This window comes from Python bivittatus, unplaced genomic scaffold, assembly GCF_059951505.1.
Source record: "Python bivittatus isolate LINGU-HERP-01145 unplaced genomic scaffold, Pbiv_v1 ctg000330_np1212, whole genome shotgun sequence".
In the NCBI taxonomy this organism is placed as follows: domain Eukaryota; kingdom Metazoa; phylum Chordata; class Lepidosauria; order Squamata; family Pythonidae; genus Python; species Python bivittatus.
In genome coordinates this window covers 52,993,510-53,065,598 of record NW_028277058.1, presented here as the reverse complement: position 1 = coordinate 53,065,598, position 72,089 = coordinate 52,993,510, and positions in this window count along the sequence as shown.

The following is a 72,089-nucleotide window of genomic DNA, read 5'->3' as shown; positions in this document are numbered from 1 at the left end:
GAAACACTGGTCTAAGGCCATTAAAGAGGAGCATGTGGTGGTTAAACTGGCTCCACAGGCCTGTTCAGTGGTTGAGCTACTGTATGACCCCAGCCTTAGAAGGACTTTTCCTTCTAAACTTTTTCAACCTACAAATGTGGGAATTCCCCTTGATGCCTTCTACCTATAGGGTACCATACTGGAAACATTAGGATCTTTCAGAGAATGAATTCATTGTCCTATATCTAAATGCTCTATGCCTGGTACAATGAAGCCCTGAAAAGGGCTTAGATTTGCTTGGGTGTATGAAGTACCTTTGGGAAGGAATGAATCATTGCCAAATAATGCACAGTTGACTTGAACTGGAATGGAAATTTGGTTCCCCTTCAGGTCTATACAGTACATAAATTTTGGGGTGGGTGGAGGAGGAAACTTAAAATTAAAAGAAAATATGGCTGAGGAATTTAGATGAACCACGTCTTTTCCCCACCTTACTATATTTATTTCATTGTTAGATTTATATCCCGTCTTTCATCTAGGAGTTCAAGGCAGTCTATATAGCCCCTGCTCCAGTTTTTTCCCCCAACAACCTTATGAGGTAGGCTGGGCTGAGAGAGAAAGGGATGGCCCAAAGTCACCCAGGGAGGTTCTCTGGATAAGGGGGCACTTGAAACGGGGAATCCCCAATCCTATTCCAGAACCCTTAACCCCTACTTTCTCAAAGCTTTCCCCTTATGTCTCCCTACATTTGTTCAATCTGATTATAGTGTATGTGACTGAGATGGGAATTCTGTGGTTTAAGGATGTTTTATTTCAGTCAATCTTAGATTTGTTGTAACTATAATATTGCTTTTGTTCTCATTGCCTTTGTTCAAAACTCTATATTGTATTTTCAGGTTCAGGCCTGTCAGGCCCAGCCCAAGGAACTCCAAGAGACAATGCAAATTCAGTTCAGCTATGTTTATTAGCTACAACCTCTAGCAAGAATCTTCCCAGACTGAAACCCCAGCTCCCAAGTAATGCCAGCCACAACATTGTGAATTCCTCAGGGAGGTGCCAGTCTCATCCTCTTGTATCTTGGATGCTCCTCTGGTGAGCTAAGAAAATGTTTATCTCCCTGAGCCTGGCCTTCATAATTCCATTCCATCACAAGGCCTTACCACTGGTCTAATGTGGAGAAATACCTAAGAGTAATTGCCAACTATTTTTTAGTCTGCAAACATATTGAAGACATTAAAAAATTAACCTTGACCCCCTAAAACATGGTTGAGTCCACATATGTCACTCAGTCATTAGCCCTGACTTAGAAACCTGGTGACAAGATTTCTCATAGTAAGCCAGAACTTGAAATGAAGGTTCAACACCAGTGTGTAGAGTCAGTCTGAAGGAGAGCATCCTCACATGCCCTCCTTACTCAGCTTGAAGATGCCTCACTTGCTTTTTGCTGAGGACATGTCCTTATAGCACTTCCATCTCACACACAGTCTGCTCCTGAGGCAGGAGGAAGCTGATCTGAAGTGTTCTAGCTCGAAAGTAGTGTTTTCCCTGGAAAAACAGAAAATGTGTGCATGGAAGAGTTGCCTTAGGAGATCAGCAGCCTTCAGCTGCTGGCTTCTGTGATTCCATGGCTGTTTCTCCCTGGCTCCCAGGGTGAGAAGAACCTTGTCCGGCAAGGTTTATTTGTTCAGGGGAATACTGACCTTATGGAAGACTTTCCATGTGGTTATTCTTCCAGTTGGTAAGCTCCTGGTGGGGGAACTGGTAGAACGTTGTCTAAATTGCCTAATCACCAGGCACTATTTTGTACTGATGACATAAAGTCTTGACAATCCTAGGAATCACTCTGCTTGCAGAGTAGTATTGAGTTGTGCCATTTGGGACTGGCTGAGGTCAGTTTCAGGACTTGGGGGAAGAAGAGAAGCCGTACTAAGGATCAGTGTGCCCTCTTCCTGGCGCTCCAGGTGAGGCAGGTGCTATTGTGCTAGTCAATCATCCAGCAAATGTGGTCTGAAGTGAGGGATGGGGTGTGTTGCTGGGGTGGCAACTTTGGCATGCTCCAGTCCCTTTGTTGAGGTTGGCTAGAGCCTCCTTCTCTATTGCTAAGAATCCTAAAGGCCTTGGATGAATCCAAAGACTCTGCTATTATAACTCTATACACAGAGCCAGTCAGTGTTCAGGGGATAAGGACAGAGGTGCTGTGTTGCTAACCTCCTTCCCATTTATAGACCGTTAGTGGAATTTGAGAGGTGTATGGCTGGCCTTGATCCTGCCGGCATTTAGAAAGGCTCTAAAAACCTAGATTTCTTCCTTGGGTGATGGGGCTAAGTGGATTGGAGTTTCTCCCTGGAAGGGTATAGTAGGAATCTGGGTTCTGAGCACCAATTAATTGTTGTTTATAACTTTACTTGTTGTTTTACTGATTGTACACTACCCAGATTTGGAATTGTCCAAGTTGGGTAGCCATTTCAATTCAATCAATCAATCAAACAAACAATTATGGGGCTCATGGTAGATATTAAGCTGGTGTGTACATGAATATTCACCATCCAATGACTGCATGTTCAAGTGTGAAGGAGGCACCATTGATGTAACTCTATAAACAGAACTTTTATTTTTCAGAATCAGCATAACTCAAATTCGAAAGGTGGACTGTAGCTTTGGAGATCTGGCTTAAAATCCCCACATTTGGATGCATACCTCAATGCAGACTGTAAGAATGAAATTAAGAAAATATGTAAAATGCCTCGTCTTCCTTCAAGCTGGATGGAATAGAAATATCATGCATAAAACATGCATAAATTTTGCCTTAAACTCAGTGCTGTTTAATAGCAAGAGACCAGCTTCAGATAATCTCTAGAAAAATAACCCAAGATGATTTCTTTTGTATTTTATTAGCTTTGTGGCAGAAAGAAATTGAAATTCTTTATGATATTATAAAATAAAATGGTTGAGACCAGAGAATAATTCACAGGTCTAGGTAGAAAAAGCAATCAAAATTTACTGTTAAAAGATACAGTGGTAAAACGATGACATTTTGATTAGTTTCCTTTCAAAATGCTATTGCACTATGTAGAAGCAAAACTAGTTTTTTTTCAAAATAGTATTAACTTCCACACAGCCATGCCAATTCTTGGGTCTTTAGCCATTGCCTAATGAATATGCAATTCATCCGTAGCTGTGGTGTCTTGTGAAAAAAGCTCATTTTGCACCATTCTAGTATATGCAATATTTTCATTTAAACGAAACTCCTGGCATTATAGAGTGATATCCATTCACTTTGTAAAACATAATATCGGTTGATTCGGTAGAAGCAAAATTGTATAGGAATATGTCTTTAGGCATGCATTTGTCAGACAGAGAAAGATTGCATAGGGGAGAAAACGTACTTTAAAAATAATTGCACCAGATTTTGCTGATGTTTCTGGCTACCCATCCAATTTCACTTGAAATAAAAGCACATGACTGAGCTGTAATAAGCATCTCTAGCGTAGTGAAAAATGATCCCAATCAGTGACTATAAGGAGGAAACAGTGACAAAGAAGGACCCCCTAAAAAGGAAGAATCCAGGAGAAAAAAGGAATAATCTAGACTATTTCAACCCCTACAAACCTTAAGAGTAACATGTAAGTAACATGTAAGTATCCTAGTCAATTTTATATTGACTAGGATACTTACATGTATGCCCAGTACAGAGATGGGAATAAGAGCATAAATTCAAGGTGTGGGTTATTACCTTTAATGCCCTACATGGCATGGGTCCAGGTTATCTGAGGGACCATCTCACCCCCGTCACATCAACCCGTCCCACCCGGTCAGGCCGAGAGGGCATGTTATGGATTCTGTCAGCAAGAGAATGTTGGCTGGCAGGGCCCAGGAGGAGATCCTTCTCTGCCATTGTCCCTGCCCTCTGGAATACTCTCCCTTCAGAGGTGCAGCAGACCCCTACCCACCCAGTTTTCTGGAAAGGACTAAAGACCTGGCTCTGCCAGCTTGTGTGGGTGATAAGAGTTCTAATCAATCCTGGGGGTGGCTGGCGCCCTGATGACGTTCCCCGAGCTGCTTGCCAATTACCATCAATTCTTGGAATATATTTATTATTTATTCAGGACTACTTTTATATTGTACTTTTAATTAATTTTATCTTCTCTTTAAACCGCCCAGTCACTTTTTAACGAAATGGGTGGTGACAAATTTTATATATATTTATATATATTATTATTTTATACACACACAGACATATCTATAAAATAATAATAATAAATAAAGTAAGTATAGGTACTTTCTGTTCAGATAGACCATTTCTTAGAGGAGAGGCATCTGTTTACAATGGGCTGATTGCACCATGTTTAAGAACTCTCTACAAAGCCTAATGTGGAAATAGGATAAGTAAAGACTGGAATCACCACTGAACCAACAGGCTGGCACCAACCCAATATGCATAAACCTGAAGCAGCAGAACAAAGCTATGGAAAAGGAGAAGACCTCTTTCCTATTATAGATGACCTTCTTCTGTAACTTGCAGGTTCACAAGCATTTTCACTGCTTGATGCCCCTGGTGGATTTTGGCAGGCCTATTTCTTTATTTAAAATACTTATAACCCACCCCAGTCCCAAAGGACTCTGGGTAGTGTCCTACAACAACAACAACACTCCACAATAACACAAACTTAAATAAAAACCAATCCTGAAAATCAGTCTCAGAATCAAAACCCAAAGACATGCAAGACAGATAGACAATCAACTTGCCCAATGGTATGATGAAACAAAACCAATATAACTGGTTTATGGAACTGCACTAAAAGTTGGGGCTGCACATACCTCTGGGAGGAGTATTCTACAAAGTGGTGGCTACTGTAGAGAAGGCCTACCACCTTGTCCATTTTCTATATATCACACAAAGAAGAAGGTTTCAACAGGTCTCTTGTAGATGACAGGACCAACCTGATAGATTCAATTCTGGCAAGGAATTTGCCTGATATCTTCTGGTGCTGTGCTGTTTGGAGCTTTAAAGGTAATAATCTGCATTTTCATTTGTACCCAGAAGTTTACTGTCAACCAATGTAGCAACCTTTATATGGTTGCTATTCCAAACTCACAGGGTGGTCCTTTCAATAATCTTACTGCCACATTTTGTATCAGCTGCAACCTTCTGATCATCTCTAAAGGCAGCCCTGTTGCAGTAGTTCCATTTAGCAATGATCAGAGCTTGATTACTAAAGTAAAGGTTGTAACTGGCATACCAGCTGAAGCTGAACCATGGTTCCCTCTGGCTACAACTTCCAAAACAGATGGTATTTGGCAATACAAGAAAATGACATATTCAAAACCATCAAAGGATATGTAATGGTACTCACATTCAGTTATGGAATAGCAGAGTATGGCTTCACTTTAATAAAGGACATCTGAAACCAGGAGCCTAAAGTACCAAAACACCAACCGATGTAGAAATGCAGTATAACCAAACCAAGAAAAAATATCTTGCAACATGCAGCCAGCTCAATGATTCCCAAAGTACCTATATGGACTGGAATTCTTCCAGCTACATGGAGACCCCAATCAACTGCAAAGATTTGACTAGATACGACTGAGATGCAAAGAAACTTGTTCACCAACTGAGGAGATCCATTCTTCATGCTGAACCATATCCAGATTAAACTCTTGTGGTAGAGGATGCTCAATCCAAATATCCATGACTCAGCAGTCACACAATATACTAGAGGAACAGATATAGTGAATCCATAGTGCTCTCTCTCTGTATTTTCCTAGTGGTGGTATGAACTCTAGAACCCCAATTATGCTTGCTCATCTTGGCTTGCTTCTGATTCCTTTGAAGGAGAAAGTACCCGAGTCACTGATCATCTTGTGCACTTGGTCACTGTAGCATCATTGAGGAGATATCTACCCAGTCTTCTAATTAAATGGGAGATATGAAGAAGAGTTGCCTTTATCAATGGATGCCCATCAAAGAGAAACTATACAACAGATAGTTACATTTTGCAAAGCTTTGTTGTTGTTATCTTCACCTCTCTTCCCCTTTATCTGGATTTAGGCTCTATTACTTTTCATTTTGTTTCAGCTCTAGCAATAAGCATTTTTAACCAATAGAAACATGAGTTTACTTTCTCTTTCTTTTTTAATGCCTTTGGCTCTGGCCTCCTTTAAACATTTTGCTTTCTGCCCAACAGTTCATGAAGTACAGCAACAACAAAAAAGCTTCTTATGGTCAATTTTCATATGTTTCCAAAAGAAAATGTTGGGTTGGAGAATTAGGAAATGATATGCAAACTAGTGATTCTTACTTATCTGTCATCTTGCCCCTTTTCAGCATTCGTATGTGTGTAACGGGAGAGGGAGTCATAGTCTCTAACTTAAATTCTGATAGTTGCAACTGTAATGGATTACATGTTTCTAGGTTCCATGATGCTAAGAGGGATGGGAGCCAATCTATGATCACCAGTGATTTCAGGTTTCATGTTCCATATTTCACATGCATGCTACAGCTGCCAAAAGAGTCAATGCAATCTTGGGCTGCATCAACAGAGATATAAAGTTGAGGTTATGGGAAGTGATAGTTCTGTTCTCTGCTGCACAAGTTGCCCACATCTGGAATACTATGTCCAGTTTTGGTTACCACAATAGAAGAAGGATCCTGAGGAACTGGAAAGTGTGCAGAGATAACTCACAAAAATGGTGGGGGGCTTGGAGGCTAAGTTCCAAGGCTATATTTAGACTAAAGAAGAGAAGGCTAAGAGAAGATATGATAGCAGTCTTCCATACCTGAAGGACTTGTCATAGGGAAGAGAGTATAGATTTATTTTCTGTATTGCCCAAAGTTAGGACAAGAGCAAAGGGTGGAAGCTTTACAGAGAGAGAGATCCAATCTCAAAATAAGGAGGAATTTCCTGAGTCTGACAGCTATTAAGCAGTGAAACAGCCTGCCTCCTAGAGTTGTGGGGGCTCTATCAGAAGTAGTTTTCAAGCAAAGGTTGGACAGCCATTTGCCTGGGATAGTCGAATGGATTCCTGAAGGATTTTCTCCCAGGTCTCTTCCAACGCTATGAGTCTATGCTTCAATGTCCCTAGTCAATAGAGATAATCCCTTGGTTTCCTTTCTCTCTGTGCTAAGCCATCTTGCTCACTTTGACTTTTCGAGGTAGCTCTGTTGATATGTTCTATCAGTTGCTTGCCCTGTGTGCCATTCTTCCAAGTTTGCTCTCTTGCCACTCTCTCAAGTCTAAAAAAATTAAATCTCTGATTTGCAGGCAGGTGGCTTGATATACTTCTTGTTTCTTTAGCTCATGTACAAATAAAAGCGTAGGCATGCACACAAAAGGTGCCCTGCTGAGCATCGTTTGCGCCACCGGCTTCATAGACTAGCAAGGCATCCTTTGAACTACTGGTAACAAATGACAAGTCAGTGAGGTTTTTCCATCAAAATCATTCAACAAAAGAGCAAACGTCTTTGCTTTTAAATCAGTGCAAGGCAAACATATCTGCAAAGAAATGCAACAGATAGAGCCTCTGGCTACCACAGGTTCTTTTTTTAAATTGTAGCCAATTAGACTGACCCAGACTCAAAAGAACCACAAAAGGACTGGACTCTGGACAGATGTTTTTTTTCAAATCTCCCTACAAGGGTGGGAGAGATGTTTTATTAAAAAAAGACAAAAAACCAAGATACAAAAGTAAAATGTGAAATGTACAAACAAATATGTGTGAGTGCCTCTATCTTACCCTATACTCTATACCAGGGTTTCTCAACCTTGGCAACTTTAAGATGTGTGGACTTCAACTCCCAGAATTCCCCAGCCAGCATATGCTGCCTGGGGAATTCTGGGAGTTGAACTCCACACATCTTAAAGTTGCCAAGGTTGAGAAACCCTGCTCTGCCCAATTACAATTTTCTCTACACTACATTCTATTATTATTACTTCTATACTACTATTACCTCTATACTATTACTGAGCAATGTCTTCCTCTTACAGAGCCTGTTCTGTCTTTAATTCCTCTCTCTGGGATTTCTTCTCCTTTTTTCTTCTCTGTTAATAGCCAGCATGAAGAGCTCTTGCACCTTTCCACGTTGTGCTTTGCTTTGCTGTGCCTCTTCACTTCTTTTCCTCTGGACCATTCACTCCCTTTGAAGGAAAAACATCTTTTATTTAGCTTCTTTACTCTGTTTGCTGGTGGCTCCAGAGCTTCCAAAACACGTCTCTCCTCCCGTCTCCTCCCCACCTGTTTCAAGATCCCAGCTTTATTGGCAACTCTGCCCACGCTGAGGAAGAAGCTCAGATAGGAGGGGAGGAAGACAGCACAGATCTCTGCAATTTTTCTAAGCAGCCTGCTCTTCCATGTGCCAAAGTCATGCAATGGGAAAGAGAACTTGGGAACTTACGCTGATCCAGAAAATGGGGTTTTTAGAAGTGCCGCAATTCTTTTCATGTGAGAAACTTTGGAAAGTAATGTGTCCTTTCCACTCTAGTATGAAACAATTGCCTTGCTCTTTTCCTCCATGTTCTTCCTTCTTCAACTATTCCATCTCTCAACTTGTTGATATTAAAGATAGTTCTGGGAGTGGATGGGCAAATAAGACCTCTTCTCATCCGTATTGACAAGTGCTTAATTACATCAGTTCTCTCTCATTTCCTTAAAATAAGTTATGAAAAAAATCATAGAAATTGATATTTAAATATGCATTACACATATTCATCCCTAGACGATACTGTTTTATATGAAGGATGAATTATTCTGCCATGTTTCTGCATTGGTTTGGGATATGAAGTGGGAGTAAGAATACCATATACACAGCCATACAAAGTTAGTCTAGGCATGTCTAGACCAAAAGATAAAGATTCAGACTAATCACTCAAGAAAATATTGTACAATTCCAGATATGTCTACTCAATATGTTCCATTGCCACTTAGGAAAACAAGCCGAAAATGAATGTCAACCTCCCTACCCTGAGATAACCTATCGTTCAGGTTATGAAGCAAACTTCAAAGTGAAAAGATGGAACTCAGTTCATCTGCTTTTTTCCCACTTTAATCATCCTTTCACTAAACCATGGAACTTTCACTGAGAGCAAGCAGCAGCTGAAAAAGTTTGGGTTGTGCCTATGTTAGGGATCTTTGAAACTATATACCAAAAATGGATGATGACCAAAAGCAGTGAAAACATTTGCAGAATGCTGAAGTTCTCCAGAAAGTTGCAGAGCCAAACCACGTGAGAAACTGCTTTCCAGCAACATTTTGAACATTTTGAACATTCATTTTGAAGTTCACAAAAGTCCCTTCATTTTGAAAGGACCAAAGTCTTGACAAAAAGTGAGTTGTCATAGTGAAGAAACAGGGACACACTTGGACTGAAAAGTTTTGTGGGTCAGATTGGAAAGCCCTGTGGTCCAGAATATGAAAGGACAGTCATGACTAAGTAATGACTAAGGTGTTGAACTAGGATTGAAAGACCCAGCTTCAAGGTCAATTTTGGAAACACATTAATTGACTTTGGGCTAGACATTCTCTCTCAGCCCAACTTACCAGACAGGGTTACTATTGTAGGAAGAAATAGTAGACGGAATGCTTGATACACTTGCTTTGAACTTCTGGAAAAAAAGCAGCCTATAAATGTAACTAATATACATAATCTCCATCCCTGGCTGAGAAGTTCAAAATAGTCACATTTTCTAATTAGTTCCTGAAGTTGGGTTGGAAAGGATCCTTTCTACCTGTACGTTTTTGCTAAGTTTGGAAAGATTCCCCATTATGGAATTTGAGATTCTACTGATTCATTCATTCATTCATTCATTCATTCATTCATTCATTCATTCATTCATTCATTCACTGGGCTTCAGTGCTGTTCCAGTTGCTGATGATGCTAATTCTAAAAGCAGTGCAAAAACAATTCTTTTTCTTTCTGTTGGGGGGAGGCAAAGTAAAGATGGACTATAGTAGAGGGAGAAGCAGTGGAACAGAGATAATCAAGGTTACTTTGTTTGCAAAATGTTGGGTGTGTGGGGGAGAAGACCTCAAGGCAACATTTATTTGAGGTGTAGTGAACCAGTGTCAAGAGACGCTAAACATGATATGAAACAGGGTCTTCTAAGAAGGAAAGAAGGATATTTATTTCTTGGACTGAAACCTTGCTATAAGAGCTGGGTGGGAGATGATCCTAAGGAAACCATAAAACAAAAATTTATAGTACAACTTGGGTAGGGCAAAGCTTACTGAGTTCTCTGGCATCTCCTGGGATTAACAATCACTGTACCCATTACAGAATAAAATAAGAGCATAAAAGTGAGTTTAGAGAAGAGAGATGAGCCACCCATTTGAACTAATGATTTATTCTGCTAGCTTGCTGCAAAACATCTACCTTCCAATGACCCTTTTCATTTTTTATTGCTGGGATGTGTCAATATGGCCTTGTTTTTCTCTGGAAAAAAGAAAGATTCTATTCCTTTCCCCCTGTTAACACAATTGTTCAGCCCCATTTATTCTTCACAGTGCCATAAACTGTTTTCTGACCAACCGATTACAGCTTTACAAAACTATCAGAACAACAGGGGAAAAAAAAAAAAAGCCTTGCTTGAACCCTTGGCTCTTTCAGGATTCAGCCCTCTGTTTGGGATTAGTGCTGCATGGAAATATTATCCCATATTTTCTCCGAACAGTTCTAATTCAATTTGATGGAAGAAAAATGGATTTCAAAGGAGATTCTAATAGGTGGGTTGAGGTGTTCTTGCACTTACATACTAATGAAGCAGTCCAGAAGTATGTGAATGTCCTATATTTCGTTACATTCTTTCTAAAGGACTGCAGCTTCCCGTGGACTTGCACACTTCAGTTCAATTCCAAGATAATTGGAAGGAGGAATTGGAATTCCAAGGAGGCTGCAGAGAGATAGAAAGATGTCCCAGAAATGAACAACTGCTTCTAGGCTACCTCCAGCAATAAAGGAAGCTCAAATAAGGCTGTAAAATAGACAGTGTTCTTGCAGGGGAAGAAAATTTTCATGATACAGCGAGATAAATTTCCACATACCTCCTTTAAGAGGCATTTCAATATTTTCTTTGAGAGAGATTTCTTGGAAGCCTTAAGTAACGTATTATGGGGTCTGCTGTTTTAGGCAAGGAGCTCTACTGGGTGTATGAAAGGGACTGAGAAGCAGGTACCGTACATATATGCATATATGACTTGAGGTAGATAGCCTTGTTTGAAATCAATTCTTAGCTGGTATCCAGCATGCGAGATGAAAGCCAGTTTGGTGTAGTGGTTAAGGTGCCAGGCTAGAAACCAGGAGACCATGAGTTCTAGACCCGCCTTCAACATGAAGCCAGCTGGGACACTTTGGGCCAGTCCCTCTCTCTCAGCCCTAGGAAGGAGGCAATGGCAAACCACTTGTGAAATCTTGCCAAGAAAACTGCAGGGACTTGTCCACACAGTCTCCAGGAGTCACCACTGACTCAAAGGCACATACACACACACACACACACATCCAACATCTAGCCCCCATTTGTGGTCATCTTGACAAACTACCTGGCACTGGGTCATAGTGCTTCAACCCTTCTTCTGCCATATACCCTGGCGTAGTTTGAAGAGCCATGGCTCAGAGCACATGACAATGCAGAAGGTGCAAAACTCAATTCTGGCACCTGCAGGCACACTTGAAAGTTCCCATCAGAGTTTTCCGAAAAGCTGCTACCAAACTGTGCAGGCGATATCAGGGCAGATGAACCAATGGGTCTGATTTGCCTCTGAATCTGCCCTTGGGGGTAGTCCAACCCAAGGTAAATATATACCTACCGGCAGCTAATGCCTCCTGGTCAGAGTGAAAATAGAGGGTTCTAGTCCACTCCCTTGCACCTCTAAATTCCTTCCTTCCCATTATTGTGAGAGGTGAATGGAATGGAAGGCATTAATATAGATGAACAGGTGAAACTTTGAACATCTTTATTTGCCCATTTGAGAACATGGGGCAGATTTCTAGCCTAGCCATTTTTTAAGGATTAAAAAAAACAAAACCTAAGGGAAATTTGGCAGACTGGTACATGGGAATGTACGGATGTTTCATCCAACTTTTAAAAATGTGTATTTTCTTTTAAAAGCCCAATGTATAGAGCTTCCTTTGCTGGCACTTCTTGGAAGTACCATGTGACCGTAGGTCAGATACCGCTTCCCCTGGGAAGGATGGATACTAGTCAGTCTTCTTCCTATTAGCATTTATCTGCCACAGGAACATCAAGATCACCTATATTTTAATTTGGACTCCTCCCGCAGCAGACGGTTATAGGCTGAAATGGCTCTGAGGAGTCCTTGGTGTTCTCTGAGCTTGGTTGTTTGCTTGCAGACGTTTCATTACCCAACTAGATAACATTACCAGTGCGAGTAAGTGTGGGGTTTCCTCCCTGTTTATATACAATAGCTTGCCACTGTAGCTTCCAGTAGCTTCCACACCCCCACTAAACCCTAACCCCACACTCACTAGCACTGATGATGTTACCCAGTTGGGTCATGAAATGTCTGCAAGCAAACAACCAAGCTCAGAGAGCACCAAGGACTCCACAGTTCAAACCTGAGCTACAGATATTCTCTTCTATTGAAATGGCTCCCTCCCACTCCATGTTTTCATATTTTGAAATTTGCTCCCATTAGAATAGATGGCAGGATATGTTTGAACCTGTAAATCCCAATGGCCAGGTCAGTCCCAGTCTGAGTCCTTTTTTTGCACTCCCCCTCTAGTCTGTAATGAGATTTTAGAGAGAGGTATTTTAAAAACAAGTCAAAGATGTACTACTCTTTGTGAACTCTTAAGCTAAGTATAATTGGGACATTTAGGATTCAGCTTTCACAGACTGTAACAGTGAAATACTCCTTCAAAATCATGATCTTAGTAAAAAGAAGGCCCAGTAGAAGAGGAAAACTAAGCCTGTGGAGATAAATACAGATTTTTCATTATCATACATTGGACTGATGCTTTTTCCAAAATCTTTTTAACTGTAAAGTATAGCTTCTATCACCTCAGCATCATTATGGACACTAGAGAATAATACTTGTAATTCTTATGTATTTCAGGCATAACAGATTTTGCTTTCTGGGAATCCATGGATAGTCTTTAATTTTCTGGGCCAACTTAAGGGGGGAAAAATCACCTGGGCTTGGAAATGGGGGGGGGGGGTTTGACAAAGATATTTTTTTCTGGTTTTGGGTTCCTTCAAGTTATTCTTGACTCATGGCAACTATGTGGACAAGTCCCAACAGTTTTTTTGACATCAGAGTGGTTTGCTGTTCCCTTCTTCCCAGAACTGAGAAAATGTGACTAACCCAGTCCTCCAGATGCTTTTGTGCCTAAGGCAGAACTAGAACTTTTCACCTTCTTTTCTGAGCAACAACATCTGACTTACAGAAGCAATGCATTTAATGCAGTATTTCTCAACCTTGGCAACTTTAAGACGTGTGGACTTCAACTCCTAGAATTCCCCAGCCAGCATGCCTACCCCAGCATGCTGGCTGGGGAATTCTGGGAGTTGATGTCCACACATCTTAAAGTTGTCAAGGTTGAGAAACACTGCATTAAATGATTGCTGCCTCGGTAATATTTTTTTCACACTGTATTTCTTTCACATCCTCAAGGCTACTAATTAGACCTGGATTGGGTAGGCAGTTGATGACAAGGAGAAATGGGCTGGCAGTAGTACCAGTACTTTTAACAAAAGTAGTAGTTTCATAGCAGTGCATACTCTGGTGACCATTTGCTTCTCATGAGAAGGAAGTCGTTCTGGGTCACACTGTTTTTGTTCTGTCTTGAATTGTTTGCAGTTCTCTGTTTTGGAATACAAGATGCTGGAGGTCCAAAAGAACCTCAGCTGTTGTGATGGAATGGAATTATGAAGGCCAGGCTCAGGAAGATAAACATTTTCTTTGTTCCCCAGAAGAGCGTGGGAGGAACAAGAGGATGAGACTGGCACCTCCCTGGGGAATTCACACTGTTGTGGCTGGCTGACTTTGGGAGCTGGGGTTTCAGTCTGGGAAGATTCTTGCTAGAGGTTGTAGCTAATAAACATAACTGGACTGAATTTGCATTGTCGCTTGGAGTTCCTTGGGCTAGGCCTGACAATCTTCCCAGACTCAAACCCCATCTCCCAAAGTCAGCCAGCGTGAATTCCTCAGGGACATGCCAGTCTCATCCTCTTGTTCCTCTCACGCTGTTCTGGGGAGCTAAGAAAATGTTTATCTCCCTGAGCCTGACCTTCATAATTCCATTCCATCACAGCTGTTCAGAATTGAGGGGTGACCACAAGATATGGTAAAAGAAGTGAAGATGGTGGCTGTGACAGTGCAATGGAAACTCTGCCTGGTTGTTATGCACAAGACATGATTGCCTGTACATTCTGCATTGACTATGTGCTAATGTTTGAATAGCCTGTTCTTAATCACTCCAGAATTTAGCATCTTTTCTGCATGCCAGTAATGGAACTTGGATTGACTTCCAGCTAAACCTTGAACTCTAAATGACAAAACTAAGATCACTCTCTGATTTTCAAGGGACAGCACCTTTCAGAGAAGCCTCTCAAGCTATAGCTGGCTTGGCTGTTAGTTATGAATTTATTTTACTGGATTCAGTATTGAAATTATTGAGTTTTTCTGATCTGTGCTGCACCTTGGTAAAGGGAAATGACAACAACAACAATGCCTCCCCCTGGTGATATTGTTTTCAACTTCAGTGGTTAAATATTGTAGCATTTAAATAAGGAAATGTAGTAACAGCTGCCTAACAGTTAAATTTTATCATCTCTTGGGTGTTTTATAGGCTCAATTCTTTTCTGAAGCATCTGGTCCTCAAGGGCCTTGAAGTCTGATGTCTCTACCAAACTGCATAAGATGATTTAGTTTTAATTTAGTTTCTGTGGCTGTATATCAGGGTCAATTGATATCCAAAACACATGGGTCTTCTGGGGCGAGAGCAAATGAGATACAAATGTGAACAGTATGTCACGACAGCTTTTTCTTATTATTACTTAATTAAATGGGCTTCTGCCGGCTTCCTCTCACATAGTCAATTTTAGGTTCTCTCTAGCTGTGAGGGCCACCTTTCAAAAATGGCTAAAGCCAGGGCCTCTTCTCAGAAGGGATTTCAGGAGTGAGTTTAAGGGATGAGTTTTAGCACAGTGGCCACCCGCATTATCTCTTTAAAACCTCAAACCCTCCAGATGCCCCTCCAAAAAAGCTTAATGTTTTAGGTCTAACCATCCTGGGAATAACTTGGGCTGCAGAAGAAATGCCACTAGGCCACACCAGGATCCTTGGTCTAGTTTAAAAAGGCACAGCTGGGCCATCATATTTTGCAACAGGATTGCCAAGGGTCATCCCGTCATTGGGGAAAGATGTGGACAATCCTTCAGTGGTTGAAGATTGTTCTATTAACAAAACATCCTTTGGCACTGAGATGTGTGTGGAATTGTTGCAGTAACATCCATGGCAAAGGTGAGGACAAGATGTTCAGATCCTTTGGGGGTGGTTATTTTATTTTTTTAAAGAGGGGAAATTGATGTGTTGTGTCCATCAGATGATGACAAATAGAATCTGCTTCTCATTTCCTAAATAACATCCTTGAAAACTGACCAGCTAAAATTTTGTCGTTTTTTAAATAAGAACTTTATTATATTATTATTACAAAGTACAATTAAAATACAAAACAGAAAGTACAGCAAAGAAAGAAGATAGAGCTAAAAGAAAAAAGACAAAAACTAAAATAGTGAGGATAGACAGAAAATTGAAACAGAAAGTGACTTCCAGCTATCTCCAATACAGATGTAGATAAATTTTTTAAAAAGTTAATCTCTTACCACTAATTAATCCAAAGTCACATTATTTCTATCAATGCAAACCATCTAATCATTAAAGCCCACAATCAAAGCCTCATTTTTTCCCCACACAAGCACATAATCTAAGAAGGGTTGCCATAAGGAGACAAATTTAGAAACAGTATTATCTCTTATTAACGCTGTTAACTTCGCCATTTGAGCCAAATCCATTAGTTTAATGATCCATTCTTCCATTGTAGGTATTTGTGAATCCTTCCATCTTTGCGCATATAACAGTCTTGCAGTAAAATTTTGTCATCTGAGTACCAAATTTGGTGGCCCAATCTCAGGAGAACTAATGGCTGCAAATTATCTGGGGCACCGTACATGGCTGTAAGATGCCCTCCTCCAGGGGAAGAGCTGTCTTTGTTGTTAAGAAAACATTGTCATAGTCCTTTAAGAGAGTCTTTTTTACAGAAGAGGTTTTTAAAAAAAAGAATCAGAATTTTCAAGCAAAAAGGGTATCTCCCTCTTCTGCATAGTTTGGAACTTTTTTGGATAACACTTAAAATATAGCAAATTGCTTCCCATATGTATCTCATAATACACGTGAGGTGTAGTTTGGAGTAAATTCAGTTACAATTGAATGCAATGCCATCAAGGATTAATGTCACTTGCATCTAACTAGTGTCCTTTTATACACCATGGCTTTGCCTTCATCCCATCTCAGCCCATGGGCAAGACTGCCTCAAGTCTTTATTTATGTTTATTACATTAAATAAAATAAACTCTGGACAATGTACAGTAAAAACAGTTCTAAAAATTAATCAAAAACCCAAACATCCAGAAGAAGAACAGCCATTTGAAAACCATAAAACACACAGGACCAGCAACTCACTTTACCCCAGAGAAAGAAGCAAATTTTCAAGGCTCTTTGAAACATGGGCAAGGTAGGGCCCAGAGGAATCTCAGGAAGGATAGATGCTGTGACAGAGAAGTTGCAAATAAAATAATATGTCTCCCTTTAATTCTGACACAATCCAAGTCCAGCCTCAAAATGTATAAATTCTCAGCCATTATGCCTCTGAGGGAATGCAGTGCCTGGAGATGGGGGCTATCAAGGTAGAACAGAGATCAGATAACAGGTCATCATGGGTGGAGTACACGTTAACCAACAGTGAGGAAAACGCTCAAAGTATGTGCTGTAGCTTTTCATATTGAAGTAAAAAAGACCTGCAGTCCATTCCATTGCATAGATTCTCCCTGGGTTCGTGTATCTTGCTGCGATCCAATTGTTTTAAAAAGGCTTCCCCAGTTGTCTGCAATTTGTCTGTTATGTAGTCCAATTTTGTTACTGGACTGCCCAAATGACATGACATCAGGCATCGAGGTATCTATGATGTCCTCAAAAGGAAGACATGGGTGCAGAAATGCCACAATTATGTACTTGAGTTGTGACATCTGATGAAAGTACATAAGTTGCAGGGTTTCCATGATGATGTCATCACAAATGCGTCATCATTTGATCCCTTTTCAAACCACCCCCTGCCTACGAGGAGGGATATATCTGAATTCTGCAAAAGCTTGATATTTTCTGGACTATCTGCCGTGTGGAGGTGCAACAGCTGCAGTGGGATGGCTATTGCTTGGGTTTTTTTTTTTTTGGCTTATCCAGAATCTGATTTCCTTCGTGCAATAGAGAACATTGCAAACACCATCTTTGAAATGATGAGAGTCTGAGGAGCCTAAGTCACAATTCTGAAATGGCATTTCAGTGAAATAAACATTTGGGTAGGTAACAAGCTATCATGGTAAATTCAGTTTTCAATTTTCTTTTTATTAAAGCTAAGGGCTTATCTTCATGCCTTCCTAAACATGGCATAAAGACATCTTGCCAGCTATTTGTCAGGGACATATTCTTATGATGTTAGCTCTCTTTCATCCCCAGTCCACTGAGGAAGTGGCCCAAAGTCAATTTTAGCAGTTATACTGTTATGTGGTGTTTTTCAAGGTTGCATATATTAGCCCCTTACTCTTGACCAGTGTTTCTCAACCTTGGCAGCTTTAAGATAGGTGGACTTCAACTCCCAGAATTCCCCAGCCAGCATGCTGGGGAGAGCCCCTAGGGTAAGGGGCTAATATATGCAACCTTGGAAGATAGGTGGACTTCAACTCCCAGAATTCCCCAGTAAGGGGACTTCAACCCCCTTCCAGTAAGGGGCTAATATATGCAACCTTTAAGATAGGTGGACTTCAACTCCCAGAATTCCCCAGCCAGCATGCTGGGGAGAGCCCCTAGAGTAAGAGGCTAATATATGCAACCTTGGAAGATAGGTGGACTTCAACTCCCAGAATTCCCCAGTAAGGGGACTTCAACCCCCTTCCAGTAAGGGGCTAATATATGCAACCTTTAAGGTAGGTGGACTTCAGCTCCCAGAATTCCCCAGCCAGCATGCTGGCTGGGGAATTCTGGGAGTTGAAGTCCACCTAAGTTAAAGCTGCCAAGGTTGAGAAACACTGCTCTAGACTAATGGTACTCACTGTGAACCTTTCTTGCTGGATTCCATTCTACTCTTAGGGGTTTGACCCATGTCCTCCCAACATTGCCTGAATCTCATCTTCAGTGAAGTTGTCTGTAGCTCTTTTAGTTTTTAGTATAGTATTTGTCTGATTTTACTGACTAACTGGGGGAAAAGGGGTTTTAGTTAAAGCCAGATGTCCATTAAGTCTGTATATATGTAATGTACATACCTTTTACATAATGTATGTAACCTTTACCTAGTTTTTATATTACTTACATTCAACTTTAGGTAAATGTAATATACATTAAATATATATGAAATGCATTTAAAATATATTACAAGGGTTCAATATACAATGAAATATTCTTAAAATGTACAAACACTGTCTGGATTGAAGCAATCAGAATTCAGATTCGTCCATTGCATCTGAAGTCTGCTGAACTGGAGTCCATAAAATCGAACTTGTAACATCATCCAGATTTTGTTGCTCAGATTTTGTAAAGGTTCAGGAAGCAACATTGGGGATGCTCAGATTAAAATGAGAGCCCAGCTTTTGTCTCCCTGAGATATGTATACCGCAGGAGAAAGTACAAAATGGGATTCAGTTGTTCTGCCACCTGATTTCTGGAAAAATACAGAGTAGCAGAACATCCATCATCTGCAGCTTTATCTGCTTTATCTCATTAAAGCGCAATTATGTTTTCTCAAAGAGATCTAATGAAAAGAGATTTTCTTTTCTTTCCTTTTTTTTCATTTTGTCTTGGCCAGCAAAGTGTTTAGTCATTATAAACGTTTCATGTTTTGCCTGCCAAGCAGGATGAACAGGTATTGACGAGGCCCTCATTTTCTGCTCCACTTGAGACCCGTACCAAACATATTTCACTCTCCATTAACCTTCTGGATGGGAAAAGGCAGGCAAAGAAGTTCATATGAGTTGCCCACATTTGGCCTGTTTTTTTTCCAGGACAAACTAAGCTCATCAAGGGGGTGGTATAAAGGGAATTGGGAGGTTTCCTCCCATTGAGTTCTCGTCCAAACCCATTTTCTTCCTTGTGGCCGTCAGCAGCCTAATGGACAGTTCTACATTCCTAATAGGTAGACTGGAAATTAAAATTCTCCACTGTTCTGATGGAAGGCTAATTCTGGGCCCCGGTGTTAATTTATTTCTTAAAAGCTCCCTTCTTTCCCATTTGCTTTTTCATTGCACTACACAGACCATTAAAATGGTATTATAAACATAATCAAGAACAAAACATAATGGCAAAAAAATAAAAATAAATAAAATTGGCACAAATGGGAAATGGGAAAAAAAAGCTTGATCATTTTGGGCTATTTATTTCTTTGAACCTGCTCACGTCTTAGAATTTTTTTTTAAAAGTGCACAATTACACAACCCTACCATCTTTGCTAGGGAGGAAATGAAGGCCACATGGGGCTGTTCTATACCTTAGTTCCAAATAAACATTATCCAATTTTCATCAGGTTTTATCTCCCCAGTGCTGACTATTCTTTATTGTATTGTATTAATCTTAATATCTGGCAGTTGTTCTTGAGATGGGAGTTACTGAAAGCATTAATAGGATTCCTATTCTTACTTTTTGGCTCCCAGTGTCATTTACAAGCTCCAATCTATCATAGAGGCTTTCTTCTTCCACTTAGCTGGCATGCAAATGTCAAAGCACGTTATAGATAGCCGAGTAGTTCACATATTTCTGGAGGTGTTTGCAGGATCTGCAACGTTTGTCACTTTGAGAAAAGTGGTATTGTGTTGTTGTGATGCAACTCTGCACCTTTCACAGATGCATGCAATGTCACAATGCATGTATACAATAGGTGGAGCTACTGTTGCATTGGCACAACACTGCTTTTGTCATTTGTCCCCCTGCTTACCCCCCCCCCCCCCGATACTTCTGACATTTTCAGTTGAAATTTTAGCAGAAGAATCCTATAGTTCACTTGGAATACTTATATTTCAGCTCTGGAGAATTCCCGTGTGTGAGTGGCAGTTGGTGAGAAAGCATAATCAAAGAGGAACAGCATTTGTGCCCTTCCTCCAAACAAAAACAAAACAAAACAGAGCCCACCACTTTCATTTCTTAGAATGGGAGGCAAAGAAAAGAAGTTTAGTTCACTTGGGACAGAGCCAAGAAACCCCAATCCTATCTCCTGCCAGGCACCCTTTGAGGGCTTCCTTGCTTCTGTGTAACTATCTCTGGAGGCTTCCTATCCCTCCAGCACTTCTGATATATGGAAAAGTTTCTCAGCAGAGTGAAGTGAAGCAAAGCACCAAGTGAAATGAAGCACCACTTCACTGTTTAGAAGCTGGGAGGTAGGATGTGTGGTGAAGCAGCTTCAAAGGGGGGCTTCACCTGAGCTATGATGGAAACACAGCACCCCTTTTGCCCACTCTACTACTCCCTCAAAAACACCAGGCATTGAGAGTCTGGTCCAAGAGTCAAAAGAGGTTTCATGTCTCTTTAAGACTTGGTGATGAGACCTTTCTCTAGATCTCCATAAGGAATGTTTTTAGTTCTCTTAAGTCACCAGTTGTCACATTCATCATACCTCTCTCTTCTTAGCTTGTCATCACAACACAGGCAGTGCCTAGACCACCATGCTTCATCATGAGAAGCTAGACAGATCTTGTTAGTTCTTGGATGGGAGACCAAAGGAAATCACGAAGCTGCGGACTAAACCAGGAAATTAAAAAAAAAAAAATCCAGGAAGGAGTCAATGGCAGACTCCTATATATCACTTTTATCTGAAGTCAGGGTTTTTATTAGCTTTGTGCCTTCCTTCCTTCCTTCCTTCCTTCCTTCCTTCCTTCCTTCCTTCCTTCCTTCCTTCCTTCCTTCCTTCCTTCCTTCCTTCCTAATAGTCTGTTTTCCTGGTTTTAAAGTCTTTGTGATGGTGTACAGGTAGTCCCCGGGTTAAGAACGCCCGATTTAAAGATGATCCATAGTTAAGAATGGAGCCTAGTGTAGCAAAATTCAAGTTAAATACACAATGGTTTGAGTTAATTACACAATACTATTTATACAGTATTATATAATAATACTGTTCCAGCTTACATACAAATCTGACTTAAGGACAGACCTTAGGAATGGAACTCGTTCTTAAACTGGGGATTACCTGTATTTTAGGATTGTTATTAGCTCCCTTACTGGGGAAGATATGAAATGAATGAGTGGAGCACAGTTCTGTGATTTCTTAGGGAAATGAGAATGGAGCTGTGATGAAAACACTATTCTCACCTGCAGAGCTTTCATTTTTTCCAAGTGAGAATCACACTCAGTATGTAAATAGGGAGAAGCTTCACCAATCTTAAAAGATCTGCAGGGTCTATTTTACAAGCAACAGACTACAGTATTGCATATTCTCACAAGACAGGAAAGAGGGATTCTGACTTTGTAACACAGGGGAATGGTTGCTGAGAATGAGAATAGTAACAACATTTGGAATACAAGAAACCTGGTATGTGTAATTTGCAGAATCTGATACCCTTTTTATAAGGATTCAGATGCATTGTGGACAGCTATACATCCCAGATGTATTTGACCCGTGATCCAAAGTACACGTAGAAGTACTCATGAACATTTTGCATAATCTATCAATGCAGTCTTATTATAAGCTGGACAAATTCTTTAGGGAAATCCATCTAGTGCCAACTTGTTATATTTTAGGCACCTGACAAAGCTTTTCTGAAAAGTAAACCAGGACTTTCAATAACTTAACAGTATGAAACCCAGGCTCTTCATTCTGTTTTTCTCTTCTGTTTACATGCAGCTCTGGCTGAATTGTTTTACTTGGATATTTGGAGGTTTCTGAAATCTTCAGCTAGATGGTTGTCTAAAGATGTCTCAAACACATACTTATAAATTTGGGCGACTCTGGGATTCAGAAGCAAAAGAACCAAAGGCCTATGTAGACTTGCATTATTTCTGGATAATGAAAAATAAAGGCAAATAGGAACTCATTAGCAAGACCAAAGTGTAATAAACACAGACAGACAGAACAATCTGTGTTCAGGAACTTATAAGAACAGATCCAGTAGCCATTGATAGTCTTATCCTCCATGAATTTATCTAATTCCACCCTAAAATCATCTGAATTGGATTTCATAGACTATTCACTGTCTAGTACTGTGTAATGTAGTATTGTTATTAATTTCTTATCTGTATCACAGTGCAACAGATATTCTACCAAGGTAGTGGAACATCTATATTTCTAGATTCTTCTTTTCCTTAGGTATTCAATATCCTTTATTACATCATGGAAACAAAAGTGATATTTCACAGGTAGTCTCCCATTCATGAGCATGAAACTGAGCAAACTGAGGGAGGCAGTGAAGGACAGGAAGGCCTGGCGCAATATGGTTCATGGGGTCACGAAGAGTCGGACACGACTTAATGACTGAACAACAACAACTCCCATTCAGGCGCTCTCTAGAACAGATCAGTTTGGCTGCAGTGAGATTGCTGCCCACTGGACTGGAGCTGTGTTTGCTACCCATTTGGCCTTGAAAAAAGTGTTTGGGAGACATAACACATTATCTTCTTCATTCCTGAGTCCCTCCACAGGTTACCACATTGATATCCGATTTTTCTTTGCTTGGAATTTTCACTTATAACCATGGCAGTATTAGGGGAAAAAATGGGCAAAATGAATAGGGCCAGTTTTGCCCTGATTACTGGTAGGCTGGTAAAGAATGCAGGTTCAAAATTACCAATATTATTATAGCAGCAGAAGAAAGAGGTTTCTGTATTACTTACTGAGTTAAACATACATAGAAGGAAGGGAACTCACCACCTTTGAATATGAATCCATAGAATTTTGAAGGTTGAATATCCATCTGTCCATCCGTCCATCCATCCGTCCATCTTTAGACCATTTTTGTGGGTTATGGGTTAAAAAAGAAGCAAAGCAATAAGACAAAACTGAACAATGCACAAGGAAGCAAAGCCAGTGTACGTTCAGCTGAGCACACATTACCTTTGTCAACATTTGCAAGCACGTTGAACAGTGTGCCAGCTTTCTTTTCAAAAAGTACAAGCGATGCCCTTCACTGCAACAGATGGTCATCTGGACTCGCCAAAGAATTGCTAAAATGTGTTGATTTTTACCCCTCATTTTAAATCAGGCAGTGAATGTTATGGTTGATGTTACCTTTTCCCAGCTGAGTGCACCCAGCCAAAGGGGGAAAAAACACACCTCTTAAAAACCCCAAGCCCCTTTTTGTGTTTACAAAGCAAAGGTACTCAAGTTCCAGAAAGCAGAGCAGACATCTGGAGGGAAGGGAGCCATTACTGGTATTGATCCTTCTTCTCGTCCATTGTTTTCAGTTCAGATTTGATTTATTTTTCAAGCTCACTTTAGGAAAGAAAAAAGCTGAATAAGAAAAAGGGAGAAAACCCTTTAAACAGCTCATAAAGTAGATAGATTGTGAAGTAGTAGTCAGATGTTTTAGCTTTTGCTGAAACCAAATTAGCACAGCTTTTATTTTAGGTCAGCACAAAAGAAGCTTGTAGCAAGCCAAACATCTTCCTTAATTCACATTCTGCAGCTTGCCAGGTGCTAAGCAACTCCTCTGGGCAGGTGGCCAAAGCAGAAGACCCATTGGGGCTTGCCACATGCCCACACTTAGAGGTGACATTCAGACCTATGAGTCATGCACTAAGCATTCCTGAGCTTGGGTGGAAGCAATTCACAGACAACCGTGGCAAAGAGAAGAAATCTGCTGGTAATGGAGAAGAATAAGTGGGACAATGGCCAAGAGGAAGAACTGTGTATACTGATCTCCTTTTTTAATGAGACTGAAAGGCAGAATCCAGGCAATCATAGGATCATCAAACTGGCTGCTGTTGAAAAAAAAGGATTATGCATCTGTAAATGTATCAAATGCATTTATTTATTTAGATTTATTCCTCATCCTACTGGCTGATGGTACTCGGGGCAACTTCCAAGAATAAAGTCACTATTAACGTAACATTAAAACAAACTGAAAACATTAACATATTGTTATAAAAGAATATTTTAAAGCCAAATTTAACAGAGCCACTTGGCTTGCCTCAGGTCCACTGGAAATTTATTCCAAAGATCTGGCAATGCTTTAGAGAGGGCCACATGAGGCACATACACCATAGCCTCTTACACAGGCAGGACCATCAAGAATCTCTCCCCAGAAGATCTTAGACTGTAGTGTGGTCAGTTCTGAGTTAATCAATCTCTCTAATACGCAGAGCCATTTAGGGCTTTTTAGGTAAGCAGCAGGACCATATCTTGGACCTGCCACACAATCAGCAGCCATTGCATCATTCCCAGAGCAGAAGTGACATGTGCCCATCTTCAGAGCCCATGTACTACCCTGGCTACAATGTTCTGGACCTCTGGGCTATCTTCAAGGACAGCCTCACACAGAGTGTACTGCAATAATTCAGACAAGAGCTTACCAGCAAATGCGCTACTGAGGTCAGGCTATCTCCATCTAGAAATATCTGAAATTAACCCAACAGCTCAATCACTGAAGCCACTTGTACCTCTAGCAACATTTTGGCATCCAAGAACACCCCCAAATCCTGTACTTGGTCCTGTAGGAGGAATGACATCACATTCAGCCTCATGATAAAGGCCAATTCACAAACTGGTCAACCAGATGGCTTCCATCTTCCTGGGATTCATTCTCAGTCTACTAACCCTTAACCTATCTATTATAATCCACAAGCACTGATCCAGCAATTCTACTCCTGGTTCAGATATGAAGAAGAGATAAAGTTGAGTGTCATCTGCATATTGATGCCATCTCATTCCAGAAGACCCATCCCAGTGGCTTCATATAGACATTAAACAGCATGGGGTAGAAAATTGAACTCCATGGAACCCCACAGCATGACTGCCATCAGGCTGAATGGGAATCCCCCAACAAGAAACCTTTTCCCAGATGTTGGGGGCCCACATAAGGAGGAAATGTTTCCAGGCCAAAAAAGAAGACCTAAAAGAATTATAAGATCAAGCATTCCAATTCATTTCTTCAAAGGGCTTCTAGATTAGGAGGAGGAGGAGGGGGAGGGAGGGAGGGAGGATTTTTTTTTTTTAATGCACGAGACACAGAATTTGGCCTTCTCCAGGTTGATTTCTAGGTCAGGTAAAGCATTTATTGTACACCCCAAAGATATATGAAGTTGACATTGATTTCCAGATCTACCAAAGTATCTGTGATGTAGAAGTAAGGACTCTTTTCCACTTGTACCTAACAACGGGACAAACATGCCCTAGCAACATCATTTTTAAACCATGACTCCATGACATTGCCTTCAAAGCCCATGATTGAGACAAGCTTAAGTCATCTTTAGCTGTAACAGGATTAAAGCAATGTTTCCCTCCCTATTCTAACACCATCCAAGGGCAATCTCAAGAGTGTAAAATCAGTTAGAATTTGTCACCCATTACTAACTTAGGTGATTTGAAACAAAGGCCATAAAAGCAGAATAAGGTCTGATAATTGAGACAATCAATTTAATGCCAACATATTTTTTCTGGAAATTCAAGGATGAGCAGATAACATTATAACTCAGGTGTGGGAAAAGGCCCTAAAACAAAGAGTCAATTTTACCATACAAGAGCTCTCCTGCAAGGTTGCTTGAATTACACCCAACCATTTAGTGAACGGTCACAATGGATATGTAATTATATCTGCCTTCACCTCCTGCATTTCATCCTGGCCACCCCATTTACTATTTCCACATCAACCAACCACTTCACAGACCTTGTGATTTTCAGTCCCATCAAGAACAGCCTCGCAAAATTGCAGTACCCCCGTTGGCTACATGCCTTTACATAGCGCTTCTGTTTTTTTCTGAAAGTGTCCAGTATCACACTCCCTTAGTTTGTACCTGTCAAGTGGGTCTTGCTCTTTTCAGAATTTCTGAAAAACCAGTTCCCAGTGATTGCTTTAGCATCACTGAAAAGTTTGGCTGGTGCATTATCATTCATCAGCTGCGGTTCGATAAGTCTTATGACCTCATTCGGTCTCCCCTAATTTTCCAGATCAGGAAGTTAATTGAACCACCATCCCCCAAGTTGGAAATCTTTTAAGTGATGAATTGTTAGTAGACTCCCTCCCACATTTTTTTTCCAAGTAAGAAGAAAAAGAATGAATAGGCAAGGAAGTCTCCTATTCAAATCGATACTCTCATTAACTACATTTAATTCATTCAATTTGATTGATTTGTTAGCTGAAGAATGAGGTCAGAGTAAAGTCCCGTCCGATTCACTGAACTCCACAGCTGTTCTATAGATAGATTCTTGGCTTCAGGGACTAAAACCTACTTTCTCAGCATGGCTAATTGGATTTCAGGGCACCCTAAGAGAAAGTCTTTCGTCTTGAGAAAATGTATAGGTTAGGAAATTGAAAATGGTGTTTCAATCCCACCATTCAATTGTTAGCCTGATTACAGAAGCCACGGTGGTCTGTGTTTAAATTTGGAAGAGGCAGGTTCACATCTTAAATTGGCAAATAAAGTTGTTGGGTGAGGTGTGCTGATAATATTGTTATTTTTAGCTTTCTTGTCAGAAATGTTTCATTATTCATGTGGGGTTTTTTTGAGGGGGATGTGAGCAAATATCCAGGGCTCAGGCATGTAAAAATGAGGGGGTGGGAGATATCCAGAATATAGTCCAGTATTTGCAACAATCAGACAGATCATCTATGCAAAGATCCATTAATCATTTAACTGATTAGTTTATGAAAGACCTTTCACTGAAAGCAACCAATCTAATCTATTAAAATAAAGTCCCAAGGGCTGTTTCCCCATTTTGAGTTTTCCCCATACACTTCAGTTTCCTGAATTATTATTTGCGATGGACACAACAACAAGAAGAAAATCACATTGACACAAGATTCAGTAGGAAGAAAGGCATTCTCTCTTGGGTCACTAAGAGGCTCCTGGTTATTCATCACTGCAGATAAATGTCACAATTCAAATAAATGCATTTCTAAACAGGGATTGGGAATCCATCAAAAAGAGAGGAAGGAAGGAAGAAGGGACATTTACTTGGGCAACTGAGTCTATTAATTTTGAAAGGTGAGGAAACAACATGGTGAGAGCAGGTGGAAGTGTAATGGTTTGCTGGCCCTTGGGCAATACAAGGAACATAATTATCAAGTAGAGACAGGCTGTGGTGTCATCTCTGTTTACTGCTGCTGGGAAGAACTGGCTGGGAATTGCTGGCTGGGATACCCAACATGATGCAGTTCAACAGGAAGATATGTTCTGCAGCTAAATAGCAAATACCAGCTGCAGTGAACAACCTAGCTCAATCATAGTACTTGTGAACATAGCTCAATAGGGTTTCAAATTTGTGAAAAGGATCTGGGAGTCCTTATGCATCAGAAGAACCAATACAATCTTGGGCTGTATCAACAAAGGTCTAATCACAAGAATATGGGACACGGTCGTTCTGTTCTATGCTGTACTGATCAGACCACTTCTGTTTGCTGCTATAGAATAAGGGTGCTGAGGAACAGGAAGCAGTGCAGAGAAGAGCGACAGAGATGTTGAAGGGCTTGAAGGCTAAATCTTACAAAGGCTGGTGAAAGGAACTGGGTATGTTTAGCTTAAAGAAGAGAACGCTAAGGGGAGCCAGGAGAGCAGTCTTCCAATAAGCAAAGGGCAGTCTTCCAATAAGCAGAGAGGAAAAAGGGCATGGATTTATTCTCCATAGTGCCCAAGGGTAAGACGAGACTCAGTGGGTGGAAGCTTTTCAGAGGGAGAACCAAACTTGAAATAAGGATAAATTTCCTGACTGTGACAGCTATTGAACTGTGGAACAGCCTGCCTCCTGGAGTTGTGGGGTCTCCATTACTGGAGTTATTCAAACAAAGGTTGAATGGCCGTTTGTCTGGGGTGGTCTAAGGGTTCTTGCCTTGGGCAAGCAATTGAACCGGCAGACCTTCAAGGTCCCTTCCAACCTTAGGATTCTCTGACACCTCCCACCCCAGTTCTTCTTCATAGCAGCCATTGGAGGTAACTGCCCCATGGGAAGGAGCAAGAGCAGCAGAACTGTTTGCTCTGATGCTCTAGCCTTCCTCCCAGAGCAGTCCATTTCCATCACCTCTTTCTATTGTAAATATCCTAACCTTAAGCTAGCTGGAGGTTCTTGTTTTTCTTTTCCTTCCCTTTCCTTTTGTGTGGCCCCTAACAGGAAGGGACATCTTCTTCTTCTTCTTGCAGAAACTGATCAGCAAGCTTTTAAGACTGTGGACTACAGTATCAATGTTATAAAGGTTCACACTAAGTTGATACAGAAAAGCTAAACACCCTCCGATGTAAGAATGAATTGCTTTGTGCTGCTTCTCTGCTTGATCCTTAATCCTGAGTAAGAAATAATGAGCAAAAGGACCTTTCAGGTCCCAGAATTGGATTACAAAGGCTAAAAAAGCCTATTAGGAATATAATTGAGAAACTCAGACATGGATGTATTTATGTGTGTGCATATGAGTGCATGTATATATATTACACAGACACTTGCATGCACACACACACACGTATGAGAGCTAATGTGGTGTACTGCAGGGTTCCTCAACCTTGGCGACTTGAAGATGTGTGGACTTCAACTCCCAGAATTCCCCAGCCAGCATGGCTGGCTGGGTAATTCTGGGAGTTGTAGTCCACACATCTTCAAGTCACCAAGGTTGAGGAACCCTGGTGTACTGGTTAAGCTGGACTAGGAGTGGGGCAACCCAGAGTCTAGTCTTCCTTTAGACATGGAGACCAGTTGGGTGACTTCAGCCAGTCAATCCCTTTCAGCACTAGACAGGGAAGTCAAAAGTATTTGTCTACCTATCTTCATTGACTAGCGTGGTAGATTATGGCCCATAACCTTCAATGCAGAGGCTTTCATCTTATAAGTGGACTAATTCTCCCTCTCCATCCTCCTCCTCCTCCTCCTCCTCCTCCACAGAAAGAGAAATTGATTAGACTTCTCTTTGCAAAACTGTAGCAATGACATGTGGATGGATTTGGGCATGTCCTTGTAACATGCTTATCCCCATACTGGGATGACAGCTTGAAATGAGCATCCTTTTCATTGCATGTGCCTACAGGTTGATCTCTCTTGCACTTTGGAGCCTGTCCTGATCCATCTTCAGAAATGGGATAGTCCTAAGCAACTGCAACCAGCAATAGAATATCTTTCAGTATTCAATAATCTGGGGGACAGAGTTTAGGCAGAGTTACCTGGCAGGATTAGTCACCTATCAAGTTGTCTGACTAAATAGGATGCAGGCTTGGAATGAGAGGAGCACTCTCCCAACTCTGCTTGTGTCCGCTCTTCTGTGAATACAGGTCAAGTGCTTTTCTAAAGCAGGGCTAAACCTGTGTTCGGAAATTATGGCTAATGTGCAGCAAGTGCAGAGGAGGGGCACAGTGTGAAGCAGGAAGAAATTCTCCCTATGCTCCAGCATGGTGTGACCCCTTCTCTGGTCCTATCAGCCAGGATACACCTGAACAGGGGGCTAACATTCTTCTGAAACACAGCTCAACCTGTGTTCAGCAATGGCCCGTCTAGCAGGTAGAAACATCGAGCTCCATTCTCAACTAGGACTGCAAGGGTGACACCAAGGAGTGCTGTTCTGACTTTGCAGCTGGTAGCACTAGCAGTGCCTGTGAATGCCATTGTACTTCGCCAGCCCATAATAACAGTCATCACAATTCTGCTGTCAAAGCCAGAATGGAATAAGCAACATTCTACCGTCTCCCATCTCAGCAAGCTGACATAAAGACAGTGCTAAGGTGCCTGAGAACTGCAGCCGCGTGATACTAATCTCAGCCACCTGTCACTAACCACAAGAGTTCTGTTCCTGAAAATCCTCATGGCTGGATAACTTGCTGGTAAATGGGAGACCTTATGGCAACATTTCTCAACCTTGGCAGCTTGAAGATGTGTGGACTTCATCTCCCAGAATTCCCCAGCCACCCAGGGAGAATTCTGGGAGTTGAAGTCCACACATCTTCAAGCTGCCAAGGTTGAGAAGCACTGCCTTATGGGAAACATATAGCTAGGGGAACTAAGTTATGATGTAATGTAATACAATCTTTCAAATGTTCCTCTTACCCATTATAAGGAAACAATAACATCAGAGGAAAACAACAGTGTGGAACAGCAAAAACTAATAATAAAGAAAAATGTGTTTAAGAATGTGAGTGGAGCACAGGTAAGTCTCCTCACGATGGAGGCTGATTGAGAAAAGATGAGATCAGACCACAGGGTTGCCTACGGTGGGTTAGTCCCTCCACTTTTCATGAATGAGAAGAGCCATTGGGCCAGCACTCATTAATGATCAGGGAACCTTCTTGACCTTGCAGACTATTTTTTGAGGTTGCACAAGGCAAATGGAGGTAAAGAAAATCCAAGGATTCAGCTTCTGGAAGAATTGCCTTTTCAATTTTATGAGAGCGCTCAGCATTTGAGTATAGTTGCCTTGAAAGCCAAGATCTACGCTGGGGTGCACTTCCCAAAGCAAGCAGGATCTGGACCATTTCTATGGCATCTGGAGGCTTCTCCAACCATCACAATGCCCCCCCCCCCATTGCCAAAAGCTCTGCTCCATTCCTCACCATTTCAAGGCAGGAAGCCCAGAAAAGCTCTTGTGTTAACTTTAAAATAGGCTTAACCTGGTTTTAAGAAAAAGAAAAGCTATATGCTACACTCCCACATATTGGTACAATACAGCCCCACCACATTTCATATCACCCTGTCCACTGTGGTCTTCACCCATAAAACCTGTATTATATAGTTCTTGGGAATCCAAACTTGTTCCCTGGCTCCTAACGCAGAGCATATCAAGTATGTTTTCTTGCAAAATTGAAAGATTGACCGGGGGCATAACTGCAGTGAACTTATTATGAGCTAGGTTTGGTCTCAGCTGCTAATTGACTTGGGAATTCCAAGTCCCCATTCTAATACCTATCCTTCATTAGAATCTTAATGCCCAGAATTAAACCGATCTGTTTCCAAGGCTTTTCAATAAATATTCATTCTCACAACAGGTTGCATGGCACAAGGGAGAAAACATCTATAGAGGTCAAGCTGTTTCAGGAAACATGGTTGTTGATTGTGTGGTTTCTAAACAAGGCTAGTCCATTTCTACTCCTTGGTTGCTAAACCTTGGTATCATATCAAGATCACCTGGGAGTTGAGCTGAATAGTATTGTGGAAGTGAATAGCAGGCACATCTTGTTAACTGAATGACAACTTGTTAAATCCACATGAAAACATCTATCCACTCTCGTTGAATTTTTATACCCTCCATTAGTTGTATTCCTTTTGTATAGTTGCCTAATGGATGTTTCAGTTGATTGGTATCTTTCTAATTACCATTTTTATCCTTCTTTTGCTTAAGGGAAGTGTCAATGTTTCAAAGTAAACATTAAATAAATAGATAAATAAATAAATGGCATTTCCCCCCCATTTTTACACAGCTGGAGCTGGGTTACGTGTCAAAGTATGTGGAAGTTTTGAAATTAAAAGTTTGAATGCTTAATAGATTTGGAAACAATCCAGTCCTTTGACACTAGATGTTGGTGAGCTCTTCTAAGTGTGCTTTGAATTAATACAGAAATGATAGGAATCAGAGTGCGAAGTCTGTGGACTGCACTCTTAATCACTACAGAATCATAGAGGTGGAAAGGGCCCTTAAGACATCTGATTCCAAACTCCTGATCTTCTCAATGCATGAATCAAAATTACAGCACCCAGGACAAATTAAAGAGTCCATGTTCAGCCTCCATCTGACATAGTGAAGGGGAGAATACTACCCCTCAAAGTAATTGGTTCCACTGTTTAACTTTTTCTAACATTCAGTTATACAGCTTATTTTTAATCTACATTAACTCCATTATTCCATATCCAGCACTCTGGAATGATGGAGAACACATCTTGACCTTCATAGGCCTACCTTCTTCTTCTTCTTTTTTTTTTTAATGCTTTCCCACTTCTCCTACAGAAACACCATCTCATGTGGCCTTTCGCCTGGCAGATTCATAATATGACTGTTTCCACATGTGGCATATGGAGAGAATCCACAGGTAGGCATTCTGGTGTCTCCCAGATATTTTGATCTACAGTTTCCACAGATCCTGGCCATTTATCCTGATGGATTGATGGGAACTGCACTTCAAAAAATATGGGGGACATCAGATAGCTTATGGAGGAATGGCTTATGTCCTTGTTTTCTTTAAACTGGGACCATGTCTCTGGACTCTATAGATAATTACTTTCTTACTAGGGTTGAAAGTTACCATGAGGAGATTCTTTCTGCACTTTGAAATCCATAGGAGAATAGGAAATCCAATGCTCAAATCTTCGCCTAACAGTCTTTTCCCTTTGATCTTTTAATCTACCTCAGCATTTCCAGTCTGTTTGCTGTGTGGGTAAGAGGGCATGAATTCCACTCATTCTAAGGCAGGGGCCCACTCTGGAAAGCAGCATAGGGATTGAATCCAACCCCATTTAACTGAAAGTCTATACCATTTAATAATGCTCATTGATACATGTTTTCTTTATTTATTTCTGGGCAGGATCAAGATACTTTGCTGTTTAGGCAATGGATAAGAGGCTGTGGATATATGCAATGGCAGCTGAACTTTACTTGATATTGGCATTGGAACAGCCTCTCCAAACTTACCTGAGGACTGCAGGGTCAACAGCTTAAAGGCAGTAAGGTACACCGAATATGAAGACACCCCCATCCCCCCACTTTGCAAGATGTTTGCTCTGGAATGGCTGCTCATTCGGCCTAAGAGTAGATCTGCTCTGGATCAACTCCCTTTTGGTACTTGGAGTTCATTTTGTGTATTCCCTCTTGACTTCCTCTTACTTAAAAGTTGTGAATGAATGAATGAATGAATATTCAGTCTTGATTTTCATGATACAAGCAATCCCAATAAGAACTGTTTCTGTAGCTGTATCATCAGGGTATTCAAATCAAATCAAATCTTTATTATGGTCATAGACCAGAAACATTAATCAGATGAATACCATGGATATCTTCAACCTGCTGAGATATCAGAAGAACTTGTTATCTTCCTTGAATCTCAAAGCTGATTCTTTTTCTATTTGGCACTATCTTAGAAATCTGTTATAAATAACACAAAGTAATTATCTTGCAATAATTTTGTACTATCTATATTTTATGAGACTATTTCATTACTATTCTTTTTACCAATTTTTTAAAAAAGTATGCATTAAAAATCCTTTGCTAATAAATGAAGCTTTGTTACACAATGCCTTCCTAATGTACATTGTAAAACTTGAAAAGGTATATCAGGAAGATGTTTAAACAGTGGATTTTTAAACTTACACTTCTCAGAGGTTATGCTTTTCTTTGAAATGCAAATTTCTAAAATGTATGCTTTTTTTTTTAAGTTATCTTTAAAAATACATAGACTCCCAATATATGCTGCTTCTGTGTAATTTTCAGAAATATTGGCTCTTTTTTGAATGCGCCTTTCAAAAATAATATTGATGTGTGTGTGGGGGGGGGGGCTGTAGATTATAGACTGGAGAAAGATGAATGCCACTGTCTTCTATTCCATGATGTCATCAGTGCTGTAGTAGGATCTACTTCCTGAGTCCTGCAAATCTACTTCAGCCAAAATCTGTGATTTTGATTTACCTACTTCCTTGCTTATTCTTCTCTGTTACTTGTAAGTGCAATCAGTACAAAAAAGGAAATTTGCTGTAAGTGATCCTGATGCACACCAGGCCCTATCCATCAGACTGGATTTTGTTTTGAATAGATTGTACATCTTTTTCCAGAGCCAGCTATGGCTGGAATCTTCTCCCACCTTCATGGATGTATGTAGTTTTCAGTCTCTGGATTTTTTTTACCATTCTTCCAATATAGAACGCTGTGCTATCTCTCTCATCTACCTAATGCAGGGTGGGGATTCCTTGAATTAAATACAGTAGTGAGACTGATAGGAATGCAGGATCCATGGGTCAGATGAAGATAAATGCCTAAATGACACTTAAATCTGACCATGACAAAGACATTGCCTTCTTTTTCCCTGTCTCCCCCCCCCCCCGCCCCCCATCTCTCTTTCTTTATTTCTAGTATGCCTGAGTTGCTTGGCTGTTTTAGATAGTCAGTAAACTGTGTTTCATGGGAACGATATGCTACTGAAGATATCTGTACTGACCTCTTGTTTACCATGCGGTCTTACCTGCTGTTAACATTGCATAAATCCTCATATAGTTAATGTTGCCATTTAATCATAGGCACAACGCTGCGTGGATTTATAGTTTGCCTGACCTGTAAATCTCCCTGTGTGGTTCATTGCTACAAAGCCAGGCAAGTGTGATGGCAAGGGAGAAAAGCAAATACAATTCAGTGAGAAATTCATGATGCAGAATTCTCATTCCCATTCCCTTTGGATGCCAAGATTCAGTGGCAGGTAGGAATGGGAGGAAGGCCTGCTTAAGTCTCTGATAGGCCAAGGAAATTGGTTTATGTGAACCCCTTCCAGTATTTTCTTACCTCTATCTCTTATTTCAATGCCATTTTTTTCTTCTCTGTCTTGGACATATGGCTTCATAAACAAGAGGAAGCAGGAGTAACTCAGCATGCTGAACTTCAGATCAACAAGAAAGGGATCATCAGGGAGTGTTTGTACACACTGAGGAAAGATAGCCTGCAGAAGTATGGTCAAAAAAGTCAAGATGTCAGCCATGAAGGTGCAATCAAAGCTCCACCATTTATTTATTTATTTGATTTAGAAGGCTGGCCAACTCCAAAATGACATCCTTTTTGACTGCACCATCGTGGTTGCTATCTTGACTTTTTTGACCATACCCTGTAGACATCTTTGGTAGCCTACAACTGAACAGAGAGGCTCCTTTCAACCTGGCAAGAGCTCCATTATTAAAACTCAGGGAAGACACTTGCAAACTACACAAGACCTTCTGCAAATATTCCCAGTCCCTGTAAACTCTCTTAATGTTTCCCATTCTCTGAGGAACATATGTACAATCTGCAGATAGTCCTTAAAGGGAAGAAGCCACAGAAATAGTTTCTGAGTAAGATTCAGGCAACCCTTCTAATTTTTTGATGTTGATTGTGAAGGAAACAGGCTAAATGTTAAGACACTAGATAAGGGATAATTCCAGCATTCAACTCTGTCATATCATGCTGCTGTTGATCACATCACCTGTTGATGCCACCTTGTCCATCACCATTTCTTATGCCAAAGCATTTCTTTCCTTTCCTTCTTTCAAGAAACAGAAGGAAAAAGCCATTCCTTCCTTCTGATTCCTTATTGTTTCCTCAAGTCCTGAAGTGAGAATTTGGTTTTGATTCTTGTTAAGTATTCAGATGGCCATGAAAACATGGGGAGGAGAAGGGAGGAGATTCCTGTGCAATGGAGCATTTTTTTTTCTCTCTCTCTGGTTCCTTTTCCAGGAAAGGAAAAGTACTTCTTTCCATCTCTCTGTTTCTCACCCTCCTAGATGAGAAATCCATGTCCCCTTTTCTTACTAAGAAGGCAACTTTTTTTTGCTTTTTGAAGCTGTGCCTACAACATACTCAGGAGCACCCATCTCAGCAGATGTGTCTGTCTTGTCTTCTTGCTGACCCTTTTCTTCTTTGCCATAGTAAGAACATTTAACGCTACATCTTTATTTTTCTGCTTTCCCCGTCTAGGCCTAAACTCTGTGAATGTCCAATTAATGCAAATCACATCTCAAAATCTCCTGGTTCCCCACCTTTCTTTCATTTCAGTCTTTAATGTTCTGGTATATGGAATTCTGGGTTGCCAACTCCTGCTACTACAGAGATACATTTTTTAAAATTTATTTTTAATAATAAATACATTTTTATATAATAAACATATTTTAATGTATTTACTGACTGTTTTTACGCTGCCCAGAGTTGCCTGTGGTGAGATGGGTGCCTATATAAATTGGTTTAATGAATGAATGAATGAATGAATGAATGAATGAATGAATGAATGAATGAATCTACTTGCCTTTGATTTGATAGGAAGGAGATACAACAAAAACTGAATACGTACAATGAAAGGGGAAGAAGAGAGAAAAACAGCTTGTCAGACTATTATATGCACAAAAATGGAAAGACTGTGAAATATTCACAATAGAGGAATGGTTGGTGAAGATGACAGGATTAGCAGAAGTGGCAAAATTGAGTTGTTTGGCTAGAGAAAGGATAATCTCATTTATTAACGACTGGAAAGCCCTTACGGACTTTTTGCTGAAGAAAGAAAAAATGAACTTGTAATTTATGGGTTTAATGATTAGAAAGAGTAGATTATGGAAAGAAGGAAATTATGATATAATCCTAGAGAGAGAGGGTAAAATATAAATACATGTATAACTGCTGTTAAGAAGATTGGAAGCTACTTCTTTATAACTTTTTCTATTCTATTCTATTCTATTCTATTCTATTCTATTCTATTCTATTCTATTCTATTCTATTCTATTCTATTCTTTCTCTTATTTTCTCTCTTATCTATTCTTTCTTTTCCTTATTTTCTCTCTTATCTATTCACTATTTTTCTTTCTTTTCTAAAATTTGTATTGTTTTTATCTTGATCATTTTTTAAAAATAAAAATTATTTTTAAAAAAGAAGAGAGAAAAACAGCTCTAGAATGGGGAAGTGGAAGGATAGGGGGAATCAACAGTTAGTATTTTCATTGCAAAGGGGCTGAAACAAGTTGTCTGTTCTTTGCCTGGACAAACTACTATATGTCCAGCAGTGAATTTAAAACAATTTGGTCTGAAATAAGAAGTGAGTGTAATATCTCATTCATATATAATATCCTTCTGTAATTACTCTCCACCTCACCCATTTCTTTTAGTGCTTATTGAGGCTGAAGTGAGTGCAAGATTGTTAACGACCTGAGGAATATAGCTAGAATACATTTCCAGTTGATAAAATTTCCCTTTTTTCCTTTCCTGAAATGCACAGACGACTGGCTTGTTATTCAGCTGCGCAGAGGCATATTTTCAAGGAGAGATGTCTGCAGGGAGATCAGAAACTCCAAGATGGCAGCCACGATCAAGTGACCAAAGCCCCACCCTTTTTTATCTCAACACATGTAAAAAAGGGGTGGGGCTTCCATTGCCTTGTTATGGGTGCCATCTTGACTTTTTGGACCCCCACCCCCGCAGATATCCCTGTTTTCAGAGACGACAGCGTAAAGATGCCAAAAGAAGTAATCAAACCAGTTTAAAATGTTGGTTATGTCTTACTGCAAAGAAGACAAACACAAGGGGGGGGGGGGAATTGAATGCATGCAGTTTCCTGCTTGAGGCTGAATATTTTTGCCAGAATTTTCAGAGCCAAATAGCAAAAACCAGCACATGGCTGTTCAGGCATCAGTTGTGAATCAAGGCCAAGTGGCCTCATGAACTGAGCAGATGAAATCAGAAGCTGAAGACTTAAATGAAGGAAGCCGGTTGTGGGCAATGAAATGAGAAGGCAAACAGAAATGTAATGCTGAAAAAACAAATATAATTAGAAGAGTAGTCTCAAATCTCTAGAACCAAGAGCCACATTCATGATGTGTTGCTTTCCAAAGCTAAGTGTGCCTTGGCCAAAAATATTTACAATCATATTTCTTCAACCATCTGTCCATTTCAGCTAGCATTTTGCTGGAATGTCTTTATATTTCACTCTCTGTTGATTGTCCAGACTGTCATGTCTCTTTACCATGTCACCTCATGCATTCTTATGGAGATGATGGTGGTCTGTATTCTTAGAGATTAGACTCAGACTGGGCAGATTTGGAAACTGTTCTCTAATCAGATGGAAATGACTCCTGAGCTGTTACTCTTCCCTCTGCGTCTCCCTCAGACTGGCCGATGTCTCTGACCAACAATAGCTACAGCTAGAAGTTCCATGACCCTCAAGTTCTTATATATTTTCACATCTCATAGAAGAGAGTATCTGTAGCTCAGAGTTGGACTGTGGAGTCCTTGGTGCTTTCGGAGCTTGGTTCTTTGCTTGTAGAAGTTTCATTATCTGACTAGGTAACATCAACAGTATGAGTGAGTGTAGACTTTGCTCCCTGCTTATTTACAGTAGCTTGCCCTGCCTGTGTTGGAGGGGATGTGGTTTTCTTCTTGGTAGTTCCTTGATTAGAGTACTGTTTTCTGCCTGATTGTCTGGCGTTAATCCCTGCTTATCTGGGTGTTGGCTGCTGGAGAGGATGAGTTCTGGTCTTTTGGTTTCCTTCTTAGCTTTTTAATTGACTTTTTTGAATGGTGTGTAAATATGCTTTATTTCTATGTGTCTGTTGATGGCTGACTTATCTGAATTCCAAGCTTCCCTAGCATTTTTGGATTTGGCTTGGTCTAGGATGCTCACAGTTTCCCACTGGTAATGATTTTAGAAGTCAGGATTTTGGAAAATCAGCTAACTGGATCTTAATTTCTCTTTAGATTTCACAAACATCTGTTAAGAAAAAAAAAAACTTCTGGACCCTAATTATGTCGGAAAATTGCTTTGGGTAATTTCCAGTTTAGTCTCTACCCAGCACATTCCCGGTCAATCCCTAGATCCAGATCAGAGCAAGCATGTGCCCCACTCAGTTCAAAAATAGCAAAAAATAGAGTCTGATTTATTTATTTTTTAAAAAAACCCTCACATCTTCCAAATGTGCCCACTAGCTGCAAAAGGGGATCCCTAAGTAGTTGCTAGACCAGGGGTTCCCAAAGTGGGGGTACCACCTCCCTGTGGGCAGTGGAAAGATCCAGGGGGTCATTGTGGGAAAAAGGGGGTGGCATGGGGGCATCAGAACCAAGAGAGTGAAAAAAGTCATACTGTACCTGACAGAATCTAAGCACAAAAATATAAGTGCCAATACTTAAGTAATACATACATTATACAAAGAATAAAATTAATATAGTTATATAAACACAAAAACATGGTATTATTTTATTTTGGGGTCCATAGTCAGAGTTAAAGTCAGAACGTTTATTTGTATTTTGGTGACTTGGTCTGGACAGAATATGCTGCACAAACCAGACAGTAGATGCTGTGAGGACTAGTGATCATCTTGCTTTCATGCTCTGAATATTTTTAATCTGTAGTAGGTCTCATGCTAAGGAAGAATTGTGTGGCTGTATGTGTGTAAGTATGATATGGTCTGGGACGCAAGGGGGTGGCAGCCTGAAAGAGCTTTGGAGGCACTGTGCTAGACAATTGGTGACATAACAGGTTGGGTCAGCCCTGTTTCTGTTAAGCCCTTCTGTTAAGGAAGAGATGGAGGAGAAGGGGGATGCTGGGAACAGTGAACAGAACACAGTTTCCCTGCCCTTGGCAGCACAGGAAGTTTTGGGAGGAGCACTGCATTCTGGACTCCCCCCCCCCCGCCCAAGGACATGCGTATCTTCCTATCTTCTTTACCAACACTGATGCAATAGATGAAAACTCTGAAGAAGAAATATTTTTGCACAGCAGCATTTTCCAGGTCTAGAGGCCCACTTTGATGCATAGGCAGTTGAGAAATAAAACTGGAAAATACACGGCTTCAGGCAGCCTTGGGTCCCAGCACCACGGTTTTGGCAGCCTCAGAGGCTCCAGTGATAAAAATCCATGCAGTGGATTTCGGTCAAGCAAAAACAAGATGAAAATGGTGGTGTAAGAAGCCCACCAAGGAAAAGCTGATTCCTCAATGAAGAGCTCGTCCTTCTAAATAGAGGGGGAGAGATCCAGAAAATATGTATGTTGCTCACACCAACTTTGCGATTTCACCATAAAGACGTTCTACAGTTGAGAGCCTTTCCCACCTCCTTCCATGTATAATAACTATGGAGTGTGGTCAGAACAGGACTTACAATGACCTCTCTTTCCCTCTAGTGAGCATTACACCAAGATAAGTGTTAAGTACTTGGCAGAGATGGTATTACTTGTGTGTGAATGCAATACACATTCTCATTACCCTGGCTCTCTCTACTAAGAAGGGAGGCCAATGAATTCAATCAAGGTCAGTGCAAGACTTCCAATTACATCTTTGCCTTGACAGAGAGGCAAAAATGAGAGCCGGCACGCAGTGAAGCAAAGCCTGGCATTATGCTGAACAAATCAGAATGCTGCATTTTAATCAGCCCAGAATAAGCCTGGGCTGTATGAAGATGATGATTATCGCCATGCAGTCATTTCTGCCCAGATTCACTTACAATGAAAGTCAAAAGACCCAGGATTTGCACAGACTGCAAATTCCTGAGCTGTTGCCATGTACATTTCTAACATGGTCTTAGGGTATTGGCAGCAAGTAAATGCATGAGGCAAATAGAAGTTTTGCATTCTGGAGGAATGAAGAAGGGAGGAAGGCAGAAATTGACTATCTAGGGACTGAGCATGCATAATAGGCATAGAATATTGAGAGACTCTTGGAAGAACATCCAAAAAACCTGGAGAAACAGGACAACATATCCTGAAATGGATCACTCTACCTTGCAACTTGTTACAGATCCCATTTATGTCCCTCCAAAGCTGTTTAGATTCTGAAGGCCCCACCTGGCTGGGAATCTAAAAAGAGGTAAAATGTTCAGGATTCCTCATGTGTTTCTTAAGCGCTATGTTGCCCAATCTTTTTGGGATGTTTAGGTACCATGCCACCACAATTCTCTTTCTACCGGCTCTTTGCTGCTTCCAAGTTCTACTCTTCTTTGCTTTTTCTTTCTATCCCCATTCAGTGTCTTTTTTCTGTCCATGCTCAGTTGTGTGCTCCCCCCCCCCTTGAGATCCCTTCCTTGTTGCTTTTGCAGGGAGTTAGGGGCAGTATTTTGCAGTACTTCCTGAGGTGCAAAAGTGCACTGCAGGTGTCAGTCCTCCCAGGTAAACCAGACAGCAAACACGATTAGATGAGCTAATTCTACTTTGTTGCAAGGCTACATTAACAGACTCTTGCAAGTCTGAAAGTACAAATCTCCCGCCCTCCCTACTGACCACCTGAGTACTTAGGGCGGGTCCTTCCTACGTTTCTTTTTCTGGCTGTTACTTTGTTGTGGACTCCTTTCTCTTTTATCTGATTGTTCCCTGGGTGGCATCTCATCCCCCCATCTTCCAAGGCCACCCTCACATTCCATCACATCAGGCCGTGATTCCCACTCCTTCCTGATTGGGCTGTTACCAGTCACTGGTGGTGAGGGGTGAATGGTCCTATTTGTATGGGGTGCTGCAAGCTCAGCCCATTCTGCTGTATTTTATAACATCTACGTACAGTTTTAGAGACCCAGTTTGGTGTCGTGGTTAAGGCACCAGGCTAGAAACCAGGAGACTGTGAGTTTTAGTTCTGCCTTAGGTACAAGGTACAGGTACTTGGGTGACCTTGGGCCAGGCCCTCTCTCTCAGCCCTGGTAAGAAGGCAATAGCAAGCCACTTCTGAAATCTTGCCAAGAAAACTGCAGATACTTGTCCAGGCAGTTACCAGGAGTCAAAGTCAACACTAACTCAAAGGCGCAGCCACAACAACAACAACAACAAAATATACTGGTGAGACCCAGTTACACATCTTCATCCAGAACTGAAGAGGAAATGCCATAGAGGTCCTTACCATTGTCTAGAGAGTATAAGGGACAAAACAAGTTGAGGTTGATTCCAAGCAAAATGGAGTAACTGTTGTCTACTAGCCACTTCTGACTTCTTTACTGGTTCTGAATGATGTCAGTTTTCCCAAAGGAGCAAGTCCACAATTTGGGGTTGCTCCTGGATTTTCAGCTCCACCTAGAGCAGCAGGTGGAAATGGTGGCCAGGGATGCCTTTGACCAGCTTCAACTGGTGTTCCAGTTGCAGCCATTTTTGCAGCAGGAGCTTTTGGCAGTAGTCCTCATTACCTCCAGATACAATCACTGCAATGCATTCTACCTTGGGCTATCTTGGGAGATCCTTGCTGAAATCAACATCTTCAAAAGTCATTGCTCATTTCTTCTCTTTTCTTCTCCCTCTTTTCTCCTTTTGTGCCATTCAACTTCCTTCTAGTTCTTTAATTTGTCCACACATGCATTATTTGCTAAAGTGCCTGGGATATTTTGATTGTTGTATGGCTTATGTATGCCACTCAAAATCTACTATGATTGGCTGGTTACAATAAACTAGCCAGCCCAACCAACCAACCAACCAATAAACTTTGACATACATAATAAAGTATTGCATTCTTAATTAATCAAACATGCTCATTCTGGAAAGAAGAGCCTGCATTATAGCATGCATCAGTCCCATACAGTCAAGCCACTAGAGAAAAGAAGATTACCACTTACTTCCTCATGAGTAAACCAGGGCAGAGAGGGTTTTCTTTGGGAAAAGGTGGCTGGGGGCAGGATTGTTGAGGTGGCGCTTCACAGGAGTCATGGACAGAATTCAGTAGGATCATGAGTGGAGAATTTAGAGACTTCTTATGCAGTGAACCAATAGCAAAATTCATGATGAAACACTGTTGGGTGACTGCCCAATACATTTGAAAACTTTTGATCCTGAATTCTTTACTGCTTAACTAAAATAAAAGTAGACAGAAAGATGTGAATACTATGCTGACTCAGCCATACACAACATAAAGTGCAATCTTTTTTCAATCTATATAGATTTTTCTTCCACTGTCACTACTCTTTCTAGTACCACCAACCAGTATAATTGATGATATCAAGAAGGCACCACAATTTCAAGGGTCCAAAGCACTAATATTTATTTATCCACCACTGTACTTAGAAGGGCGCAAAAAGTTTCCAAGGTTGAATAGAAAAGATCTTACTTTAAGGACTCTAAAAGAATTAACTCTCAACGTTTTTGGAGGTGCTGCCCTGTCCTGCTTAACCCCATTCTGAGGCTAGAACATTTCTGAAAACATGAGAACAATGCCAGAACATTTAAAGATTTAATTGAGTGTTCTGGACGTAGAACAATTCTGTCTCAAAAACATGATTTCTATTTTTGGTCTAGCCTATGAGATTTTTATTTCTGGCACAGCTATGAATGAATCAAATTTGTGATGATGATGCAAACATAACTTTCTTTTTTCAACTAGAAAGCTTTATAGAGCTTTTATAGGGCATTTTCCTACTGGAGGGATCTTGCACCTCATCTTTCTGCCTAGCTTCTGAGCTTCAGCCTCTAACTATTGCTTTGCTTAATACAGTGGTACCTCTACTTACGAACACCCCTACTTACGAAATTTTCGAGATATGACCAGCTCTGGCCCCAAAAATTTACCTCTACTTACGAACTTGCCTCTACTTATGAACCGGATCCGTGGCCATTTTCCCTGCTGCCACGCGGTCGCGGCTTCCTGTGGGCAAGATCGCGGTAGCAAGGAGACGTTCGGTGAGGCTTGTGGTGTGTTTTGTGGTGTTTGGAAGGTTTTTGAGGTTTAAAAATAAAATGCATATGTTTCAGAACTGTTTAGCCATATTTACATTGAACCTTATGGGGGAAATTTACCTCGGGGTACGACCAAATTTGGAGGGCAGATTAGCCTTATTTACATTGAACCTTATGGGGAAATTTGCCTCGTGGTGCGACCAAATTCGGAGGGTGGAACGGATTAACCGTATTTACATTGAACCTTATGGGAAAATTTACCTCGACTTGAGACCAACTCGAGTTGCAACCAGAGTTACAGAATGGATTAAGTTCGTAACTAGAGGTACCCCTGTATCTGTAAAGTGACCAGAATCCACTAGGATTGAGTAGTGGAAAAACTAGATAGATAGATAGATAGATAGATAGATAGATAGATAGATAGATAGATAGATAGATAGGTGATAGGTGATAGGTGATAGGTGATAGGTGATAGGTGATAGGTGATAGATAGATAACAGTTTGATGGAGAAGGTTGAACTAACATAAATATAAAATAGTTATCATAAATATAAAATAATTATCATAGAAAGGGGGAAACAGTTGATGTGAAAGTGCCTGATCTGTTTACTTATTCTATTCATTTATTGGTAGTTTGCAAAGCCAAGTGCACCACCCTGGTATGCGAGAAAGGAAGGACTTTTTTAAAATGCCGAGATGATCACCAAATAAAATGATGCTTTCCACATATGAGGGTATAATATAAAATCAGCACAAGTTGAAAAATAAAGAAATTTAAAAGGTGATTGGTTAACAAAACCCAGCAGTAATATAGAGTAAATGCAGCCATTGGTGCAGTAAAAATGGAGCTGAAGGGTCCAAATTTAGAAGCCCTCAAACTGTCAAGTCTTTTTGGCTGACACCGGCAAGGCAGTGTATATTTTATTTATTTATTTTTTCTCTTATGGATTCCCTTCCCTTTGTTTCCTGGAAAGGGTTGGGTTGAATTTCAGGAGTTGCAGAACTGGCAGCTCTTTGTACAGGGCTACTGAGGTTTCAGCCTGTCCTTTCTAATATCAATTAAGAAACCACTCCAGAAAATTCTGTTGTAGTTGAGTGAAGAACATCTGAGGTTAGTTCTTCCTCTCCAGCACCTGTTTGGTCAGGGAAAAAATGATACAGGCTTTTTTGAAAGACCGGAAGCCTTACACGGACTTTTTCCTAAAAGAAGAAAAGACAGAACTGATGATTTATGGATTTGGGGATTAGAAAGTGTTAAAGAGGAAGGGGAAATACTGTAGTAAGATGGCGATTACTTGATAGAAAGAAGGGGAGAAGTCAAAATTCTACATTTTCTTTCTCTTGTTCACTTTTCTTTTTTCTTATTTTTCGTTTCATTTTGTATAGTTTTATTGTATTGCAACATTCTAATAATTTTTTTTTTTTAAAAAGAGAAAATTGCTAGAGCAGGGAATACAAGATAAGCAGGAGCTGACAATTTGTTTTCTGTCCTTAGATAGCATGCATAAAAACAAAACAAAAAAACCCCAAAAAAACTTCACTTAGAAACTCATTTGATGCTTTGCTGGCTGTCATCTGAGTTAATTGTCAGTAAGGGAATAAAAAAAGAATGAAAGTTACTGGCTCTGATCTAATTACTGGTTGTCATGACAGTTAATTAGATCCAGAATGCAGTAAGCAGTGGATATGATCATAATTAATCTACCCCAAACCATGGGTATATGGGTGCAAGCACATATGAGTGCGTACACACACACACACACACACACACACACACAGAGAGAGAGAATAAGCTTAGTGTCTATCAACTTTTCAGCTCTTATAGCCAGAAGCAAGTCCTCCACAACTTTGATGTATTGCTGTAAATAAATGGTGATATAGGCCAACTTTGCTGTCTCAGAAAATAAACTCACTTGCATACAAGATTCAGCAAGTGATATTTGATAGGGTCAGTTCCACTCACTTTGTGAGTCAGCTATCTAAGAACCTAAGAAGAGCTTGGTGGACCAAATCATAGATCCATCTGGTCTAGCATTCTGTATTCCATGATGATCAAGTAGGTGTATCCTCAAAATTCATGATGGACAGCAGGAAGATGACAGTTTTTTTCTAGTTTTCTGACTTAGAAACTGGTATTTAGTAGTTGCTATGTTTGGTGTGAGTTAGTATTAGTGATAAAGACTATTGCTAGACTGGTCCTCCATTAATCTAGAACAGTGTTTCTCAACCTTGGCAGCTTGAAGACGTGTGAACTTCAACTTCCAGAATTCCCCAGCCAGCATGGCTGGCTGGGGAATTCTGGGACTTGAAGTCCACACATCTTCAAGCTGCCAAGGTTGAGAAACACTGATCTAGGAAGATGTTATGGAAATAGCAGTAGTTGCCTTTCAGTTTTTGCCTTTTTTTGTTGTTGTTCAACTTCTTCCTCTCCCACTGCATAACCTATACTCTTTTTTTAAATTGTATCATATGATCAAACTATTTGCAAACTTAAACTGACTTATTTCCATCTGACATTATTCCTGCATTTTATGTCCTGCAGAGAAGAATTAATAAGCAAAACTAACTGTGATTTTTATAATGTCAAGAAAGAACCAATGATAACATTAATTTTACCCTGGTTATCCGGGTAATTGTTATTTTTGGTAGTAAATAATGCTACTTGATAATATAATGCGTCCAGAGTTACTAATTTTCCTCTGCAGATGATACAACGTGTTCTGTTTCACTTATTATTTATACCCCTGCTGTGAAAGCTACATTTCGCCTAATTGTTTCCCTTGTTTCCCAAATAAGATGATACAGATAGCCTCACTAAAATGATTGCACGCCACTTGGAGAACATGATGTCCTAATATAATAGCATGGATTTATTGTGTCATTATTTAAGGGTGATTGCTTTCTACCCAATTGAAATATGTAAGGCTACTGCTAGAAATTACATGAGTTGAAGTGTGTGTGTGGGGGGGGGCGGTGTTTGTGGTTCAGATCAGCCCATGCCAAGGGAAATATGATGAGGCCAGGGGCATCTGGAGGAGATGGGGTTAAAAAGGTCAAGATGCAGCTGCAATCAAATGGCCATGACCACCACTTTGACTTTTTTGACCCTTCCCTGATCAACCAGGAAGTACTTGGATCTAACAATCAGGATCTAGTAGGGCTGCCACTTACATTCCCCACAATATTTTAGGATGAGGCAAAATAGTATAAGTTCCTACTAAAGTTCTGATCACCTCTTTGGTTTAAAGACAAACAGGTGCTTTGAAGCACATACTGGTGTGGGTGGAGCACTCCACTGAAACTCTTTAAAACAGCTGCATCCTTTCCAGGGATTATGAAGTTGCCCTCCACAGGAGACAATATATGTTCAAGTTATGAAGTTACTGACAGGTGCTCTGGGCATGCCCCTATGAGTTTGGAACACTACAAGTTTCATTTTTGGCTCAAATCCAGCCCAGCCCTACCGACTAGGCATTGCAGCTGATCCTCCTACAAAGGTGCTGGTCTGGCAACTGCCAAAGGATCAGTTTATATCAATAACTCTTATCACTGTTAAGACGATGGCTGTGTCCCTATGATTGAAACCGCATTCCTCTTTTATGTACATTGCACACATAAAGCAAGGGTGAGGCTTTGATTGCATAGCCGGGATTCCCATCTTGACATTTTTGAACCCCCCTGTGGACTTTCCTGTTCTTAAGGAAAGTGTGATTTAAATGTAGTAAATTTAAAAAGTGTGGATTCTGCATTTCACGAATGGTTTTCATATTCTCCCATCTTGGTCTAGAGCAGTGTTTTCCAACCTTGGCAACTTTAAGATGTGTGGACTTCAACTCCCAGAATTCCTCAGGGAATTACCCTAACCTTAACCCTAACCCCAGGGAATTCTGGGAGTTGAAGTCCACACTTCTTAAAGTTGCCAAGGTTGAAAAACACTGCTCTAGAGCTTTCAGCTTGAATCATGATGAAATCAAACACTATCTCGTTGGCAAAGAAACAAGAAAAAGGGGAGGAGGAAGAATCAAGTTGTAGGAGATGCAAGAGTCCATTGCGTGCTGGCCAAACTAGCCAGTTATTTTGCAATTTTTAGCTGGGAATTTCCTTTTGTTCAGAAAACACTAACATCTCACTTCTAGGCTATATCATTCCCCCAAGGAAGCTATCTCCAGTATTAAAGTCACCCTTATTCGTAGCTGGTTGTTCTCCCCTACTTTCACTTTCTTGGCTAATTGCTAGTTGCCTCCTTCCTATGAAACAGAAAGTCATTCTGTGGCACAGAGGACTCAACTAGAAATGAGACAAGCAGTTGTGAGTCAGGGACCAAGTAGCAATTTGTGTCAAGAAAATGTTCAGAATGTGAATAATGGCATCAACAAAAAGACACGTTCGACATGGGTAAAGTGTTTGCCATCCTACACATACTTCACAGGCAATCTTGCATTATCCTAAGTAATTGCTCTTACGTGGGATTGTAAGATAATCCCTGCCAAAACAAGGGTTTCTTGTAAGCCTCTAAAGTACTGAAAGACAAAGGGCATATTCACTTTCAAATTATAGTATGGGGTACCCTGGGGTTCCTCGAAAGCTTGAGTGGGACTCTCCAATTAGGAGTGCTTGGAAGACATGAAGGGGGTCAGGTCATCAAAGGATATCCAGTAGCTCCATCAACTGGCTAGTTTAGCTGGGGGGAGACTACAGTTATCTGGACTCTGATATGCCCTTCCAGCTAATAGGCTCATAGTGTTCCTTTAGATTAAATACTTGCCCCTCCTTTGACAGAGCGTGATCAGCAATGCCTCAATCAAATGGAGAGTAACCATTTTTGATGGCTTCTTAGCTGACACAAAAGCAACTCAGAATGGTTACTTTCTACTTTTTATTTTTTATTTTTTTAATATATGAGAATCTATGGTAGCTTTTCCCATGTTTCATTCCGCATCCCTGTGAGGAGTGAAAAGTACAATGGAGATTGAGGTGCTGTTTCTAAAGAAACTGGAGGCCACTATAGACAGACTGACAGACAGAAACTTTATTTGGTCATTATTCGGTAAATAAGGGAGGCCATTGTAGGACTTTCTCTGTCGCCAGCAAGAGGAGGCGATAAGCCTTTTTTGAATCCTTAGTGAAGCAGACACCTTCCCACCCACTTATAAAGGCCAAGCAAAGTAACTACAGTGGTACCTCTACTTATGAACGCCCCTACTTACAAATTTTTCGAGATACGATCAGCTCCGGCCCCAAAAATTTACCTCTACTTACGAACTCGCCTCGACTTATGAACCAGATCCGCAGCCATTTTCCGCCCGTTCCACGTGGTCCACGGCCATTTTCCGCCCGTTCCACGTGGTCCACGGCCATTTTCTGCCCATTCCACGTGGCCCGCAGCCATTTTTCTGCCCGTGCCACGTGGTCCGCGGCCATTTTCTGCCCGTTCCATGTGGTCCGCGGCCATTTTCCCGCCCATTCCACGTGGTCCGTGGCCGTTTTTCTGCCCCTGACACGTGGTCTGCGGCCATTTTTCCACCCTGCCGCATGGTCAGCGGCCGTTTTTCCGCCCCTGACGCGTGGTTCGTGGACGCCGGAACGGATTAATGGTAATTACATTGAACCTTATGGGAAAATTTGCTTCGACTTGTGACCAACTCAACTTGCGATCAGAGTCACGGAACGGATTAAGTTCGTAAGTAGAGGTACCACTGCATATTTTTTCTCTTCTAAAACCTTCTCTAGCAGATCCAATAACCAGAAAAGTGTTGCAATTAGTTTCCCTCATCACTAGAAGAAGCTTCTTCCCATGTGTAAATCATGTGTTAAAAAAACAAAACCCACCTTTCTTGCTCATAACAGCTGCTGGTCAAGATTCTGAGGTGATGCAAAGCACTTTGCTGAAGCAAATGTTGTCACCTCTCCACCTCAACTATGAGACTCATATTGCACTAGCTTGCTTAGTAAATAAATACAGGTAGTCTTCATGTAACAATCACAACAGGGACTGGAAAATTTGTTGTTAGGTGGGGTGGTTGTTAAGTGACTCAAACCCAATTTTATGACTTTTTTGCAGTGGTCATTAAGTGAATCACTATGGCTGCTAAGCAAATCATGCGGTTGTTAAGTGAATCACCTGGTTCCCCATTTTGCTTGCTGGAAGCTGGCTGGGAAAATCGCAAATGGAGATCACATGACCCCAGGATGCTGCAGTCGTTGTAAGTGCAAGCTGGTTGCCAAGCGACCAGATCATGATCACATGACCGTGGGGATGCTGCAATGGTTGTAAGTGCGAGGACCACTTGTAATTCCCTTTGTTCAGCACTGTTGTAACTTTGAATGGTCAGCAAACAAATGGTTATTAAGTGAGGACTACCTGTATAATGGGCAGTAACAAAAAGAAACTTTTGTGAGGTTTATGGGAGAAAAAGAAGTGATGGGAAACACCTCTTAGTGGAAGTGGACACAATTTGAAGCCCTCACCATCTTGTCCAAAAAAGCAAATTGGGCAACTATTTCAATAGCTTCCCTTGCTATAAAAACACTTCAGAATAAAGGGTGCCCTGGCCGTCAAAACAGATGAATACAGGAATTCCTCCAAGTGGAGTTCCTGAGCCGAGATTTTAGGATCCAGCTGAATCAGAAGTCAGGACCTTCATGTAGGATAGTGTTGTCCAGACCTGGCCACTTTAAGATGAGTGGACTTCAACTCGCAGAATTCCCCAGCCAGCATGGCTGGCTGGGGAATTCTGGGAGTTGAAGTCCACTCATCTTAAAGTGGCCAAGTTTGGACAACACTGATGTAGGACATTAAGCATATAACAAAGAAAGCATCACTGATCCTATAGAAAGTTGAATACACCAGATTGAAGATGGATCTATGCTTGGATGAACCCTATCTAAAACGAAGTATTGAACATTCTGCTGTTTGGAGTATAGACTTTATGAGGTATCCAAGAGGGCCCTTTATTTATTTTTTTAACTCTTATAAATTTTAACTCACTTATACCTGCACTGGCCTCCTTGAAAACTAGAATTTTCTTCTATTTGGCCATGAGATCATGCACCCTTGTTGCAGCCAGCCACAAAAGGCTTTCGAAAATTGAAAGAAAGGTGGAAAGGAACACTAAGCCATCAGGCACATTTCAGAAAATAAGTAAACCCCATGTCTGACTGTCTCCGATATGGCAGGCTCAATTTCTGGCATGCTCAAAATAGAATTCAGAAGACAAATTTGCAGGAGGAAAACTTGCAGGATCAAAAATCTGACCTGCAGACAGGTAACTCAACAGAATAGAAATACCCTAACTCTGGCTGTTTTATTACAAAATTGTTGGAATTGTACTGGGACTGATATTCCTGGATGTTTAGTGACATATAGGAACTCTGTCTTGGAGGGAGATAATCTGAGTTTATTTTGTCCCATCTAGACCCTTAATGTCTCCAAACTCCGGTTCAAACTTTCCATCATAATCTTGGAAGAAAGTCACTACCTCTTAATCTTTGCATGTAGAGAAACTGATCCAACCCCTGTATTATTATTGGTGCATGCCTTTGTTGTTGTTCAGTTCTCAGCTTTGCAATATTTCACACACACACACACACACACACACACACACCGAAAATACAGTGAATTCAAATGTAGCCCCACAATTGATTGGTATAAACTTCTTCAGAGAGCTTCAACACAGTCTACTGGAACATTTCTACCTATAAGCATCACTGTGCATTTAATTTATCCCAAACATTGCTGTTTTGTGAATTGAGAATTCAGGGACTTCACTTCATGCCGAACAACTGATTTACATAAGATCTCAAGATCCTGTAGGGAAAAATAAACTTTAGAAAATTGTATGGCAATGAAGCTATTTCATTGGTATCTCTATAGTCACTGCTCAGAGGATTAAAAGAAATATTTTATCCTATTATATTTTCCATTTCAATAGAAATTTGCTGATGAAAATAGAAAGATGAGTTCTATGATTATAAAGAAAATGTCTACAATTTCCTGTCCTTTATAGCTACAGTTATAAGAATGAATAAAACAGCATGCCTGCTGTTAATAGAAAAATTCAGATGGTGAGGCCATAATAGGAATACAAGATTTCACCTTTATTGCACTCAGTAAACACCCCATAAAAATAGCTGTACTCAAAACATCTGAAATAGGCAGTTTTTGTCTTTTTTGGGTCACAATTCTGCATTCTACTGAGCAAGTCTATTCAGAACTAAATCTCACCAAATTCAATGAGAACTTACTTCAAGTACATGTATGTCGTAACCTTTCCCAATCAAATGCCCTCTGTGGGTGCTGAGGTTACAATGCTTGGAATCAAAAAAGACCATGATCACATATATTGGCTGTCCCCCCCTACAAGAAGCCATGAACCCAATCATAGGGCCTTACCATTGGGTCTACCAGCACATAATCACACTAACCAGATCCAGTCTGCTTCCACCAGTCCTGTCTATTATCTCATGACATCAGAAGAGTACTGGCAAAACCTCCTATTATCACTGGCCTCTTTCCTATCTGTCTAGCAGGCAGAAGTACGTATAGAACAGGTGCTGCAGTCAGCTAACATCTTCTGTAGGTGGACTGCCCCGGGATGACTGGCATTTGTGATTTGCACAACACAGCTGATTAAGGAAGGGTAGTTTGACTCACCAATAATCGGGATATTATTTGGGCCCAAACCTGCTCCCTTCTTGTTCCACTGCTGACTGGGTGAAATAGTTCACAGAAGATGCTACCCACATCACTGATCTGATTGTGTGTTATATAAACCCAATTACTGACAAAGTCTGAAAGCATCCAGTGAGATGCATCTAATATTAAGGGTTGAATTCTGTGGCTGAGACTCAGTTGGGTTCACCCATCATGCTAAGTCATAATGTGAGTTGTTTGATTTTGGCTTAGTGAGTTGCATGAACCCAGCCACTGTCCTTTGTAAACTATGGTTTAGGGCTTAATTTACTTAAGTGTCTGTAGTGGGGAAGGGCAGGAGGGGAAAGGCAAGTGAAGAAATGTATGGCCTGATGTTATGCTGCCACAGCATCGTGATTTATTTCAACCCTGAGAAACAAGTAGAAAAGGGCAGGATTTGCAGTGTAACATCACCACTTGTCCTGGCAAATAGAAGGGGTAGAAATGGAAGCAGTAACAGACTTCATTTATTTGGGCTCCAAGATCACCGCAGACGGAGACTGCAGCCATGAAATTAAAAGACGCTTGCTCCTTGGGAGGAAAGCTATGGCAAGCCTAGATAGCATATTAAAAAGCAGAGACGTCACCTTGCCGACAAAGATCCGCATAGTCAAAGCTATGGTTTTTCCAGTAGTAATGTATGGCTGTGAGAGCTGGACCATTAAAAAGGCCGAGCGCCGAAGAATTGATGCCTTTGAACTGTGGTGCTGGAGAAGACTCTTGAGAGTCCCCTGGACTGCTAGGAGGTCAAACCAGTCAATCTTAAAGGAAATCAACCCTGATTGCTCATTGGAAGGATCGATAATGAAGCTCAAGCTCAGATACTTTGGTCACCTAATGCGAAGAGAGATCTCTTTGGAGAAGACCCTGATGCTGGGAAAGATTGAAGGCAAAAGGAGAAGAGGACGGCAGAGGATGAGATGGTTAGATAGCATCACTGAAGCAATGAGCATGAAACTGAGCAAACTCAGGGAGGCAGTGAAGGACAGGAAGGCCTGGCGCAATATGGTTCATGGGGTCACGAAGAGTCGGACACGACTTAACGACTAAACAACAACAACAATTTTGAAAACAGGGCTTGAGACACATGCTGATGTAACCTTGTCCACTCACTCCTGAATGCAAGTGAGACAGCCAGGGGTGTCCACAGGGACTGGTGAAAAAAGTCAAGATGGTGGCCACAATGGTGCAATTGAAGCTATACCCATTTTTTATGTGCATCTCATGTCTTTCAAAGTAGAAGAACATTTTGGTGAGATACTTATGGGAGAGCACGGTGTTCCTGCATGTAGGTATTGATGAAGTAGCCAAGAGGAATTTGTAGGTGGATGCTTGTGGATCTTCTGCTTTTCATTGCAAGTTCCTCCCTGGCTATCCATATTTCAATTCAGTCCCAAGGGAATGTGTCTTCCCACAGGGGCTTTGTTCAGTTCCTAGCTATGAAGTTGCAATATTAGAATTTAGAGAGAATTCCTTGCCTAGTTTCTTTCCCAAGAGACAAAAGTTGCAGGAAGAACCCCTGGGGAAAGTTCGCGGTAGCTGAGCCAGTGATCCAAGCAACTGAGAAAAAGGAGAATCTTTTCTCCTCTCATTATCAGAGGCTGTATTTTTTTAAAAAAAGAATGCAGAATATCATCCTCCCAGAATTTGACATCAGCTGCTGAATTTCCCTGGTGTAATCTTGAGAGGAAGAAAGACTGGCAACTGGAAAAAGGAGTGAAGGGGCCATGAGCCACAGTCACCCACCCTTTTTAGGAGGGACCAAGCTAGTGTGCATGGCCTCCTTGCATATATACTGTCAGTCTTGATGCCTGGACAAGTCTCTGCAGCTTTTTTTGGCAAGATTTCAGAAGTGGTTTGCCATTGCCTCCTTCCTAGGGCTGAAAGAGAGTGACTGGCCCAAGGTCACCCAACCGACTTTGTGCCTAAGGCAGGACTAGAACTCACAGCCTCCCAGTTTCTAGTCTGATGTCTTATCCACTAAACGAAACTGGCTCTCTGCCATTAGCAAGAGGAAATTCTCAATGCACAGTCAGTCCATGTTTCCCCAAGATATGAGAAGAGACTCCAAGGTTCAATGCTTCATAAAATCATGCTACAATTATGGTTCAGAACTAAACCAGCATATTAAACTCACATGAAGGACTCACACACACTGTTTGATTGGCCTCTCTGATGTGGAAATGCCACTTCACAATAAATTGTGTTGTTAGATACTCTGAACCATGAGCTTTAAGGGAGACATTACATTCCCCCAATTGGACAAAATGAAGGATTTCAGATGCCTTAATTAGGCCTTGCTTTCTAAACAATAGTGCCGAGGAGATAAAGAGGGTTTTTTGAGGTCCTGTTGCCACAAAGAGATATCAAAGTGCTTTTTCAGTTAAATAGGATCTCTAGGTAACAGCCTGATCTTTTAGGGCCAAAATTAGATGATAACCTGTATGACTGAAATTAACGTGGCTGGAGTTTTATTTGAAGGACAACTTTGGGTATGTGCTGGGGGTGATTAGGGTTAGATCCACTATGTATGGGGAAACTAATTGTTTCCAATAGCAGTTACTTGCCCAGAAGTGGGTGAATTCTCTGGAATATCAGCATAGCTTCCTACTTGCTTTCATGTAACTCAACATACTTGTTGAGAAGTAAAAAGCAATATCCTTGGGAGAAGTATTATGGTACAGACCATAATGGTACAAACCGTGATCAGGGAGCTTATGCTGTTTGGATTCAGTGCAAGCTATAATTTAACCCCCAGCTGATTGGAGAAGGCTACTCTAGGGCATAACCCCAAAGCTCTCCTTATGTATTTTCTACCTATTGTATAGATGGAAGTTTTGCTACTAACCAGCTGCTCTATTCTTTGCAACAGGAAGGATGGAAACAAAAAAAAAACCACACACATACAAAAAAAACAGGGAGGATGGCAGGTCATTGTGGAAGATCATCTCTCAGGGAAATGTGCAGTGGGAGTCAAAAAAGCCAAGATGGTGGCTACCCCTGCACGATTGAAACTCTGCCCCTTTTTGATGTGCAACACCTGTGTGGTGCATTATCAAAAGGGCAGGCTACAGTCACAGTTGCCATTGTGACCTTTTTGGCTCCCACCCCCCCAATGTCCCGTGCCGTCTTATTATTCTCCCTTATGTGCAGCAAAAACTGTGCTACATCATACAAGGTTGTATATTTTTGCTGCACTACAGCTCTGTAGTATAGTTCCAGTAGTAGCTGTAGCTGTTAGTAATGGAAATTAATAACTAAATCACTCTGTTTAATTTGAATATGAACATTTTTTATTACGGTCACTGACCAGAATTACAAAGAAAAATAAATTAAAAATAAAAATAAAGTCAAAACAAAACAAGATAAAACATTACAGTTGGTGGGGAGTTTGTCAGTGGATCATAGAAGTCTGCCTAATTTTACTAGCAGCATAACAAAATTTAGCTATGTTCAAGGACACTGAATCACACTGATCTGATAACAACTGTACATAAAAAGATAAGAATTTCCCGGGTGTTTTACCAGGTAAGGAGTTATAAGGTGGGTCTTTGAGTCCTTATAGAGCAGTATAAGGACTGCTTTTTCCACCTCATCAGCTTTAAGAAGTGTGGACTTCAGCTCCCAGAAGTCCCCCAGACATCATGCTGGCTGAGGGAATTCTGGGAACTGAAGTCCACACATCTTAAAGTCAATGAGGTTGAGAAACACTGTTATGGAGGGTAAAGCAGTATTTCTCAGCCTTGGCAACTCTAAGATGTGTGGACTTCAACTCCCAGAATTCCCCCAGCCAGCAGAATTCTGGGAGTTGAAGTCCACACATCTTAAAGTTCCCAAGGTTGAGAAATACTGTAGTACACTGTAGCAGGGCATGTGCTGTAGTTTCAACAGCCCCTAGTCCACAGCAGCACAGTTTCAGCTCATAGGGGATTTTTTTGTATCGGCCCTCCAAAACTGCTGTGGGGAGAGCATTGAAGCATGCTAATGTTAGTACTCTTTGGAATTTGGAAACGGTTTTGTGGTGTAAGTATCTCACTGGTTTGTAAAAAGGGGCTTGACTGCTGAGAAAAAAGGTTCTTAGGTGGAACAGACTGCTCCTGTTGGGCTTCCAGGTCTTTGATATGTTGTTTAAATGCACTGACTCATAACCTATCATTAGGAACGCCTCCCTGGAAAAACCAAGATGTCGCAGTTATTGTGAGATTGTCCTGAACCATATTGATTTGTAATTGTCCTCAGTAAGGAAAGAATTCAGACCTGTGGGAAAGAATAGTAACTTCAACCAATGTGTTATGAGACAGGTCCAGGTACCTGTTTCAACTTTAGAATTAAGCCTGCCTCCTTAATACTATCTTTGGAATGCAAGGGACTACCTGAAATATACAGTAGCCCTTAGGAATTTAGATTGAACCCTTTCAAGAGGAGTAAAGGAAGTGTAAGGTCCTAGCTGGGCACCGAAAAGTAGTTATGCACGAGGCTTAGCTGAAAGTAGCTTCAGGGCTGCTGGGATATGCTCAGAAAATGCTCAAAAAATAGTGGCCGCAATTCAATCATTTCTCTTCACCAGAGGAGCACAGCATATCCCAGCAGCACTGAAGTTATATTCACAGTTTAAATTGCTAATCCTCTTTGCTTTTTCATCCCATAACAAATTGTCCTATCTTGTATGTAAATACCAGTCTTAATAATATTTTTATCTTGTGAGGGCTAATGTTTATAGTTACAGCTATAATACGCCTACACCATACTTTTTTCTCAAGGGTTTTCTTGAACTAAAATTTCATTTGTTCAAGAATGTAAGACTGTGCCATGAGAAAATACACGAGAGAGAGGGAGAGAGAGGGAGAGACCTTCAATATATTATTTCAGGTTGCTATTTTCATAGTCATTTCATCATACCCAGCTCAGAATGCAATTGACTGCAAAAGAACAATTCTTGGATGGAAAATGAAACTGACACTTTGTTCAATATCCTACCCACAGCATTATAAGCAGTTAACCCCAGGTCATGTTGCACCACTAGAAAGCATATAGAATATTACCTGTGCAAATGATTAGCTCTTTCAGAAGAGAAGAATGGAAGATTGATTATAAGGAGCATCTAAAGGAATCAAAACAGGATTTCAAAGGAAACGTGTACAAGCGACCAGCCTTGAAGGAATCTATGATTTACATGGAATAGGCAACATTCATGGGGGAACAGCTGTTTTCATGGGAGGGATCAAAAAAGTCCACATGGCAGGTGAGGCAGCAGAATCAAAACTTTGCCTCTTTGTCCAAAGGGGTGGGCCTTCGATCACATCCCCATGGCTACCATTTTGACTTTTTTTACCACCCCCACAAACATCCCTGTGGGGGAAGCCTCCTACTCTACTGATGATTTGTATAGCCTTCATTCTTCAGTGAATCCAAATTCCAATAATATTTGGAGACAGAAGGAACACTATTTTATGTAAGGTCATGCGTAACATAGCAGTCACAAGCAAAGCCAGGACTGGCTTGGTACAATTGCATCACTCGTTATATTCCCCCCTTCCCGCGCTTTTTTCCGCCCCGCGATCGCGTTACCGCTGCGGATTATCGGCCCCCCAATAATCCCTCTTGATTGTCCATGATGGCAGGTTCGGTCAGGGTCCATTGTCCTTGATTGGCAGTCCCCTCCGGCTTGGGTTGGTCCCCCCCCGTTACGTGCAAGCCCGAGGGTTCTGTGCTGCGCGGCGATCTTGTTTTGCTGCCTGTGGCCCTGTTCATTGTTGGCTTGCGCCGTTATCAGTGTATAGTTAAAAACTTCCGCTGCGGTTTTCCTGTTTGGCTGGGCGCAGGTGGCCCATTAATTAGTGGCGCTTTCAGTTCCTCTTTTCCTCGCTAGCTACCGCCGGTGGAGTTCACGTGGTCTGGCTGTGAGCTTCCCCGAAGCCCCATGCTGACCGAACCTGACATACCGCCCCCCTGAAGACAACTCCCCCCCGACTTTATTTTGGTTTCCCGGGGTATTTATTGTAAAAGTCCCGCACTAGGTCCGGCGCTCTTATGTGGGTTTTGCTTACCCACTCGCTGTGGGACTTGGGAAAATGTTTCCATTGCACTAGGAGCTGGACCTGCCCCTTGTGCCTCCTGGCGTCCAGTATCTGGTTGATCTCAAAATGCTGCTCCCCACCGACCATGATGGGTGTTGGCACCCCCTCTGCCTTGTGCCAGGCGTTCCCTGGCTGGTGCAGCTTTAGCAGGCTGCAATGGAACACCGGGTGGATCTTCCCGAGGCTTTTCAGGAGTGTCAGCCTGACGGTTACTGGATTGATGACCTCTGCAATGGGGAACGGCCCCACAAACCTCGGGCTGAGTTTTTTCGATGTCTGGTGCATCTTTAGGTTTTTGGTTGACAAATACACCTGGTCCCCCACTTTCCACTGCCCCTCGGGGAGTCTCTTGCGGTCCGCGTGTTTTTTGTAATCGGCTTTGGCTCTTTGCAATGCCGCGTGCGCTGCTCGCTGGGTGGCGTCGATTTGGGTGAACCAGGCGTCCAGGGAGTTGATTTGGGATTCCGGCTGAGGCAACTCTGGCATGGGGACGAAGTCTCTCCCGGTGGCTACTTTGAATGGAGAAAAGCCGGTACTCTTGTGGACGGCGTTATTGTATGCTACTTCCGCGAATGTCAGTAGCTCCGCCCAATCGTCCTGTTGGTGCCCCACGTAGCAGCGCAGGTACTGTTCGAGCCCCCCATTCAGGCGTTCCGTGGCTTCGTCCGTCTGCGGATGCGCCGCGGAGGAAAGGGCTTGCTTCGTCCCCACCCGCTTCAGGAACTCCCTCTAGAACCGCGCGATGAAGTTGCCACCCCGATCGCTGACGACCCGTCGGGGCGTGCCGTGCAGCCGGTAAATATGTTGCACGAACAGCCTCGCCAACCTCTCTGCTGTGGGGACTCGCCGGCACGCTACAAAGTGCGCTTGTTTGGAGAATAAGTCTGTAACCACCCAAATGGCGGTCTTCCCCTTACTCTCCGGGAGTTCTACTATGAAGTCCATGGCGATCTCTTGCCATGGGCCGTTGGGCTCCGCTACCGACTGGAGTAACCCCCTAGGCTTGCCTTTGGCCCCTTTCGCCGTCGCGCACACCGGGCAACCCCCCGAGTATGCCTCCACGTCCTTCCGGAGTGTTGGCCACCAGAACTGCCGCCGAATTAAGTGAAGCATCTTCACGAAGCCGTAATGCCCCGCATTCCGGCTGTCGTGGGCTCTTTCCATGACCTCCCGTCGGCACCCCTCGGGCACATACAACTTCCCTTCGTGCCACCACAAACCCTCTTGGCTGGTTAGCGCTTCTCAGTTTTGCTTGAGCCAAGCGTCCCGCTCTGCCGCCTCCGCGAACCCTTGCTTTACCTCAGGCGCCGCGTCCCGTCGCTCCCCCTTGGTCTGGCTCTGGGTCACCGCCTTTGCAGCCAGCCTGCTGGCAGGGATGATGGAGTCCACGATCTCCTCTCGTAGGCTGGCATGCTGGGGCATGCGAGACAACCCGTCTGCTAGGAAGTTGCGCTTCCCGGGAATGTGTTTTAGTATTGGGACCACCGCGCCTGTTTGGGGGATAGCTTACACGGGGCCTTCAGGGCCTCGAGGTTCTTGTGGTCCGTCCACACCTCGAATGGTTCAGCTGCCCCCTCCAATAGATGCCTCCACGTGGCTAGCGCCCACTTGACGGCGCACGCCTCTTTCTCCCACACCATCCACCTTCTCTCTGTCTCTGTGAATTTGCAGGAGGCATAGGCGCATGGGTGGATGGCCCCCTCCGGGCTGGGCTGGAGCAGGACCGCCCCCGTTGCCACGTCTGACGCATCTACTTGGATGATAAACCGCCAATCTGGGTCGGGATGGCGCAGGATCGGCTCCGCTGTGAACCGCCATTTTAGCTCCTCAAATGTCCCCTGGCATTCTGCCGTCCACGCAAGTGTCATGCTGGGCTTGGGGGGTTTTCCAGTGCCCTTGGTTTTTAGCAAGTCTGTTAGGGGAAGGGCGATTTGGGCGAAGTTCGGGATAAACTGTCTGTAGAAGTTCGCAAACCCCAAAAAGCTTTGAAGTTGCCTCCGGGTTCGCGGCGCTTCCCAGCCCAGAACATCCTTTACTTTCGCCGGGTCCATCTCAATTCCCCGACTGGGTATCCGGTAGCCGAGGTAGTCCAGCTGCTCCTGATGAAACTCGCATTTTGATAGCTTCGCGTACAGCTGCACCTTCAGCAGTCTCTGGAGCACCGTATGCACCAGGCTCACATGCTCCACCAGGGTTTCGGTGTAGATGAGGATGTCGTCCAGGTAGACCAGGACGCCCTGGTAGAGTAGGTCGTGCAGCACCTCGTTTATTAGCTGCATAAACACCCCCAGGGCCCCTTTTAATCCGAACGGCATCACGGAAAACTGGTAGCTTCCAAGCAGCGTGTTGAACGCCGTTTTCCACTCATCTTTAGCGCGGATCCTGACCCTAAAGTAAGCTTTGCGCAAGTCCAGTTTTGTGAACACCCTCCCCGTAGATAGGTGCGACATTAAGTCCTTCATCAGGGGGAGGGGGTATTTGTACTCGGTGCTGATTGCGTTCAGCCCCCGGCAGTCCACGCACATCCGGAGCGAGCCATCCTTCTTCTCCCAGAATAGTACTGGGGCCGCTAATGGTGACTTCGCGGGTTGGATGAATCCCCCCGCTAGGTTCTTGTCTATGAACTCCCGCAGAGCCCCCATCTCCCTCATCGACAGGGAGTACATTTTCGGTTTGGGCAGCATTGCCCCTGGCTCTAACTCAATGGCGCAATCACTGGGTCGGTGTGGAGGGAGCTGGTCGGACTCCTTCTCCCTGAACGCCGCCGCCAGGTCTCGATATTGCCTCGGGATTCCGCCGCTCGTCGTGGGTTCCCCGGACTCTGTCTCTTGTTTTGCAGTTGTTCCGCCAGTCGCCGCTGCCTCCCCACGCCTCGGGATTGTTGCGAGTCTCCGGGGTTCCGGCGCTGCTGTTGCTGCTGTTGCCGCCCGGGTCTCGGGCTCCGTCTGCTCTCGCCTCGCCTCCCTGTGCCTCGGGTCCTCCACTTGCCCGTCTGTGGTTGCGGTCGCGCCCGTTGCCACGGCCCGGTCCCCTCTGCTCTCGCACTCTGCAGGCCTATCGACCCCGAATCGCACTGCCTCCGCCGTCCAGTCGACCCGTGGGTTCCGTCGCCGCAGCCACACCAAGCCGCGTAGTCGGCCACTGGGACCACCACAAATCTTAGTTCTTCCCGGTGGCTCCTGATCGTCATCTGGACCGGCTCGTTGTAATACTGAGCTGCCCCCCCCGCCAGCGTGCCGTCTAGCTGGCTGAATGCAATGGGCTCCCGGAGGCGCCTCAGCTGTAGTCCGAGTCCCGAGACCACAGCTGGGTGCATCAAGCAGTGGGTGCAGCCTGAATCCAGCAGCGCCCACAGCTGTGCCTCCCCTCCGGATCTCACCCCCCGGATGTGTATCCTCACCCGGAACGGAAGGCAGTCCTCATCCCCGATTGGGTCCGCGCACCTCGGTTCCCCTGCTCGCACTGGGACGCCGTTCAGTGCGAGCGCGCCTTGTTTCCCGCCGGCTCCAAGTCCTCTCCGGAGGACGCCGTCTCCGGGGTTGACCACCCCCTCCGTCCTCTTTCGGTCACCGCCGCCACTGCACTCTTCCGCGGTCGGTTGCCGGCCCTTTTCCCGGTAGGACACGGGGGCTTGACTTCGGGCCGTGGTGAGGCTCCTTCCCGCTCCGTCGGGCACTGCGCCACTCGGTGGCCTCTGCCTCCGCACTGGAAGCACAGGTTCGGGGTTCTGGTCGCCTCTCGCCCCCCGGTGGACTGCCGCCGACTGCTCCGCCTTTCCTCTGGGGGTCTCTCCCTCGGCCGGTCCCTCGTCTGGTCCCGTCGCCTCGCGCTTTGTTGAATCTGCCGCCACGCCGATTCCGCCATTCCGGCCAGCCAGATCCAATCTTTCACTGTGGACGGGTCATCCCGTCCCAGTGCCCGCTCCAGGATCTCTGGATTGAGCCCCCTCTTAAAATACTTCACCCTCAGGGACTCCGGCCAGTCCGTGAGCTTCTCTACCAACCTCCGGAACTCCAGGGCGTACTCCGATACCGACTTGTCCCGCTGTCTGAACTGCAGGATGTCGTCCTTAGCCCGCTTGGCACTCAATGTGTCCTCGAATCTGTCCCGGAGCGCCTGCATGAAGTCCGGGAAACTCCGCAGTTCTGCCGCGTTGGCGTCGTATAGTCTGCTCACCTAGCTAGCTGCTTGGCCGTCTAACAGCTCGGCCACGTAGGATACTCTATCCTCGTCCCTAGCGAATAGGTGACCACCCCTCTGCATAAAACCCCTGACGTGCGTCAAAAAGTGCGGCAGCTGTTCAGGGTCCCCTGAGAACTTCCCGGTGATGCCTCGAAGTCTCAGGGCGTCCGCCGCCCGTCGGTCCACCGACCGGGGCATCGTGGGCGGTGCCGGCTGGGGTGCCGGACTGCCACCCCTGTTGCTCGTGCCATCGCTCACCGCCGACGGTCCCGCTCTCTGTAGCAAGGTCTGGAGCATCGCCTCCACGGCGTCTAGGCACCGCTTGACCCTCTCCTCTAGTCGGGCGAGCTTCTCGTCCCGCTCGCAGTTCCGGGGCCCCAAACCCCGGGTCATCGTGACGCCTGAGCTGTCTGGCCCTTGGTTCACGCACATCGACCACCGCTCGGTTGGAGGGTCCCCAGCCCTGGCCGCTGTCCCGTCGCTCCCGGGTGGCTCTGACCGTCCCTCCTCGAGCCTGGGTTCCTCGTGCTCCAGCTGACCCATGGATTCCTCGTCGCTGGTCATGCCTATATTAGAAAGGGAAATGCTCCTCGGCGGTACCGGGTAGCGCTAACGGTGAGTCCTGGCTTTATGTAAGGTTTGCCCCGTTCAACAGAGAAACTCTCGTGACACGTGTGGCTCACAAAAGAGGTTTACTCATGCGTAACATAGCAGTCACAAGCAAAGCCAGGACTGGCTTGGTACAATTGCATCACTCGTTATATTCCCCCCTTCCCTTGCTTTTTTCCGCCCCGCGATCGCGTTACCGCTGCGGATTATTGGCCCCCCAATAATCCCTCTTGATTGTCCATGATGGCAGGTTCGGTCAGGGTCTATTGTCCTTGATTGGCAGTCCCCTCCGGCTTGGGTTGGTCCCCCCCCCGTTACGTGCAAGCCCGAGGGTTCTGTGCTGCGTGACGATCTTGTTTCGCAGCCTGCGGCCCCGTTCATTGTTGGCTTGCGCCGTTATCAGTGTATAGTTAAAGCTTCTGCTGCGGTTTTCCTGTTTGGCTGGGCGCAGGTGGCCCATTAATTAGCGACGCTTTTTCAGTTCCTCTTTTCCTCGCTAGCTACCGCCGGTGGAGTTCGCGTGGTCTGGCTGTGAGCTTCCCCGAAGCCCCGTGCTGACCGAACCTGACATTTTAAACTTACTAAAGGTTTTTTTTTTTTTAAGAAAAAAGCTTAAATATTGAGGTTTGAGGTCTGTAAGTGTTGTTTGTTTACTTATTTTTCACATTCCCCTTTAATCAACTTATAAATAAGATCCATACACTTCTGAGAATTTGCTTTGGGGTGTATGGAATGGTTCTCCTATACTGTATCTATACTCCTATATATTTCAGCCTACTCATACCTTTGAGATGGAGGAAGTTTTTTTTCCCCCCTTAAAATTCATGACAGGAAAAAAAAAAAAAGATCCAAGCTTTCCCCCCAGATTCTGTCTCCAAAATGTTTAGGAAAACTGGGTTAATTACAAGCTAAGCCTCACTCTGAATAAATGTAAGTGGAAATCATCAGAAGAATGATGTGAAGATGATTGAAAGGTCTTTGCTGTTACAATTAGTAACAGGCAAAAAAATTCTCCGGCATTTTTCTTCTAGCAAGTTTCATTTAGTTTGAGGAAAGAGAATTTGCAAGGAGAACAGAATTTTGGTAAAATTTCCATGGATGGACTATAGGATCACCACATCTATCTAGTTGTAAGATAACCAAATAATGATCATGAATGTCCTGTCCTTTATCATGCCATCATCTGCAACCTCCCTAACTTTCTACACATTTACGAAACCCCAAGGGATGACATCATGGGAGAAGGCCTCCCACTGATTTTTTTTTTCTTTTTGGTACTTTCGAAACTGCCAGCTAATATGCCTGCTGAAATGATATGTAACAGAAAAAGAAGCGGGGAAAAATACCACAGTAGGCTTCTCCATTCTCTTCGACAATGAATTGAGCTTGAGAACATCCCAAGAGGAATTCAAGAGGTCATGTGGCATCACAAGAACGCATATAAAATGTTACCTGTGAAAATGATTAGCTCTTTCAGAAGAGAAGAATGGAAGATTGAACTTAAGGGGGGAACCAAAGGAATCAAAGCAGGATTTAGATGGAAAATGTGTACAAGCAACCAGCAATGAACCACTTTGAGGTGGAAAACTAAGAGAGTTTGAAAGGGGAAGAGAACGTCTGAGAAATTGCAAGGCACATTCCAGCATAGAATTAATTTAAATGCAGCAAATCTGAAGGAAATGGGATGGATAGAGACATCAGAATTCCTACTTCTCTCCTGCCTGGCATCCCTCCTTCCAGACCAGAATCAAGTAAATGAGAGAAAAATTTCAGCCTGTTCAGGCAGTGTTTCTTTTATGAGCTCCTTTCCCATACAAGGTAAAATTCATCAGTCCACCCGACTTGACCTGACCTGCATTCAAAAGAAACAGACACAGCCAAGCTGCCAAATCTGAACATATCTTATCCTTCCCTGGTTCAATTTCTTGGATTCTTCATTTGCAAAAAGACAGGATACAAATATAATCCAGTGAGAAAGGGAAAAAAGCACAAACACGATTCAACTTCACAATCTTAGAAGCTGGAGGTAAAGAGCTGTTCAGTATGGAGGTAACAAGATGTTGAAGGTATCCATGTCAGCTCATTTCAGAGCTAGAAGGTATCTCTATTTTTTTTCTTTTTTTTTAAAGTTTGGTTTGAATGAAAAAGAGGAAGCATCTGGGCACTTTTGGTTCAGCAGCTTTTGTTTATGGTTGTGAAATAATTAAAAGCAGAGAAAGTCAGGAACATTGGCTGCTCTTATTTTTAGCCAACGCAATCTGAATTATTGTATTGTAGCTCATATGCTAGGACCCTTCTGGGTTCATTACATATTTAAGAGAAAACAGGCAATGAGATTAGCGGTGGGCTGACGGGCAGGTGGTGTTTTCACACAGCTAAGAGTTGGGGCCTCTGTGCATAAGAACAAGAGATGGCTGTCAAAAAGGGAAATGAGAGGGGAGAGAGAGAGAAAAAAAGTTACTGGTTTAAGTCTGAAGAGGTCCTCCAAAATTTTAGTTATGGAGATGAAATCTCTACTGTACATCTATACCAGTGTTTCTCAACCATGGCAGCTTTAAGATGTGTGGACTTCAACTCCCAGAATTGCTGGCTGGGGAATTCTGGGAGTTGAAGTCCACACATCTTAAAGTTGCCACGGTTGAGAAACACTGATCTACACATTTGGGACTATTTCCCTTTCTTGCCTATGGATTGTAGTACTGAGTAAATATATATTACACCTCCTAAGCCTAGGTTGCACAAATCCAGAGAACCACTATTCATCAATGCTTGGTGCAATGAGGGGTTTTGTTTATCAACTGACTTGTCGCAGGGCTTGATGCTGATTAGAGCTGAGAGTGTGTGACTGGCCCAAAGTCACCCTGCTGGCTTGCATGCCTAAAGGATGATTTGAACTTTGGTCTCCCCACTCCTCGTCCAACATCTTAACCACAACATCATTCTGGCTGTCCTAACATTCGTATTGATTGATTGATTATGTGTCATCAAGTTGTTTTTGACCCTTAGGAACCACACAGATTTTCTCGATGACAATCTGTCCTTAACCTGATCTTTCAGGTCTTCCCAGGGTGCCCCCATCACCTTGCTGCTGCTCATCCTCTTCTTCTCTTTTCTTCTACTTTTCCTAGCATTAGAGCCTTCTCAGAGAAGTACAGTAGGTCTGAGTATTAATAGCATTAATTTAATCATATTACATCATGAAATTCTCTGCCATCAAATGTGGTCAGGAGACTTAGTCTCTCACCTTCCAGCAACTCTGAAATTTCCTTTTTCTCCATCAACTGAAGTTAGGAGACCCTCTGCTCCACCTCCCATTCCAAGCTGAGAACTTTAGTGCGTAAGTTTGTAGACTGTCAGCACTTTGAGGTAGTCCAGACAGGAAATCAAAATCATGTATACTAATATTACCTTTATTTACAGTAACAGAATCTTGCAAGTCTTAAAGCACTTCTCCACTTTATTTTCTTTACTTTCCAGAGAACTAGGGAGGGTCCCTTCTGAGATGCTTTCTCCACCCCCGTTCCTTCTGTGGGCTGAGATATCTCTTGTCTGACTATTGTCTAGGCAGTGACTCTTCCTCCTGTCTCCCAGGATTATTCTCACAGCCCCTTACATCAAAGAGGTCCCCCGACACCCATGCAGGAGCATCTGCCAGGAAGGAGGTAAAAAAAGACCTCAATTGCAGTCACTGCCACCATCTTGACTTTTTTGACCACCCCTGTATAGACACATCACCTCTAACTCTCTGTGTCTTTATGGGAATGGCAATATGTTGTTTTGAGCACTGGTAACACTCTAAGAAATGTATGAAATCATGCTGAAAATTCCCCAGCCCTGGGCCCACGCAGGTCTCGGTAATAGACTTGGGTGAGCTTGATTACAGACCAACATGGCATTTAATAACAGCAGCTGGAGATGGCAGGCGATGGTGGGGGTCTGGAGGAGGACTGAGCCTGGAGAGAGAACAGTTGTACCATTCCAATTATGATGGGCTGAGGGAGATAAGGTGGGACTCTGTGGATAGGCTGCTCATAGGAAGGTGGAACTGGTGCGTGAAACAAATCCCACATTCCAGCCTCCAGCATTCAGCCCTGATGCCTGGTCTCTGAATCCTAATTTTCTGCCAGCCTGTAGTCTAGAGGAAAATACTTTAAGTAGCTGGGAGGTAGAGCTCCAAGACAGTGTTGTTTGCGAAGAGCTTTTGGCATTTACAATTCAGGCTGTGAGATGAGAGAGGGAAGAAATAAATAAAGCTGAGCAACCGGTCATTGCGAGAACAGATCACTTTCTCCTAAGTCATCATTTCAAGCTCTGAAAGACCTCCCTAATGAAACTTAATTAGAATAACATAAAGTGCTAAGTTCTGCCAATTAGCCATCTGTGTACTCAATAGCTTATTTCCTAGTCTGTCATCCCACACTCCCTTACTATAGCATCTTCTGATGATTGGAGGGGGGTGGTAGCGCAGAAGAAAAAAATTACAAACCATAATAACTCCATACACATTTGATTTGTCATATTGGGACTTAATTCACTCTCATTTGGGACCAGGAGAAGATACATATTATCCGGATGTTTTTGCTGTTTTGGCACTTTGAAGAAGAGCCTGTTTAATTGCAAACATCCTTCAATGAATGGAAGGCAAGCTTTAATTTGTGGCTTCTTTGCGGTGGGGCTGTCTGGAAATGCTATTTTTTCATGCCCTTGTTGAGGGCTGTCAAATTGTGCCCTACTTTGCCATTTTTTTTTTCCAAGAAGGGGAAGAGAGATTTACCTATTGACTCCTCAAGCTGATGTTGGGTAAGAGGCATCATGCTGGCTCTAAGCCACAGATTAACTTTTCAGCCACTTTGTTCATCTTGTCCTAGGGTTGTCATGCTGATTATATTGCCAAGGACCTAGAAGCCATATTAGAAGTCTACTGCTTCCTTCTTCTTAGGCCAATAGGCAATAAGCTATAGAAAGGTACGGCATGGTTCTTCAGAGCTCTTGTCTGTAGGTCTTGGGTCTTCCTCAAAAGGGAGGAAGAGGCAACTCTGTTACCAGATGAGTTCTGGAATTCCAGTTCTCTGTAGGAGGAAGCAAGGCCTTATGCTTTGGCCTTGGGCCAGTGGGTAAAGAAGCAGCCTGGTCAGAAGGTCCTAAAGCAGAGATGGGAAACCAGTGATGCTTATTAGCTTGGTCCTCACCATCACCATCCCTCTGTGCTCCACTCGTGGCTTCATTCAACTTCTTGACAAGGCTTCTATTAAAGTTCAGCTCACATATTGAGAATTGCTGGAATGATTAATTCTCAAACATGTTCTTCCTCTGCAAAAGAGGCTTCTGGATTTCTATCTTATCTTCGGGGTAATTGAATATTTTTCTTGGTGGTATTGTTGAGCTTGTCTTATTTTTGAATAAGGTATAGGTGTGACTGCAAGTATTGTTGTTTCTGTTACACATTTTCCATCCCTTTAAAGCTTCTCCAGTTACCTATGCTTCTCAGATAAAAAGGCCTGGGAAGAGTTCTTACATCATGCCTTTCTTTGGGATTCAATGGAGTCCTGGGAATTCAGGGTGGCTGCAGACTGTAGGAGTGTACAATGAAAGACAGGAAGTTCACACAAACACCCCTTGGCCACCTCACCACGATATGTTCAAGGAATCTACATTTCACTCATGAAAGCTTCATAAAAATGCTCTTTTCCTTTGAAGGCCATTTGATGTGCACATCCTCTTTTATCAGATTGAATGGCAATTGAGAGGAAAGAAAGCAGAAGTGTTCCACCACCACCCCAACCATCTTTTTGATAACGCCAAGGATTCTAAGTGCATTCAATCAAAGTTTCTTGCTTCTCAGTCAATCAAAGGCTTTTTGCATATGATGCTTTGAAGATCTGAAGATGAATCTGCATGAGGAAAGGGACAAAGGAGAGTGTTTGAATGCAGTTTAGAACCTATGGCCACCTGATGTTGCTGGGTTTTACCCCCTGCATCTTTGGTCCATATGGCCAGCGTGATGAGAGATGCTGGGAACTATGATTCAATAAAAGCAGGTGGGCCACAGGATCCTCCCACCTAATCTAATCCACTCTTATCTATACTGAGTGACAGCTGCTCTTCAGAATCTCTGGCATAGCTCTTTCCCCTTTCCTGCTACTTATAAGCGAAGATGTCAGGGACTGAATGCAAAGACTTTTTCATTGGCTCTACCATTGAGCACTTATTCTTTTCCCATAAAAGTAGAGACAGTTATTGAACTGACTAGAGCACCGATGCTCAACTTTCTGCATTCTAAATTCCACTAATCACGTATCACCTAACCCAGTGTTGTCCAAACTTGGCCACTTTAAGATGAGTGGACTTCAACTCCCAGAATTCCCCAGCCAGCCATGACCTAACCCAACCAGTGCTTCTTTGTTGTAACACCAGTCCTTTGGAATAGTCTCCCCTGGACTTTTCTATGGCAGCCTCCCATTTAAGAAGTCCAGAAAGCTTCTGAAAAGAGGTCTTTCAACAGATCAACAGTTTTTTCTTATTTGTGATAGGTATTATGCAGTGGACGTTCTATTGCTTCTTGTTTTTAACTTTTAAATTATTGTTAACATTATTTTAAAATCATCCATCCATTCATTCTCAGCCCAGATTATTCCATTGCAGGTTGAAGGCCTTCAGCTGCTTTCTAACTGCTTTGATACACCACAAGTTATTTTCAGTGGCTGGCCCAAGGTTACTCAGCTGGCTCTGTGCCTAAGGTGGGACTAGAACTTATGTTATCCTGATTTCTGGCCTGATGCCTTAACCACTACACCAAACTGGCTCTCCACATTTTTAAAATAACAACAACAACAACAACAACAACAACAACAACAACAATAATCCCTTTGAATCCACATACCTCCACTGATTGATTATGTGCCATCAATTTGGTGTCAACCACATAGATAGATTTGTCTCCATGAAGATTTGTTCCTAACTTGGTCTTTCAGGCTTTCCAATGGTGCACTTATCGCCACCATAACTGAGTCCATCCGCCTTGCTGCTGGTCATCCTCTTCTTCTCCTTCCTTCCACCTTTCCCAGCATTAGAGCCTTCTCCAGAGAGCTAGGTCTTCGCATGATGTGTCAGAAATAGGATAATTTGAGCCTGGTTATTTGTGCCTCGAGTTAAAACTCTAGAATGATTTGTTCAATGATCCATTTGTTTGTCTTTTTGGCTATCCATAGTATTCTCAGGAATCTTCTCCAACACCAAAATTTGAAAGGGTTGATACTCCTTTTATCTTGCTTCTTCAAAGTCCAACTTTCACTTCCCTAGAGTGTCACAAGGAATATAATTGCTCGCACTATTCTGATCTTTGTAGGGACAGACACATCACAGCATCTGAATATCGTTTCAGGTGTTCATGGCTGCTTCATGGCACCCACTGAATCAACTTGAAAATGGCTAGGTAGGTTTTAAGGACATAAAAAATGGCAATCCTATCAGAGATAGTACTGGCATAACTGTAAATAATAAATAAAAAGTAACAGGAGTTGAAGGTGGGAATAATCTTTCCCTAAGCCCAAATGTTTAAAAAATGTGTAAATGGGAAAGAGCTAATTGGAACTGAAACTGTGTTTGTCAGTGTGGGAATAATGTTCCTCTAAACCCAGATTTTTAAAAAATACAACCAGAGAATGTTGCCAATTACAAATGTTATTGTATTTATGAATCCTAAATCCAAAACCTTTCAGAGATCACTCCAGCTCCAGATGCTGGAATGGCCCCCTTGTCCCAGCACATTCAATGAAGGCTGGCAGTTCTGCCTTCCATTTTTGTTCTCTTCTCTGTCTTGGGGAAAGGAGTCACATCCCATTAAACCACTTCCAAAATCATTGACTTGGGTCCAACACTGGACAGAGTAATGCTGTCATATTCTTTCATATTTAGCTAATCCTGGGAGCCATGAAAGACAAAGCACGTTGCTATGGCTCCTTTGAGTTTAGGGAGCATTCTGGATCGAGCCCAAGGTTTGATCTAAATCCATTCCCTTTTCCTTGTTGTATGCATCATCTCTGACCACCAAACTGATTCCCTCGTGATGGAGAATGGAGGAAGGATTAACTGATGTCCTATTTTCCATCCCTATTCTGCTGCTGTTATGTACATAAAAGGAATAGAACTGGAATAATAAAACTCAAAATGGTGGCCTCAGCTGCATGATTGAAGTGCCCCCTTTTTGATGTGTGGGGTGTGGGCTTTGATCACACACTCACGGGTCATCTTGATTTTTTGACGACCCCTCCCCCCGGATACCCCTTTGCAAGACAAATCATGGAAACATTAAGCATCATTAAATGTTGAAATAATGACAAGGAGGATTTTCAATTAACATTGGAATTAGATTTATATTTTTGTGAGATTACAACTTCCTTTTCTTCCTTTCCATTTCAGTATGAGCATTTTTACTTCCTGTCCTCCTCTCTACCACTCAAGTAGGGACTATTTTCCTGGGTATTTTTATTATAGATGTTAAGCACGGCCTTTGTATTCATAGACGTTTCCCCCAGGTACAGCCTTACTGTTGTTTGAAGGGTGAAATGGAATGAAAAGAAACTCTTGTTAGCTCTGACAAATAATGTTTGGATGAACAAAATGAAAGCAAATATGAGACAAGGAGTTTGTTCTGACATTTGTTCTTTAATCAAAACAAGAAAGAACCCCTGCTACCACTATATAACATCCATACTGTTAGGTGCTGTACGTATCAAACTCACAGCCTCTCTCCTGATAGTTGACTATGGATCCTGATGCTTCTGGCCAGCTAATTAAACAAAATAGGTTGTATTCACACAACGCAAAGCCACACTTCTCTCACAGAAACAGGACACATCTGCATTTGCCAGAACTGACCTGCTCTCGTGGTGTGAACCCAA